Source organism: Camelus ferus, chromosome 35 (assembly GCF_009834535.1).
Source record: "Camelus ferus isolate YT-003-E chromosome 35, BCGSAC_Cfer_1.0, whole genome shotgun sequence".
NCBI lineage: Eukaryota > Metazoa > Chordata > Mammalia > Artiodactyla > Camelidae > Camelus > Camelus ferus.
The window spans coordinates 17774246-17836560 of record NC_045730.1 but is presented as its reverse complement, the minus strand read 5'-3'; the positions used below and the strand labels follow the sequence as shown (position 1 = coordinate 17836560).

Here is a 62315-nt window from a genome sequence, read left to right as displayed (position 1 = left end):
TCTAGGAAGACTCTGAATTTCATTTATCTTCACAGCGCCCCCAGCCCTTCTCCACAGTATCCACCGCTTAAGTCAAGAAACTGACACAACACTGTAAATCAACTATACTTCAGTGAAAAAAAGAGATGGTGTTTTACAGACCCAGGGGAGTAATACAGAGATCCGAGGTCGAGGTTTTTCATGTGGATGTCTCCAGTGGGAGATGCTTTGGCTTCTGGTTGGTCTAGTCAATGAGGGAAAACCAGGCATCTTTGGGGAGCTGTGTTGTTGGCTCTTGTAGCTGAAACTTTTGTCCCTTTCTTATTTTCTGTGTTATTAACACAAAGAAGAATGAATTTCACTCTGGATAAACACAGAACAAGAGAGCAGTTGTCTGTAGGCACCAGAGCTGCAGAAACTCCCCAGAGAAGGTCATGCTGTTCCCTACTAATTTGCCCTGGCCTGGGGCATATACCAACTATTTATAGACAGTTCTAAGGTCGTCTGATGTCTTTGCAGTGGAAATTTCCTACAGTTCACTGTGATTTCTTTAGTTCTCTAGACGCCACCTTCCATCCCTCATTATTAACAGGACAAGGGAGGGAAGCTAGCCTTCTAATTGCATTTCTAACCAGTCAAACTTGGCAGAATCCGTGGACCTCCTAATGGTCAACATGATCAACTATAAAATTGCTATTTTCTTGGTTCCCCAAGGTGTTGCCCGGGGAGGCAGGTCTAGTGTCCTGCTCAATGACTAGTTCTCCAGCATCTCAGTGGCCGTAGTTTCTCTATGGCCTGAAGATTCCATAGGAACTGGGTACAGCAACCCCTCCAGGGGTCCTCAGTATCAGCCACTCATTCACTTCACACGTGTTCCTTGAGCACCTGCTATGTACTACAGAAAACGAAACAAGATAGAGACTTTCCTCTTGAGATCATCTCACTTTAAGTATTTTCAGGGTTGAAGTTCACATCCAGTGGCACTCATTTGCTGAGCGCCAAGTCTGTGTGTGATGCATCATAAAGCATTCGATGTGCAAAAATGAATCATTCCATCTAGACCTTCCAGGAGCTTACAAAGAGCTTCCTAATTTCCCAGTGGTTTTTACATTTCAGTATCTCTTTAGAAGGAAAATGGTTCATAGTGGTCTACTGGTAGACCACTATGTAAAATGTAATTTTATCGTTTCATCTTCATACCTTCTAATAGGTCTCCATGAGAGTAGCGAGAGAGAGTCTGGGGATCTGATCATTTAATTTTTTATTTAGGCTAGTGAGAATACATATCTGATGATTCAAGTTTGGATTTGGGACTAAAATGTTCATTTTGAAGACAGCCCTAGCATGACTCATTATTAGATTAAACCGACTTTAATTAGATCAGGCATCTCTTGACATAAAGAAGGAAAATCCATTTTCTTTAAAAATGTGGCAATTTCTAGGAAACTGGCCCTATAATCCTAAATTAAAAGCAGGTTTCCACAAGTTGGATTCATGCCTCCTTTAGCCCCTGGTATTGTATTTGGTCTGTTTAGTTAGTTTAAGGAATGGTAACAAAAGAAGGCAGGATGGATGATGTTAAATGAGGGAAATTTAAGAAAGTCATTATGGCATTAGGCTGGGCCAGAAGGTGAGGGCTGTAAGTAATGAGATATCCACTTTTTAAACAAAGTGCTATGTCTCCATTTGGCGTGACCCTCCCTGGATAAACTGTATATTTTATCCTATTCCCATGGGCAAGAGAAAGTTAACTCAAAGGGGAGTGTTGGGCGAGACATTTATAGGTTCTAAAATGTCTTGTGTGAAGTTGCTTAACTTCTTGTTTTAAATGAAGGTGTTAAAATTCCAATGAAACCGAGGATTACAGTAAGTGACCCAGGTGTGGGGAGGTACGAAGAACACGGACGTTCTAAGAGCCCAGTGCGTGAACAGACCATCTGACTATTCACTGGGCACTTTGGATGAAAAATACCACAGGAAAAACCTTAAAGCAAATGAGCCCTGGGAACTTCTCATTTTATTTAAAAGCCATGAGTAATAGAACTCCGTTGGCGATGCTGGAAGGGCTCCTTCAACAATGAGTGACATGATTAGTCCCGGAGAGAGCCTGCCCCAAACTTCAGCCTAGGAAGGCATCGCTCCCCAGAATGTTGATGAAGAGAGAAAGAGAGGGACGGGTTCTACTTAGAATTTTCCAATTGAATGGTATTTTCCAGCTCCTCTCGAGAGGGCATTTATCCCGACTCTTCACTCAACAGGAAGACTCAGGCAAAGAGATCCGGCTCTATTTTATCTTGATTTAGTCCATGTTCTAAGTCATAGAGTGATGCCTTGATATCTTGGATCTCTTGAGTCCGTGATTGCCCCTCGTCACAAGGCTTTCGTCTGTAGCAATGCGTGACACAGCGTCAAGTCCCAGGTTAGGGACCACTATTTATTTATTCATAATAGAACCAAATTATTAGGTGCCAGAATTGGATCCAAGTCCTGAACAAATATTCTTATTTAACCTTTAAACATTAAGCCCACGAAGTATATGCTGTTATTATCCCTGTTTTCAGACCTGAGGAAATGGACTTACGAAGGTTAAATAATTTGTCCGAGTTTACAAAGTGAGTAGCAGGGTGAGTTACGAGCAAAACATGGACAAACTGGCTCTAAAAGCCTCTATGAATTTCTGCGTTTAAAGCCTCCAGGATGTTCCCAAAGCCAAAATTTAATTGATCTCATTCATAATTCTGGAGAAGCCAGTGAGGCAGCTGAGAAAAAGCCATCAAGAGACGAAGCGATAAAGTTGGCGGGAGCCCACACTTAATTTGAGGCAATTCTGAGACTGGAATGCAAGCCTCTTCAGGGTATTTACTGCTTTGTCTCCTCAAGCTGTGTGTTGCTGGACTGGACTCTTGGTGTGTATACTGCAAAGCTGGAGTCACTACTGATCAGGAGTGAAAGCAGTGTCCATGAGTCCTGAAGCTGCTTCTCTGCTCTTTTCAGAACAGATCAAGCCAGTTTTCTCCATGTTCCCTTCTGCCTTCTAAGAAAGGTGCTCCTCTGTTGACAGGTCTGTGGAGCCCTCCACCTGAGAGGAACTCCTCTGGCCTCATATCTCCCTGACCAAACTCCACCCATCTTATAAATTCCCTTGCAAATATCACCTCTTACAAAGAATTTTCCAACTTACTTCCTGTCCCCTTTTAGCCATTTCTTACCTCAACCAGGTAAAACAAGGTCTATCTTCCCCAGACTTTCCTAACATCTCACCTGTAACTTTCTTGTGGCTTTTCCACATGTGTTCCATGCACGTTCTTCTCTCCTGTGCTTAGTGAGTTTCTTGAAGACAGGAACTGTGTCTCCATCATCACAGAATTCCCCCTGGCATCTGGTCCAGTCCCCTTCACCCTCATTGGAGGTCCAGTCATTATCTGATGGGTGAATGAATTAATGCACAGCATCAAGGAGTAACTCACACGCTGATGTCAGTCTCCCTGCCTTGGTGACCCAGTTCCCCCCGACCCCAGTTCTCCAGATGACAGCGATGCCTGTTTAGATGAACTGGCTTCCTCTGACGTTTCAGTTTGCTCATGTGCTGGGACTCCCTGCGGACACAGACAGGTCTCCTCAATAAGATCTCCTGCACCCCAAGACCAATCCTGGTCTTTTCAGGGTGGTACAGAAATATCTCATGTGGAGGATCTTTTTTTTTCCTCAATTAGGAGCAGAAAACCTCATTTCACCTCTCTTCTTTGAAGAAAGCAAGCTTTAATTTTTTTATTGAAAAAAAAATCTCTTTTCCCTATGAAACATGAATTTGTTTTGCTTTGTGGTCCCAAATGCCAAATACCAACCCCCCTCCCCCATCCATCAATAGATCAGTACCTAAATTTCTTGCTGAAGCAGGAAATATTTAATCCAGTCGAGCTGGCTGATCCTACCGTCAAGATGTTAGCGCCAACTAGCATTTTGTACCTCAGCTGAACCTACAAACCTGAGTTGATTGGAGCCAGTCCTCCTCCGCACTGGCACGAAACTTGCCTGTCTTTGCCATGCGTTTCCGCTGGCATGTGGCTTAGGAGCTTACAAGTGGCTGATTACTATACATATAAAGAAATCAAATCTGGCAACAATGAGAGAGAGTGGGGAGAGAGATCTTTATTTTCCAGGCAGTTTTAGGTGAAAGCCAACATCCTGACCACGGTAACCATGCAAGGTTCAACGGCATTTTCCAATGTTGAGGTTTTGAACTCAGTATGTTGATGGATTTTTAAAATCATCAACAATATTCTGCCAGTCTGCGGACCCCTGTGTGCTGTAGCCATTCACACTTTTCTCCTGCATTTTCTGAGCAGTTGCAGAGTGTAGTAAGGGCAGCTATCTTGCTTATTCCATTTTGGGAGCTGTTTTTCAGCCACATGAATGTTCGTTTAGTCATTCATCCAATCGATAAATATTTACCGAGGTCATGACTGTGCCAAGTGCCCCAGGTGCTAGGGACAGAAGGAACTCGTGTTCATCAGGGTGATTTTATAGCCAGGGAGAAGACATAAACAAATAAACAGTAAATGGCTATAGGCCAACAAGATAAACGCTTTGAAATTCTTCAGAAGTGTATGAACAAAATAAAACAGGATGACTTGGTAGCTACTTGTTAGGGAGGGGTGGAGAGGGGTGAGAAAGGAGGCAATTAGATTGCCAGAGAAAGTCTCTCTGAAGAGATGTTTCCAGAGCTGAGACCATACATGAATCACAGGGGCCATGAGTTGCTGCTGGGAATGGATTTCAGAAGGATAAGAACGGAAAGAGAGGGAGGAGCTAAGAGGCTTGTTGGAGGTGGTGAGGTGAGAGGGGCTGGTGCTTTAGTTAAAGGTGGAAGAAATGGAGGTGCGGGAAAGAGACAAAGACCAAAAGATGGTTTTAATGTCCTGAGAATATTTCCATGAGGGTCCAGAGGTGCCAAATGATTAGACACATTTTCATGACAGATCTCCATCTCCGAGACAATATGGAAGCTATTACCTATTTTTCAAGGTTAGTAAACCAAGTCACTGACACATGAAAATATCCTTATTTTAGTTCTTTTGAGATATCATTTCCACCCACGAATACTAGTTGGTCATGCAGATCACTTTCTTGGAGAGCAGGATACTTGAAAGATGAGGTGGAAAGAGGCTCTGAGTAAAAAAAGCCAGTTTCAAAAGGTGTGACATAATTACAGAGATAGAAGACAGATGAGTGGTTGCCAGGGATTAAGCTCCCAGCTGGGAGGACATGACTATGCAAGGACAGCATGAAGGACTTTCTCTGTCACAACAGAACAGTTCTGCATCCTGATTATGGTGGTGGGTACATGCATCTATAAACATACATTTGACTAAATAAAGAAGTTGTGGTATATATACAATGGAATACTACTCAGCCATAAAAAGGATAAAATAATCCCATTTGCAGCAACATGGATGGACCTAGAGATTATCATACTAAGTGAAGCCAGAAAGAGAAAGATAAATACCATATGATATCACTCATACGTGGAATCTAAAAAAATGACAGCAATGAACTTATTTACAAAACAGAAACAGACTCATGTAGAAATCAAACTTATGGTTACCAGGGAGGAAAGTGGGTAGGAAGAGATAAATTAGGAGTTTGAGACTTGTGGGTACTACTATATATAAAGTAAATAAACAGCAAGTTTTTTCTGTAGAGCACAGGGAAGTATATTCAATATCTTGTGGTAACCTATAATGGAAAAGCTTATGAAAAGGAATACATTCTTGAAAAATGTTTTAGTCATACATATACATATACATATATATATATATGTATTTTCCTTTTCATAGCTTGAATATAGTTCCCTGTGCTATACAGAAGAAATTTGCTGTTTATATATTTTACACATAGCAGTTAGTAAAAGAGATTTGTTAACTGTCCTCTGAGCACAGAATCCCAACTGTCCAGAAATGAACTCTTGGGACATGGAAGGAAATTCCCTCCCATTCTAGAGCAAAGATGCTACAAACGGGATGGAAGAAGCACTCACCACTTTATTCTCTCCCATTAATTTTTAAATAACTAAATCTCATGCCACTTCTGTGTAGCTTCCTTGTTACTAACATTTTCCTATGTCACAAAATATCCACTAATGGCTGCATAGTATTTCAAGTTTTGGACATGCTATAATTTAGTTTACCAATAATATATTGTTGGATATTTAGTTTCAAATAAATTTAATCTGTTTGTGTATCTCTGACCATGACTTTAGGACAATTTCCTAGAAGCAGAATTTTGGGGTTAGAGGACAAGAACATTTTAAGTACTCACGAAAACATTGTCAAGAGAATATAAATTGTGTGATGGATAATTTATTTGGGTATTTCTGTTTTGTCCATCCTGCTATTAAAATGGTTTTGCCTTCTGTGGGTCCTCAGCCTGGCCTCTTTGATTAGGAAGAGGAAAATAGTCTTTGTAAAGTTAAAAGCCTGTGGCTTTCAGTCTCCAGCCAGCCTTGAACTTGGTTAAGACTGTGGCCATCCTGTCTCCCAATGGAAAGGAAAGAAAGATGATGACACTGCTTGGATAATACCAATGTTTCCTTCCGAAACAGTAGGATGAAGTAAGTGGACACGAAATAGAAACATATGGATAATATTTTCCTGGAAATACTCAAGGATTTATCAAATGAAAGGAAATATATTTGGACAGGGATCTTGAGTTTCTGTGGCAGTACACACTACTGAGGGTAGTCTTGGAGAGTTTCTAGAGATGTACAGCGCTCATTAACACATCAAGAATGACCAACAAAGACGCATCTTCAGGTCTAGCTTTGCAAGGGAGGGGATGATGACAGACTGTCGGCAAGTTTACAGAGTCTCCCCTGTGACTCATGCTGCGTCACGACAGGGCCGGTCTAACCAGCCAGCTGAGCAGAGACCCACAGTGGGGAGCTGGGGCAAATCCACCTTCCTTTAGAGGCCGAGTGCCTCTTCTCCAATCAATACCATCATGGTGACACTGGCGAGAACGGGGAGCTCCAGTAGAAGTCTTGGACCTTGCGAGCCAAGCGTCTTAAATTCTGTCTGTAAAAAAGGGAGGTTGAATTTATTCCTTTGTTCCACTTTCCCATTAGATCTTCTGCCTCTGCCCCACCCCAGGGAGCACCACTTACCTTGAAATGATGAGTGTGATCCATCAATTATTTCTGTTTCTATTGAATCTTCAGTTGCTGGCTCAACCAGAAAATGTTTTTGTCGTTAAACACTGTCACAGACTTGGAAAGCCAAAAACAAAATATAGCCAAACAAACTACCTCCCTCCCACATTTCCCAATGTTGACTCAATTATTTTTCAAAAGCCCCAGAAATTTCCACCAAGCTAGGCTACTTGGCAGAATGCTTGAGATCAGCTCAGAGAGGTTTTGAGAATGAAACGAGTTCATTCGTGTAAGTTTCTTCTCACCATCCTGACCTGTGGTGAGTGTGGGGTGCAGTGTCAGCTCTGTTAGGGAAAGGCTCTTTCACTGTTGTTCACTGAACAGTAACAGTGCCCGATCGTGTAGGTGCCCAATACATATTTGTTGTTTACTTTTATTATCGTAGTTTTCATCAGCAAGCTCGTAGCAGCATGCATACTAATGTTAATAATAACAAATATATATTGAGTTTTGCTATGGCCAAGGCATCGTGTTATATCTCCTTTATTCCTCAAAATGACCCTGTTAGATAGCTATTACTATTATGCCCCAGTTATTGGTGTGGATACTGAGATCAGGTGAGAGAGAGTAACTTGCCCAAAGCCACACAGCTAGTAAATTAACAGCCGGGATTAAAACCAGGGCAATCTGGCCTCCAGGGCTGCAGTATGAAATAGAGGAGTATGCACTCAGGAAAACCAGCATGTGAAAGATGAAGATGTCGTGGGAACCCCATTTTATGAGCAAAATGTAGAGTGTCTTAGAGAAACGGCATGTCAGTGAGGAAGATACTGGCTGGTGTGGACCTTCTGATCTCCTCTAGAAGCCAGGCTGTTGTCAAGCCTTGGGCATTCCTCCAGGGACCCTGTCAACTGAGCTGTCCCCCCTCACCTGTATTTTAAAAACCATTTTAGCACATTTGCAGTCTCCATCTGACTCTCTGAAGACACGCATGTATGTAAGATTTTGTGTGTATAAATACACACATATGTATATATATTTGCTTAACCATTTAAAAATAAGTTGCAGGCGTTATGACAATTCACCCCTAAATGCTTCAGCATGTGTCTCCTAAGAAAAAGGACATTTTCCTACACAGTCACATAGCGTTATCATCCCCAAAATTAAACACTGAGTCAATAACATCGTCGAATCTATAGTTAAGCTTCATAATTTTTTTTTTGGATCCAGGATCCAATCAAAGATACCACATACCACTTAGTTGCCACGTTTCTTTATTTTCCTTTAATCCAGGAAATCCCTTTGCATTTCTTTTTCTTTCATGATGTTGACAATTTTGAAGAATCCAGGCCAGTTGGTTTGTGGCATGTCATAGAATTTGGATACATGCAATGATGGAGAATTTGGTTACATCTGATTGTTTCCTCTTGACTGGATTCAATTTATGTATTTGGGAGGAAGAATACCACATGGGAGATGTCGAATCTTTCTCAGTGCATCACACCAGAAAGTACCCAAAGAGTGTTCCATGATAACTTGCTAAGTTGATTTCTTATCTAATGGATTTCTCCATTATGAAGGTAACTTTTCTTCTCTGTAAATAATCATCAGAGGGATAGTGTTTCAGACCCTGTGACTATTCCCTCCCGGACAACTTTCATCCAGTGACCTTACTATCCATCCTTTGGTGCTCCTTTTCTGAGTCAGTTATGGCACTTGTAACTGTAAAATCCCTCACCTGCATTTGACTTTTAAGGAGAAGGATTATTGGGGAATAAAGCTCCCATGTATCCCAGCCCTCTTCTAGCCTGGTCTGGACAGCCTTCTACTACCTTGTGCATCTTTAGGGAAATAGAGCTGGAACCTTAAAAAAAAAAATCCACTAAGATGTCAAACCACAGTCATATTCAGCCATTTTACAACCAAATGAACTCCGGAGTTCCATGCCTTGGAGAGCTACCACGAGATTTTCAATACAAAAACGCATTCTTATGTATCTACCAGTTTAAAAAAATTATCTGTGGGATATTTCAAACAAGAAGGTGCTAGTGACCGACCAAAGAAGGCAGCTGCTCTAACATAAATAGGCTGTTATCCCAACTCATCTGTACAGTCCATTTGGAGTTTAAGATTAATAACCACAGATAAGGTAAAAAGTAGTCACAGATTAATGTAAAATCATTTAGCAAAATACACTCTCTTCTCATTGCTCCAGTCCCATAAGAAGGCACGACTTCAGTCACAGAATGTTCCTTACTACTCGCAGCTGAGATAAAACACTGAGGGTGAGGATGGCAACCCGGTTCTCAGGTTATAAATGTAACGGTAGTGGAGTCTCAGCTTTTTCTTTTTGGTTGAAAGAGTATAGAAAATATAAATCTTCAAAGTAATTCAGAGTTATTTCCCCACACAATTAGATTGATCTCTGGGGAGCAATCTTCTGGTTGTAAGTCCTAAGAGTCCATCTTCAGTTGAATTCTTTTCAGAGTTCTTCTCTGGTCCAACTGACTTTTTTCTGCATCATTCTAAAAAAAAAAAAAAAAAAAAAAGTCCAGGTCTAGAAAGTTTTAAGAAGAGCATTTTCAGTTGGATGTCAGTTTCTTCTCCAGAGTTCTCAAATTAAACAATTCCATTCCTTTAATTTCATTCTGTGTTCGTAGTGTGCCAATCATGAGGCTTGGTGTTGTGTGTACAAGTAGAGTAAGAAGGGATCAAAAGAGGTTATTCAAGCAAAAACTGACAGAAGTGCCTTCTGGGGAAACTGCCTAATTCCAATCCAGAATCTAAGAGTCCTTAGATTTGGGAAAACACTTGATGAGACCTGACGGGCCCTGATGGGTAGGAAAGAGGGGTGCCCTCCTTTGGCCCAGCCCCCTCACGGGGAGTCTGAGCCCACAGCTGCCCCGAAAGCAGCTGCCACGGGGAAGTGTGGCTGGAACCTCAGGAGACGCAACTCTGTGAGCTGCTACCGCTCCGGGCCCCCCAGTTTTCTGTTTTCCTCATGCAAAGTGCCTTGAAGGTCTAGTGGAGAGGCAGAGCTCGTCTAGTTTTCTGTAAGTTCTGCAGGAAGACAGCAGTATCCTAGCAGGCCTCATGCTCAGATTGGAGCCTCTGAAGCTCCATGCCTTGACAGCTTAATCTCACAGCAGGGACCCTGGGCACTGGGAAGGAAACAGACATGTCAAGGTTGCTGTGGCTTCGAGCGACTCTGTCCCTGGAGCTACTGCAGGAAGACTCAGTAAGGCTAGAGACCAGAGGGACACAGGGACCTTCCCAAGCACCAAAAGCTTGAGCCATCAGGTTAAGAATACTGATGAGCAATTGTAAATATATACAGATACACATGCATATGTATATATCACGCAACGAGATATATGCTACACCCAAATATATATGTGCGTGTTTATTTTAACCATACGAATGAATGTGCATAAGGTTTATCACATTTTCAGTGTCTATTCTTTTGTTTACTTGTATGTATTTTTTTATTCCTTAGGGACAATATTCAAAACGTTGCCCATGGAGGCTACAAAAGTTTGCAACAAACATAAGCTAGCTACGAGCCAGGAATTACACTATACTCTTTGGAAAGAGAATAAAGAAATGGCTAGATAGTAATTAGTTCAAACATGCCACTCAGAAGGAACTGTCAGTAATGAATGCAGGCAAGGAAAGAGATGCCAATTAAGTGTATTCATTTAAAGATGTTTATTGGACACTTACTCTGTGCTAGACACTCTGCTGGTGGGAGGTTACAAAGGTGAATAGGTGCTTTACATAGATGATTTAATCTTCTCTAAGATTCCATGTGGTATATTACACTCTTCTGTATATAAAAAAATGAGGTTCAGAAAGTCTAAGTAACTCTTCCAACGTCACCTGGCTAATAAGTGGACAAGCCAGTATTCAAAATTAAATGTGCTGATTGTTCCCTGGCTACGTCTCTCATCATTTGGGGTCACCATGAAGAGTGAGATGAATTGCTGTCGAAAAAGCCCCCCACTTGGAATCAGAAAATCTGGCTTTGACACTAGTGATGCCACTTGCTAGGCGGTCGGCTTGAGTGTACCAACTCCGTCTGTCTGTTTTGTAAGAGATAATCACAGATGTCTGGTCTACCTCTTTAGATAGTTGGGGGATTAAAATGACAATGGCAAGTATTTTGAGGCAACAGTAAGGTCCTATTATTTATAGTTTGCTTTACTAACAGGTGATGATAGAGAAAAATGATAATGAAAGAACTGGCAAATGAGATGTATTCCAGCAGCCCTTGGCAATCTTACGTACTTTCTAAAGCCGAGAGGATGTCTCTGGTCTCTGGAGTTTATGAAAAAGCAATTCTCGAGGTGCCATTTCTGGGGCTGGTCTGCAATGCTCTAGATTGTCTGTTACACAGGTAACCACATAGAATCACTTCAAACAAGCTGTAGGAAAGTTATGCCCATAAAAACAGTAATTGTTATAATCTAACATTATGAATAATTATACTAAAGTATAAGTATGTATTGAGTGCTTGCTGCCACAGGAAAGAACAAGAACTCTTTTTCAATTCTGAAATTATATTTAACGTCACTCTAGATGACTCAGCTGATTTCCAGTGAAATGAGTAGATTTTCCTTATGACGTGTCTGGTCTCAACATACTACCCTTCTAACCACGGGGGTCTAAGCAAATCAAAATGCTGCTTGCTTTTAAAAAGTTAGAACAAGTATAATTTCCCTGGCAAAAGACTAAGTACTTGTGAGATTAAAGCCTTGTCATTCAGCAAAAATACTTGCTCATATGCCCAAAGATCCCAGTCATGCTGGGAGCCATTAGTATTGCAACAAAAATATTGGTCCAGATAAATCTACTAATTAATGATCATTGTTGGATGTGAGCTGAAACACAAGTCAAAATATCCTTCTAAGGAAGGAGGGTGTAGCTCAGTGGCAGAACGCATGCTTAGTATGCATGAGGTCCTGGGTTCAATCCCCAGTACCTCCTTTAAACAACAAACAAACAAACTAAACAAACAAACAAATAAATAAATAAATAAATAAATAAATAAAATATCCTTCTAAAGTCAGTATTTGAGGCTTTTGTTTTTGTTCTTTCCAAAGGGATCATGGAACTGAGAGGATTTCCTAAAACCTGAATAATGATAATGATTATGAAAATAAACACTTATTTAGAATATATACAGAACTAGGAACAGTTATAAACATCTTACAAATACTAATCTTTCAAACTTCTCAATAAGCTTATAGGATACTGTGTATCAATTAGCATTTATTGCATAACAAAATACCTCAAAATATAATGGTATAAAACAACACTCACGTTTTTAGCTCACAATTCTGCTGCTGAGTCATTTGGGCTGGACTCAGCTGGGTGGTTCTTCTAGTCTTGACTGGGCTCTTTCTTGTCTACGTGGTCAGAGGCATTTGACGAGGGGCTGACTGGTCTAGGACAGCCTCAAAGGGGATGCTTGTCTCTGCCCCGCCATCTCTCATTCCTCAGCAGACTTACTGGGGCTTGTTCCCATGGTGGCTGGACAGGGTTCTGAGTGACAGTGGAAGCAGCCAGGGCCTCTCAAGGCTTAGGCTTAGAGTCGGCATCCTCTCACTTCTGTCACACTTCATTGTCCAAAGCAAGTCACAAGTTCAGATCAGATTAACAGGGGTAGGAAATAAACTTCATTACTTGGTGCAAGGAGCTGCAAGGTCACACTGCAAAGGGTTTGGGTGAAAAGGAGTGAACGGTTGTGGACATTTCTGCAATCTTCCACCAGTAGGTACCCTTATTGTCCCCATATACCAATGAGGAAACTGAGGCTCAGAGAGGTTATAAAACCCACTAAAGGTCACACAGCACCCTGCTATCCATTTCTCTCTTCAGTCATAGTTATTTTGCTTCTTTGTATTTTTACAAAAAGATATATATTGAGTGATATTCAGCTCTGAGTTATTCACAACATGTACCTAAGAGATATTCAATTCTGAGTGAAAAAGAATTCAAACAAGATTGAAGCTAAACTCTAACAGAATTTTCAAGGCTAATTCCAAATTTGAGCCCCAGCCACAGAGAGCACATTAGCACACTAGTACATAGGAAAACGCTATTCCTCTTCGGAGAAGAAAGTTCATACAGCAATTTCTCATGCTTTCAAAGGAATGTGGTTGGTTTCTCTTTCAGTTTTGAGAAAGAAGACAGTTCTGCCTTCTGCTTTTCCTCATATATCACAAGAGAAATCTCATGACTCTTTCCTTTGAGATAGAAAGCAGGGTTCTTCCAGATACTCTGAAGAGTTGGTAACATTTAGCCTATCTAACCTGGGATGGGATGCCATGACCCTTCCATAATTCAAAGCCTGGCATCAGTAACTATGGAAGAGTGGTCACAAAGTCCTGCAGACAAAGCACAGACTGGATCCAAAGGGAATCAAGTTTGTAAACCAGGTCACCTTGCCCAAATGCTCTATTCCTTCTGGGGTTGGACTTGGCTAGTCAGTCGGCCATTACTCGGATGAAAGACTCATGATTTGTGTAGGGTAATTTTTGACCCTGAATTCTGAAAAGTACAGAATGAGGAGGTCCAGTCATTAGAAGAAAATCTTCTGTAGGTTATTTATCATGAGACTTAAAACATACAGACACTTCGCCACAACATTTGACTTAATCAGTGGTAATCAGGCAAATATCCAAAATGTTTACTTGGTCATCTAAGTAATGTTATGGGTGATTTTGATTTTTTTGCTTTACATTTTTATCCAATCAACTAAAATTTCTATGATCAAGATGTTATTTTTATCATCAGAAAAAAACTGAGAAAATCTGTTGGTAATTGAGGTGATGAATAAAGATGGAGTTTGAAGCCTGCACCGAATATCATCATCTCTAATTCACACAGGTGAGGATAAAATAATTTTTTCTTAAAATTGTCCTTGAAATGCACATGAAATACACCAGCATGTGAAATCCCGTGTCTTCTCAGCCCGCCAGCAGCCAGCCCACAGCAGTGTGAGGCCTGGGTGATAGAGTGGGTGCCCTGGCTCCACCCCCAGCCTGACCTGGAGCCCTGGGGCTGGCCTGCAGCTGCTGGAATGACTCTGAGGCTGAGGGTCAAAGCTTGTGTTTCTTAAAGAAAAGCATCCGATGGGCTATCACAGGATGGAGTTAGGATCCCAGAGTACCTCTTATTTAAAGCACTGGGTCAAGCCTTGACCACCGAGTGTTTCCACGTTCCTCCTTTTCTTGCCCACTTCCCTTCTTTATCTATGAAATATTGCAACTGGTTGGTGGGAAAGACACTAAATAAACAGCTGAAAATTTATACCTCATGTCTTTAGATGACATCATTGTTTCTGGAGTGCTGCAGAAGCCTTTGCTAACACATCCTCTCCATCCCAGGCTGGGGTGGGTGCCCCTCCTTAGCTCTGTAACACGCTGCCCTGTACTGTCTGTGATATCTGTCCTATCAGTGCTGTGCTTACTGCCCTTTCCGGAATGGTCTACGTATTGCCATGATCTTCTCTGCTAGGACGTGAGTCCTTCAAGGGCAGGAACTGAGCGTTGTTCACAGGTGGATGCCCAACAGGGGGACGATGCCCACTGTCACACAGCGATGCCCGCTGAACAGCTGGTCAATGAGGGAGTGACTGAATGGGACGATTTACTGAATTTCCAGTGGAGCTGGACCCTCCCTAGAGGCACAACACAGAGGGCCATATAAAGAAAACTGGCGTCCCTTCTTGCCACCTGGCGTAATCACACCAGCCTGCAGTGCTGGGCAGGGGACTGTTTGCAAGGCCGTTCTCACCACTCAAGGCACAGCCTCTAGCCTTTCTGGCTCCTGGTCCCATTAAGCACACAGTTTCATGGTACAAAGGGGGAGAAGGGCTTCAGAGACTCATCAGGCTTCTGAGACATCAAAAAGCTCTTGCACAATAATATTTTGATGGATGAAGGGTAAATTGGTAGGAAACATGTGGATTAGGAGTCCCCTGGAGCACAAATAGCTTGAGAAAACCAACGGGCCAAACATCTGCCTTTCTAGGGTCGGAGTTTCTCAAACAGGCTCGTTGGAGTCTCACTCCAGACACTCCAAGGGTTTCCTTCCACACCACCAGGCAGGCCAGGGGGGTTTTCGGTGATCACCACACCAGAGCATGGCACCCAGCGAGCCCAGGCCCAAATGACTGTGATAGGACCCAGTTCTCCAGGAAATTTCCTTAACTCATGGTCTCACCAGTGGCCCCTGCTGGGGTCTGCTCCTGGTGGGATCAGAGCACAGAGCATTCTCTGGGACCCAGGTGGAGAAAATGTTTCTGGTTCTGCCAGGCAAGAGATCTGAGAAGCTAAAGTGAATTCAAAGATGTGACCAGAAGGGTGTAGACATCAACCCGGTGGAGCTGAACTTGCAGGAGGAGAGCGCCGGGGCCAGGCCGTCTTGTCTGAGCTTCAGGCCTCCGTGTCTGGGCCGCCGAGCTCGTTACTGCCCTCTCCTGGCTTGTCTGCCCGTGTACTCCCTGGTGCTCTTGAAACCCTACTGGAGAAGGCCACAGCCTAGCACTGCAAGAGAAGTACTGCTTCCAACCTGTGACTGCAAGTTACCTAGTTTTTGCTTGAAATTTCTCATGGATGAGATCACTCCTTTACAAGGCAGATCATTCCTCTTTTGAACAATTCTAATGATTAGAAATCTGACTCCCTAGAACATTGACCTGTGGTCGTGCTCCCACACCCTGGAGAAAGTTGGGTTAGGTCTCAAGGATGTATCCACACGACAGACCTTTGACACCTCTGGGACCCGGCATCCTCACTGCCCTCCGAGTGATTTCCAGTCCCTTCACCCTTCTGGACTTTGATTTCACTTTAGTTTACCAAAAGCTCTCAAAATTAGAATACCCCAAGCCAACTCCTGCTCTCGTGCAACAGCTGTGTTCAAAAATTACATCACATGATTCTTTTTTACTCACGAGCTACATGGATCACATCCATGAGAAAAAGTTGGTAGTGGAGACATGAGAGTGGCTGGGAGCTCGAGTCTCAGGCTGCCAGCTCGAAGTTACTTGTCTTCAGCAGGAAGTTCATCCACAAAGACATCTTTGAAAGCTGATTTTGTTTTGACCACCTTAAAGTAATAAACAGCTTTATCAATAAGGGAGTGGCAAACAAGAAAACTCCACATGGAGCAGATCCTGAACGGCATGGAAGCTCCGATGAGAATCAGCAGGTTTCGAGGCCAGAGAAGTAAATCGCAGCAGCGTGGACAACCCCCAGCAGGAAAGGGAAGGAAAACAAAGGAAAACGATGCCTCTTGAGCATTGTGTAAACTTGCCCAGTAGAAGCAAAGTTTAGTCCTGACGCTGTGATTTGACCATCGAGAGACAAGGAACCCACCGTCTTTCCCATTTTCTATCAATGAAGCCTACTTTCTTTGACGTATGCCTGCTACCTCGCTGTGTGAAGGGCAGAGCTTCAGACGCACCGAGCAGTGCGTGCACCTCCCAGGCATTCATCACCCTGGTCCACCTGTAGGCACAGCCTGTCTCCCTGCGGGTAAGCCTTTCGGCACCGTGTGTTGATAACCAGGAAAATTATGGGCAAACTGCACTTTCGTGTAAGGTTAAGTAGTGCCCTAATTGGAAGTTATTTCTCTGAATACATAGGTTCTACATACAATTTACCAAGTTGAGTTTGGGGCTCTAACTGCAAACAGAAATAGGAAGAGCCACGCCTAGTACCCAGTTCGAGGTTTCCTCCCTAACTGCACATCGTCTCTCCACTGGCACTGAAAAACAGCTGAAGGTGGCCCTTTGCCGCCTATCCCCGTACTTGGAAAATTAATGTTGTAGTCTTCAAAACCGCCTAGATTGGCTACTTCAGAAATCAGGGATGTCGAAGGCAAGTTATAACTCGAAGGAGTAACACCAGGATGTGAACGGCAGCAAACAGCACCCCTCCCTTTGCTGGAGAGGCTCTGCCCACATCCTGACTCCTGCCTCGCTGGGATCACTTCGGAGGCTGCTGCTTTCCCTCTGGGATGGTCATTTCATGGCTAAAAGATGATGAAGATGAAAATGCTCTGAAATTAAGTGTGGTTGTAATCCTTCCAGACTGCCCAATTCACCCTCCCCCCAACAGAAAAAGCATTGCCACCTCTCAGTGTTTGGATGTGAACTGCATCCCACACCCCCCACCCACCACCATGCTGCTCTCATGGGACCAAAAGCAGAGATGGGAGGGAGGATTCATTTCAAAGAAGGAGTGAAAGACGGAGCTCTTAACCGGTGTCACTTAGTCTGTGACGGCATAAAGCAGGCTCTTGTCTGTTTACTGGACACTGATCAGAGATAGGATGACAGCCAGGCGCTAGGGAAGGGGAATCGTGAGAACCAAGCGCGGGGGCTTCTCTCCCAGGCCAAGATGATTATGCTTCCCTCCTATAAGTCATGGGAGTGATGAAAGCTGCCCTTCTCGCTTCAAAGCAAGTCCTGGCAACACTGCACAGATGACACAGGGGAGCCAGGTTCGAACCCAGGCAGGTCCTTCTTGGAGAGCTGACCTGCTGGAAGTGGGGGCCCTGCTCCAGAGGCCCCATGGAGACTCAGGCCTTCAGCTTTTCTTTGTGTGATTGCGCCTGGGTAGGCTGCGGTCTCTATGCCTGAGCTCCTTCATCTAGAAAAATCACGGCGTTGGTTGGAACCCTCCATGACCTCTAGTGACAGCTCCAGCCCTGTGGCTCAGTTCCCTCGTTCATTCACGAATTCACTGATCCATGCGTCGTTCACTGGGCTTGGGGGCCCATGAAACGGAGAGACGAACCAGATTTCCTCCCCATGGCATTCTGATTATTCCCTTTTTTTCATATTGTCCTGTGAGTCTCTTTTCCAGCTACAAATTCCAGGGCAGACAGCTCTGAACACTCAGTTTCAAAACTCACCACCTTTTGGGGTCAAACCATTTGTGAAAATGAAAATCACGCATGGGGAGAAGGGCACCCCACAAAGTAATGACCCTCTACCACGGTGGGAATTCTTTCCTAATTTTAATTTCAAAGACAATCACGTCAAACAATGGGGCAAAGCTAAGGAGGTGGAGTGGGTGGGGGAGCGGGGAGGGGTGGACCCAGGCAGCGCCCAGGCTGCATGGGGCTCCTGGCTTGGGTGCTGGGAGGTGCAGAGTCCGGAAGACAATTGCACTGGGGCCTCAGCCGGGCAAACCCAAGGCGGGGACTCCCTTCTACTCCAGGAGGATCTGTGTGCTGAGCTCGCCGTACTGACGAGGCGATGGGCCGAGGCTCTCCTGTGTTTACTTCTGAATATGAGAGAGCAGAATCATCGGCAAAGACCCATGGGCCTCGTTTCTAGACAGGAAAAATCCCCCTTATTATCTTCTTAAATGACTTCCTGTAGGTTCCCCTCAAGTAAAACCACTAAGCTCCGGCTGATCCTGTTCCCGCTGACTCATGGGAGGACCTGCCTCAGGAGAGGAAACTCAAGCCCCCAGAACTTGGCGCAAAGTGATCTGTGCTTCGGTTCAGGCTGATTGCATGGAAAATGGACTCACTTTCCCTCCAAATCCTACTGGAAGCGGGTGCGGCCAGTTTGCTAGGGGACCCACCTCTGACGCCTGGGGTTGGTGGTGGACCACTGGGTGAGCATCACTGACAGCAACAGCGATCCGAATGTCCCACGTTCTGAGGCTGTGTGCATCCGGGATCTCCTTGGGGACTTCTGAGTACATTCAGCCTTTTAGTGTTCTGTGACCAACAACAAGGAATCTTTCCATAACAGCTTGTAATTCCATGGTTTCACAGACATAGTCTCATACACATATGTAGACCAAGGGTCAGTGTGCCCATTTTACAGGGGAGGAAACTGAGGCTCAGAGAGGTGACGTGACTGGATCAGTTCAGTGGCTGCAGACAACAGGGGCAGCCAGGTGGAGGTCTAGGATTGCCCCTCTCTGCGGAGACTTCTGCACGGTGCCCCGGAACATGTTAAACTGGAAACTTTTCAAGGGTGACCCCTGAGCTTCACGCTTCTCCCAGGGCTCCTCCCAGCCAGGGCAGCCTCCTCTGTGCAGGTCATTTCACAGACGCCAGCTGGGAGCCTCCAGCCAGAAGCATCTTCTCCCTGGAGCTCCGGATGCCACTCTCCACTTGCCTTTCACACCCGCTGTTGTCTTGGAGATCTCCAGGGATTGGAGAAGCAGAAAGATGCTGTGAGGACAGGCAGGGAGTAGGTCAAAGCTCTGGCTTGTGAGGGCAGGCAGGGCATCTGGAAGGGCCTCCAAACAGCCTCAGCGAGACCTGGTCTTGCCACCTGCCCCCCGATTTGCTGGAACCCTTTCTCTTTTTCATATTGATTAGTGCAAGGCAGGCAGCATGGCGGGTCCGCAGCATGTGCACATTCACTGGGGAGGTCAGAGACCATGCAAAGGAAGACCCAGAAAACCGTCTACACCCACTGGTGCTGGAGAGCCGGCCCCCGAGGTGCCCCCAACACGAATGCTGCCCATCACACTTGCTGTGCCCTGGAGACGTTCTGGAAAGTTCGGAGGCTTTGCAGTGGTGGCTTCCCTACCACATCCCCTTTTCAGGCAGCACTGTATCTCTGTGACTCTTCCTCGAGGCTGCTTTTGCAGTCCCTTGTCCCTCGTCCAGTACGCAGGGTCGGGGAGTGTGGTTCGCCCTCGGCTCTGGGTCCAGCTGTGCGGGACCTACGCCTCACTGAACCAGAGGGAAGTGAGCCTTTGCCTCGGTCATTTCTGAGGCAGCTGGATCCAGCCTTTCCAGACCCTCTGGGAGCTGACTTGACTCTTCCCTCCACTCGGGTTGGTCCCGCAATCCACAATTCACCCTGGCTAGTGAGCCTTCTCTTTGTGGGACACAAAGAACAAAACCCAGAGAAAAAGACCAGTGGGGGAGTTTCTTCAGCTTGTCCAATGTTTTTATTTTCCTTTTCTTAGGCTTCAAGAAGTCCGAGAGTTTGTTTTTACAAGCTTCTCCACCGTCATCTGCGTGCTAGGGCTCTTTGAAATATGCTTCTGTGATAAAAATCTAAGAAGCTAAACTATAATCAAAGTTAGATATCTGCAAATCATCTGTAATGTAAAACCAGACACCACATTGTTTACTAGCTTCTTTTCCAAATCAGAGCAGAGGTGTGGCTTTTTGCCAGCCTTTGGGAGAAATTTCCATTTGTTGAGTTTTTCCCCCACAGGACACTGGTGCAACTTAGACACTGGAGTTGTAGTATGTACACGTGCTTATGTTTGCTCTGTGTTTTGTCTTTCAAAAATATCGTCTTAGACTTCAAAGTGGTAGAGATTCTTCTTAACTGAACGCCGGCTACTCTGTTGTAGTTTTAGCCATCATGTACTCTCCGGGTAATTTTTCTATGTTTGTTTATTCTGCTTTCTTTCCAGGCAAGGAGGACAGAATCTCAACACTGGTGCATTTGGAACAGTGAAAAAAGAGGTCACACTTTAGCAGTTCCTTATCTGTGCTAATTAGAGGCCAACAGAGTCCTTAGGAGGATTCCAGGCAGCCAGTAGGTGGGAAAATAGACTGAGGCTCTGGAATGTGTTTCTGGTTCGAGGTTCTCCTTGGCATGAAATAAGGCAGTCTCTGCAGCAGAACTGATGGGCGCCCCGCTTCTCCCCTCCCTGCTGCTCCGGGCCTGCTGGTCAGAGGGAGCTCGTTCAGCCACTGCTCAGCCCCAGCCTAAGCAGGGCTTCAACTCTTCCAGGCTTCCTGGAATCAGGACTTGGTAAAGGTTCCGGGTTACTTTACTTCCCAGTAGAATAAATGGAGACTGTCATGTTGGCCAAACTCATGATGAGTTCGGGTAGAGAGAGTCGGCAGGGCGAGTACTAAACAGACCACCAGTTGTACTCCCTCAGGACTTTGGTTCTCCCAGCGCTCAGGGAAGTCAGACACGTGGCGGAGAAGCTTCCCTAAGGAGGGTCCGCACAAGGATAATCAGCAGGGGCTGCCAAGTCTCCGGGCCGGTGGCCGCTGAAGCAGAGGTGCTCCCGTCACTTTTGCAGGCTGACCTCCAAGCCAAGAAGTCTTGACCCACCTCTTCTCATTCCCCAAACCAGCTGTGGTACCAGCTGTGGTACCCAGCCTGCCCTTCCCGCATTTCAGGCATTTTTGTATCACATTCATGATCTATCTTATCTGCGTACATCTCTGTCATTATTTATGAAAAGGTCACATTCCTTTTTAAAAATCACGAAACGAGTCTAGAAACAATTATGCCAAAATGGAGGTGGTTGACTCTAGGCAACCAGGAATTTGGGGCATTACTTTCTTTCCTATTTCACACTTTTGTTTCCTTTTATAAACGAATTGCTTTTGCTGTTGTTATAAGTTAGCTTCCTCATAAGTGAACTTTGAAAAATATTTCTTTTATGCCAGACACACCAAGTGCTAGTTAGTCCTTACTCATGATGGTTTCATGAACTGAAATTCACATTTGGGTTAGGAAGTTTGTTTGGGATGGAGGCACCTCCTAAATTCAGGCACTCATGGCTGTCACCACGACTCCCTCATATGCACGGAAGTCACGTGCTCAGCTGGGCTTTGGGCAACCTCGTCAGCTGCAGAGGGAGCCCACGTTCCTTAACTTAGATGGTATTGCTCAGCAATCCTCATTAACAGCCACCACCGCTGGGCACGCCCTCTGCGGTCTGCAGGCTGCTCTCCACATTATCCTACTTGGTTTTGTCCTCATGACTTTGGGATGTGAATACTGACTTGACTATACCCACTTTACTCTCCTTGGGTTACACAGGGAGGGAGGCAGCCCTGGTCAAATGCTCCTCCTTGTCTCTCAGGATCACTGAGAAACTTCATATAACAAACACCCTCTGCGGTGTGTGAGGTCTGAAGCCCCAGCCCGTTCATCAGCCTGGGACGTGCCCGATGCTTCAAGACCGCCGCCTCCCTGGGCGCTGGGAGGGCCAACAGAGAGAAGGAAAAACCCCTCGCTGTTTTGGAAAGACCCAACCCTCGCTGTCAATTTGTCGTTTGAAAACTTAGTGTCTTCATTTTTACATCACTATTCCAGTCTTTTAACTAACAAGTGTCAATGGAATGTCAGGCCAATCTCAACATCCATAAATAGGGGGAAATATGGTAAATTATTGGAATATTTCCAAGTATTTGTATAACACATTCAGGTACTTTTCATGGCTCTATTCTCTACCAGGAACATAAAGACTGGGTTACCTACAGTTTGTGATTTCTCACTCAAGGGTCAGCCTCTCTCAGTGGCCAGGATCTGATCGTCTCGGGTGGGAGCCAGGGCCCATCAGCCCTGGTGGAGGAGGAGGGAGGGGGCAGGAGGGGTGCACACAGGCACTCACCAAACCGCCCCTTCCTTCTGGGGCTGCACGTCCTGGGGCTGTCAGCCTTGGCTACAGCTCTTGCAAAGAGTAGCTGGAAAGGGTGTGAGGGACACAGAAGAAGCCTTTCTGCCTGAGAATTCCCAGTCCTGAGCATTTCTATGAACTGGCTGTGGATTACGGACTTGATTTTCTGCCTAAAATCTCTGGGTCTTAATTTCACTAGTGAAAAGAAAAGATTGGGTAAAATGGTCTTGGTGTTTCCTTAGAGCTCTGATGCCCCATTAGTCTAAATAATCAGCTAGCCAAGAAGTCAGCCAATCAGCTCACAGGGTCTGCAGAGGGTCTGTACACCCATGACCTTAGCTTCCAACAGCTCCATATGAGAGGTCCCGGACCAACATGTACACATATGTACACACATGTGCACACTGACACACACAAATCCCAAGCATGCACACACAAGCCCACGAGCACAAAAATTATTTCCTTACCTGCTCCTATTCTGCCCTCTCCGGTGATGGCACTCTCTCTTACCCCTGGCCCTCACGAGTCCCAGAAATCTCAAGTGTGGGGAGGGTGGTGAAGGTTCCTGCCCGATGTTTCGAGAATGAGTTGGCTGTGAGGTGGTGAGGAGACTCCTTCTGCTGTCCCCCGAAGGCCCAGGGTGGCCACTCTGATGATGAGCTCAGGAGAGATGCTCGCAGGCAGGTGCTGCTCAGCGGGACAGCGCAGGGCAGGGCGGTGTGCTCCCCAGTGCCTGCCCCGAGCAGTCCACGTGCAGGCTGGGGCGCAGCTGGTTGGAAGTGACTTTCATTCCTGCCCTCCCAGACCTGGCAGGAACATCAGGGGTGTTTACTGGTCACAGGCTCAAGGGCCACGTGCAGGTCAGCCAGAAGTCAAAAGCCAGGGGAGGCGACGCAGGTAGGGTTCACATGGAGCAGGGACTGGAGCGTTAATTAGGAACACCGGTGCCCTTGACGAAGCCAGCTTGTATAAGCTGTTGGGGCTGGTGTTCACTTCATAAAGATGTTTTATATGGTATTCCTGGCAACAGCTGGGCACTTTAAAAGAAAAATAAAAGGACCATTATTGGTAGCTTGGGGTGGGGGGAGGTTCCCTCCTCTGCCAGTCAGCTCTCCCCTTTTCCCCTCTAAAGATGCGAGGATGAAGCCTGTCAGGGTGGTGTCATGGCTGCCTTGATAGGGTTTCCTACTTGAGGGCGGGGTGTTCGGAGACAGTTCACGTGCCCGTGAATTGGAGAGCACAGTATCCGTCCCTCCTTGCCTCCTGAGGTTGTTGGAATGGGTTCATATAGAGCAGAGAAGGGGCTTGGAGGACTGTAAATAGATGTGAACGCATGGGCATCCTTACCGTCCCAGTTCTCGGGCCAGAAAGTGCAGGCTAACAATGTTGAGAGAGGTTAGAGCAGTGATTCCCAACTGGTGGAGATTTTGCTCCCCAGGGTACACTGGTGACATCCAGTGAGTTTTTGGTTCTCATTTTGGACTGACTGGGGGCCAGGATGGAGGCGGGGGGGTGGCTGGTGCTGTAAGCGGCTAACGGGATGCTGCTCGACATCTTACAGTGCGCAGGACAGCTCCCCCAACCCCCACAGCAAAGGGCCATCCAGTCCAGGATGTCAGTAGTGCCACGGATGAGAAATCCTGGCTTAGAGGCATGCTGGAAACCTACACAAAAGCTCTCCCAAATCCACCTTCTGCCTCAGCTTAGCCATTTTAGGGAAACAAAAGAGTCCTGTTCCACAGCCCGCAATGACGGAGCAGGGAAATCAGGAAGTAGTCACCAGTGACACAGCCATGGAGGCCCAGCCGAGGGTTCTTCTTATTAAACCATTGTCCCTTGACCTCAGTTCTCTGCTTCTGATGCTGGGCTAGGGGGCTGGGAGCCACACATCTTTTTTTTTTTTTTTTTTTTTTTTTTGCCAGTTGCAGCCTCACAGGCGCTGCCAACAGAGGGCGCTGGAGAGAGATTCGAGGAAGAAGAAGGAACCTTCATGCCTGTGCTTCCTCTTCTGTCGCCTTCAAGTAGCAGTGGCGGGGTCCAGTTTGCAGCTTTCCCAATACCAGCAGCCTCTCTGCGCCCCCTGAGAAACAGCTTCGGCACGGGATGGTCAGAGTTCCAGCACCACAGAGTCCTCCTCAGAGCTCTGAATCTTAGTCACTCCAACCTCTTCCTTTGTGCCCTCAACCCTAGGGTTGCTTCCTCCAGTTTCTGTCACCTTCATATCCAACTGTTCTATTTGCCTTTTTAGTTCTCCAAAATGGAAAGTTCGTAACTCTTCATAGTAAATCCTCTCTTCGACAGACCAGTGGGTTCTGGCTCCTGGCGGGCCCTGGGCTGCATGGTAATGAAACCCTGTCTCTCTGACACAGGGAGGTCTGTGCCCCGGGTCACTCCAGCAGGAGTGATGTAGAGTCACCCTGCGTGGCAGTTTCCTTGACGATGGAGAGTGGGGGAGCTTCGTTCCATTTCTTCCTGGGTTTGTAAAGAACCCTGTGGCCAGGTGTCACCATCAATGGTGACAATGTATTTCACCCATTTAAAACAGAGTTGTGGGGTTGAGTGCTGCACGCAAGAGTGCTTGTGAGTTCCCGGGTCTCAAAGTGGTTCTTCTGGGTCTCTCCTGGCCAACACTCCCCTCTGAACTTTGCCAAATCAGCAAGACAGGGAATCTCAAAGCTACCTTCCAATGATAACATCCATATGCTATTATGGCCATTAACAGTTGTCTGCAAAAAAAAAAAAAAAAAAAAAAAGAAGGCAGAAAGCAAACAAACAAACAAAACCAGTTGTTTGCACCTTCAATTCAAATATACTGGAAAGTAATTCTGTGCAGAACATGAAGGCTTCTCTCAAAAAAAAAAAAAAAAAAGGTTAAAAAACGTCTGCGGTAGAAAAGCATTTTTGTCAGACCTACAAAGACAGTAAGAAATGCCCCAGTTTGGAAACACAAATCCCTTGTTTTATGGGAAGGAACAACGAGATACCTATCTTTATTTTCAATGAAGTAAATATTTGAAAAGATACATGGCTTGTGTATATTCCTCTGCCCCAGCTGGAAACAGTAGTTGCAAAACAGTCCACAAGCAGGAAAAGGGGAATTGTGAGAAAAAGTTTTTAAAAGCCACATCTGTCTGCTGGTGCACAGTGCAGTGCCCAGGTTAGTCCTTTCCAGTGGGACAAACAAGAGGAGACAATGCACTTGCGGGAAGGAAGGTGCAGGTGTGTCATTCCTCGAAGTCCAAGGATGAGAAGTTATAGCTCCAAAGGCTTTGCCCTCCTCACGCTCCCTCCAGCCCCCAAGAAGCACCATCCTCAGGCCTGAGGACCTCCAGATAGCCTCCGCATTCGCAGACACATCACCACTTCTGGGGAGAGGCTTCTTCTCTCGTTTCTTCAGTATCATTCAAGAGGAAACCCTCTCCTGGGGACCAGGGGCTTCTCTCCCATCTCTAAGTGACCATTCGGAGCAGAAGCTCAGTGACCCAGGCAGGAACAGCTACCTTTCTCTTCTCACCCATCCCTTTTTCCATAAGGATGGTCTAGAAGTCAAAGAAGGCAGAAGAATGGGCAATGGAGAGGTCAGCCAGGAACACATCTGCTCTCCTGCGAGGCCAGGCTCTACCCAAGGCTAACGGGAGAACCATGCTGTGTCTCCTGGGCAGGCAGCAAATCTGGGGCCCCCGGAGCCATCAGACCCACCCTCCTGGCAGGGCCTGATGGGCACGCTTCTCAAGTTAGCACTCTAACAGCCTGAGTGCCCTGAGAGGCTGGGAACAGAGCTGCCCCATGCCCACAGGCCAAGCAGGACTCCCGCTCTCTCCAAACCACTTGGCACTCACCAGTTGGGTAGTTTCTGCCAAGCCCGTGGCCAATTTGGCAGTTACTGTGGAGTCTGGGAGATTGCTTCTCAGACAGCTGGTTCCAGTTCCAGCCTTCCTCCAGCAAGGACTGTGGCTGGTGCGTGGTGGGTTCATGGGCTCTCTCCACTTGCCCCTCCCAAGGTCAGCATCCAAGGTATACTCCAAACAGGCCGACATCGCATGCAATCCCTTCGCCTAGTCCCTTCCAGGCTCCAGGGCCCTGACACACCATTATCCTTACAGCCTCCTGGACCACACAGGCACTTGGAACGAGTTAACAGATACACAAACACACCTTGGTGCTATGGTCCTACAGACAGCTTTGGACAGAGCGAGGAATGTGCCAATTCTTCCCGAGAGTGGAAGGTAAGGCAGAGACATGGCAGAGTCAGTATTAGGGTTCTTCATTGGACACGTGAGTAAATTGAGTGATAAAGTGACTCGGTGAGCCCTAAGTGTCAGTTGGCTAGAAGTGGAACCAAGATTAGAACTCAGGACTCTTGACTCTCAGTCCTGCCTCTTCCCGCCACGTGGCAATTTCTGCCTTCCTGGGTTATGGACATTTTTTACTTCTATCTTACTGTGAAATGGGACAGAATTTTCTTGGCATCAGGGGTTCTGGAGCCCATGCAGGTTGTATGCTGAGTTTGATGTGCACATGTGAAAGTGAATTTCCCCTGTGAGAAGCTCCAGAGTTTTCATGAAGTTCTCAAAGGGGTCGATATGACTAAAACAGTTAAGAACCCTGACGTGTACTGTGGTGATGGACTGAGGTCCAGTCCGGGGTGACCTTCCTCTAGGTGTTCTTCCTGATTGTCAAGAGCCGAGACCCAGAGAAGACAGATGTGGGAGGGGAAAGAATCGCCTCGTTCCTTAGTCAGACAGAGCGGCTTAAGTTGGCAGCCAGTGGAAGCAGGTAGAGCAGCTCGTTTCCTGACAAGGTGGTACAAATGCTTACAGCCCCACAAGTGCAGACTCACTCTTAGAACCTCAGATCAGGAGCATCCTTGAATGTCATCTAACCCATGAACACATTACAATCATCTGGGGAACTGTGACCACACGCCATGTCTGTGACCAACCACAGAGATTTCTTATTGTAATTGTTCTAGGGCGGGACTTTGGCCTCTGTATTTTTTTAAGCCTCTTAGGTGATTCTCATATACAGCCAGAGTGGAGAAACACTGATCTTCTAAACTACTAGTTCTCCAGCCTCGGTGAACACTGAAATCACTTGAAGAGCTTCAAAAACTCCCCTTGCACGAGTCCCACCCTCAAATCTTCTGATTTAATTGGTCAGAGAAGGGCCAGGCATCAGGAAATGTTTTTTGTAGTTGATTTACAATGCTGCGTTAATTTCTGGTGTACAGCATAGTCAGTTATGTATACACATATATTCATTTTCATCTTTTTTTCATTATAGGTTATTAGAAGGTGTTGAAGGTAGTTCCTGTGCTCTATAGTAGGACCTTGTTGTTTATGTACTTTATATACAGTAGTTTGTATCTGCTAATCCCAAACTCCTAAGTGATCCCTCTCCCCTCCTTTCCCCTTTGGTAACCAGAAGTTTGTTTTCTACGTCTGTGAGCCTCTTTCTGCTTTGTAAGTATGTCCATTTGCGTATTTTTTTTCCAGATTTCACATGTAAGTGATATCATATGATATCTGTCTCTGTCTGACTGACATCACTTAGTATGAGCATCTCTAGGTCCATCCCTGTTGCTGCACAGACTTTTCAAAAGTGATTCTCATGGATGATCAAGTTTGAGAACCAGTGTTGGAACCAGCGTTGAAACCACTGTTGGAACCAGTGTTGGAATCTAACCCAACACTTTCCATGGCAAAGAAAACCAAGCCCTGGAGAAGTAGCCATGGTCTTGGAACTACAGCAAAGCCAGGATTAGAACCCGGGACTCGACCTCTAGACTGCACTCTCTCTACGGTGCACCCAGTCACAGTGAGTGAAGTTTTCTCAGATAGTGCTGGGCACCCCTGGAGGAAGGGGGCTCACAGGAACAGGCCTTCTATATATATATAGAAATATATTTTTCTAGCTCTGATACCTCTGAGGATGCTCAGGAAGCCTGAAAATGAGTGGTGGAGAACTAATAATAATAGTCTTTGCATTTAAGCCATTCTGGGAAGAGAAGTTTGTGAGCGGCCAATTTTTATGAATGTGAAATGACAGAAGTTAAGAAGTACAGATATTTCAATGTGAGGCTTCTCACCCTTGGTTCTGGATCAGAGATGAAAACTTGCCTTCCCTGCTTCCTGGAATCCCATCACGCCCACGGAATAATGGGAGCCCATCTCCACCTCAAAGCTTTAAGGATCCAGATTACAGTGTGGATTTTGTCTCTGGGTCTTCCTGTTCTCTTTCTCTGTGTCTGTGTGCCCTCTCCCACCTGCCTGTTCTAACAGGGAGGGGGACAAAGCCAGAAGTTAAAGGCACTTCCCAGAGAAGCTGGAAGGATGATCTCTAGGGACAATTGCAACTAGTCTGAGTGTTGAAGCACCAGCCCCAGGCTCAACCACTGAATTGCTCTGCATTATTATGGCTACAAGTGCAGGGTCAGGGAGGAGATACAGCGTCACTGGGCTTATCCTGAGGGGCTAAAAGAAGCTTTTTACCTCTTCACTCCTCCACATGATTTTATTCAATCTCCACCGTGACTCATTCAGCGCACATCCCTGGAAATGAAGATGAAGACGTGTAATGACACCTAACACGTTTGCACTGAGCTCTGCAGTCTACAAAGCCTTTTCCAAGTTTCCGTGTTTGTTTCAGCCCTACATGTACCCCGCGGCCCACATTGGCATCCCTTCCACTGGGCAGGCACGGGACACCCGGGGACTCCAGAGGATACCGGGGAGCACGAGAAGAGGTGGAACCCAGAGCCAGGGCTCTGACTCCAGACCCAGGACAACTTTTCCTGGAATATGACCTTGCTTTTGAAATTCAGTCTGCATCTTAGTCTTAGTTCCAGTCCAGTTGGATGGTCCTTCTCAGTCCAGGGACAAGAGTGGGATGATGTCCAGGAGGGAGAATTTTAGGAGACCTGGCATCCAAACAGAGGGGCTGAGAGTCAGGCCATGGCATTCTTCTCTTGTCTCTAAGAAAGTCTGGCAAAGACAAGTCTCATTTCAAGCGTCTGCAGTTTGATCTTTGGTCCCTCAGTAAAACACTTGTTTTTTCTTACAAGAGTGCTTGTCATTATGGAATCAATTTGAAACTCTAAAGCTGTATTCATTAGTTTGCAGCTTTTAGGCCAAAGTACACATTTTCAGGACACGAAATAGAATTCTGTTATCAGGACGCGATTGGAGAGTCTTCCCAGGGCTTGTATCAGCTGAATCAGAGTTATAATTGTTTCTAATACAGAGTCCCGCTTTTCTTTTTCCTTCCTCTTTTGGAGCAGAAGCATGTGAATATTACAGAATAGGTGAGTGGCAGACCCACAAAGGAACAGCCTCATGTGGAGTCATTTTCTAAAGGATGCTGTTTCCCTGGTCTTCCCACTGGGACACCAGAAGAGTGACAACAAATGTGTGGCAAATTACCTGCTCCTTAGTACCCCACTGCCCCGAAATGTTCTTTTGACTTGGGACTTTAGGAAAAATATGAAAAGAACATTGAACAGAATGGATGTAAGTGAAATAAATTGTACAGTCTACTAAATAGATAAGATAAAAATGGCAGTAGCTAAATAGTTTTGGTAGAAACCGCCAAGTCTGACTTTCCACGTGTTGGTGAGTTCCTCCCCAGGGATCACCTCTTGGGTGCCTGTCTTGCCTGGGTGCAGACACCCTGACCCCCTCTTCCTTGACCCGCGCCCTCATCAGTTCCTGCTCCTTCCCCTCCAGGTCTTGCGCCTGATTTCCTAATCTCAGAGTTCTAATTCTGCCCTCAGTCGCCGCAATCCTTCCTCCAGAACTGAGGTAAACGTTCCCTGAGCTGCTGCCATCGGCCCAGACCAAGGTCCTCCCAGAGAATCACCCTCAGCAGTAAAGGAGCCGTGTGGCCCACACTGTCTCCCCTTCCCCGGCATTAGAGCAGCCCAGTGGCCAAGGAGGGGATCATAGAACCTGACCTTAATGCCCGTTTGCGACAACTCTGAAGGCCACCCCAGCCCTGGTGCTGCCTGTGGGGTGGGCCGAGCCATCTGTTCTGCTGCCTCAGAGCCCAACCTCTCCCTCTGCCGAGCTCTGCACCCCCTCCCTGTACTCGCCAGACACCCTGTTCGCACACACGCCTCCATCTCAGAGCCTGTTTCCAGGAAACCCCCCCTGTGGCACAGTGGAGGTTCAGCTCTCATTTGTGTGCTGTATTTACATATTTCTATTTCAACCCATTTCTGCGTCTGCTTTGATTTCACTTTTAGTACACCCATCCACTGAAGATATTTGGTTGTGTTCCAATCTGAGGTAAATGCTCTCAATTTAAAACTGGAGGCCTTTGGATTCCAAGTCAGAAACTCTTCCTTTGACTTCACAATTTGACATCCCAGAAATAGAATGAGATGTGGGGAAAGAAACGCTCTTGGCATTGCGTTCATGTACAACTGCACGATGAGTAACTGTCCCAGGACGTTACCTGTCCTCTCGGCCACTGCTTAGAAGTTCAGGACCCCAATCACCGAGTGGTCTGAGGGATTCCGGGTGAAATGCTTGTGCCTTTTTAGCCCTGGACCTAGAAGGTGTTCCTACTAAAGGGACTTTCTGTCTCTTCGACAAGATTCTGAGTAGCTTTCTGTCTGGGTGACGAGAGCTAAGGTTTGGACCCCTACTACCTTTGCGTAGAGAGCAGCTCCTGTTACAGACTTAGTCGCTATAGAAAAGAGCAGAGATGCATTTTTACGACGTCGGGGGAGAGGATGCCCCGATTGCGTGCGTTCTCCGAGTCTGCCCACATTCCACAGTTTATGTGCTGAGACCAGGACATGTTTTGTGAAGAAAGTTATACTTGACTAAATTATCCTCCTGACGTAAACCTATAATTTAAAAATTATATATATTTAGAGAACAAGTCAAAACAGGAAACACATTCCCAAAGAGGATAAAGATATTTATGTGTTAAAATACCTACTACTATCCTAGTAGAACTGGGTCCCTGAATTTAAACAGGAAAACTCTGAAAAGTACAGAAAGAAAGAGCAAAGAAGTCAGCCTCGTCTTGTGCTGCTGAGTGGGGCTGCGGGCACTCTCCGGCTGGCAGAAACTTCTTCCCTGCTGTCCTTCTTGGGAGAGACCCTGGTGCCCAGTGGCCCACATGTGGGGCTCCTGCAAGAACAGAGGTTGAACTGAGGCAAAGCATGACAGAAAGGAAAATAGGTTTTCATGGGGAAAAAAAGGTTAAGGAGACAGAAAAAAATGAACCCAAAACTCAAAGAAAGCCAGAGCAGAAGGAAGGAATCCAAAGTTAGACACATGTAAATAAGATTGTCCCCTTAGAAGCCCTTCAACTAATAAGCCTCAGTTGGTTCTTCCTACATTGGTTCTAGGTGTAAGCCAGGCCCCTCTGAAAGAAGCATCTGTGTGTACATCATCCGTTGCACACACGCTGTGTTAGTCAATGGTTCTTCAGATGCAAGGAAGGATGAGAGGTAACCTCTGCTCTTGGAGAACATTTTAATCTCATTGGGGAGACCAGAAGGACACATATAAAAGTCAAGTATGAAGTCTAGACTTAAATAACAATGAAATAATACATGAAGCATTACTGCCTGGTGGCAGGTTGAGCCAGGAGACATCTTTGTCTCCATTTTCACATGGCACAGGAACCAGAGCCCAAGGTTTGGGCCCTGAGGAAAGAGCCTGAAGAAAGATTGGGACCTGGCATTTATCCAGAAAGAGTGTTGAGAACTTTATCTAAGCCTTCCCTAAAAGTGGATAAAGGCAGGCAGACCATCTCTTGAATCATGCCCACAACCTCAGGATGAGCTTAGAAGTAGATTCTCTCTCAGTTGAACCTTCAGATAAAATGGTGGCCCCAGCCGGCAACCTCACTGTAGTCTTTTAGGAGATTTTGAGGCAGAGTTACCCAAACAGGTCATGTCTGGATTTCATAGACATGTAGCCACAAAAACTGTGAGGTGATAAATGCTTGTTGTTTAAAGCCTCTAAGTTTGGGGGCAATTTGTTATGCAGCAATAGGTAACTATTAAAAGTCCATTATAAAAGTAAAAGTTATTAAGTCACTTTATAGTTGTTAAAATCAAGGTATCAAAAGACTAAACATATGGCCACCCAAGGAAACAGTAACAAAATAAGAAATGGAGTTTAGAGACCAGTTAATTCCAAGACTTATTTTCTTCTAGACAAAAGACAATGACATTTTATGAGAAACAATACCAGTGGAATCCATGAGATTCATGGTCACGTGTCTCCTTCCTTACCTTACTTGACTTCTATTTTTAACCTGTTTACAGGGATCGAAACCATTCAACTACTCAGTGCTGGGCCTTATCCCAGGGAATATCATTCCTTTAACAGGATAATTTTGTCTTTTCCAAAAGAAAGAGGTTCTAGGCATTCAGTGTGCATTCTAACAAAATGAGATGTTGATGCACTAGAGAAAAGTAACTTTCAAATAAACACATAATTATCAAGTAATCTTCCCTTTACCTGTCGTGCTGAGAACTGTCATAAATTTATCCTTCTTGAGGGTTTGTTCACAAATTGACAATGCTTCCAGAAGCACTTCTTGATTATACCTCCTTCTCATTTAATCAAGTGGAAAGAGAAACTACTGTAAATGCAAGAGAAGTGTTTCCCCTTCTAGGGAACTGTTTCGCCAGGATCCCCAGCCTTTTTCCCACAGGGAAATAATACAGTTTTGAGTTTTCACTCCTGTGACTGAATGCAACACTTGGATATAAGAATGCTTCACATCAATCAGGTCAATTTTTAAAATATACTGAAGAAACCTAATATGCCCTTAAAAAAAAAAAAAGAGGCATCTCACGTTGTAAAATTCTGAACTTCTAGTCTACAGGGAGGAAGTGTTCCTTGATGAAAATTCCTTAAGTATGCCAAAAAGAGAGCCACTAGAATCTCAGAGTAGTGGGGTACCTGTATTTGGTGACCGTCATTGGCAAGTTAACCCTGGACCAGCTCCAAAACATGGTGGTTCTACAGCAAAAACACAAGGTGTCATGTCTTAACTGGTCAGTAAGAAAGGAACCAGTAAGTCTGGCACTGGCAGAAAAGGAACTTCATCTTTGGGGAGAAGATGCCATCTCTAGGACAACACTGTCACTAATCTGTTGCTCAAGGCCAAGGTGTTTGCAGCACCTCAATGTTCTGTCCTGGAACAATGACAACCACCAAATCAACAATGACACAGATACCACAGGCAAGGTTCTTTAGGTTAATAATCTCATTTATTCATCACAATACCCCTGCTGTCTAACTGTTCCTTTCCCCTCCATGTAGGTGGGGAACCAGAGATGAGAAGCTGAGTTACTTGACTAAGACCATTTCCCTAATGAAAGGATGAGGCAAGATTCAAACCCGGATCACTGTGATTCCAAAGTCTGGCTGCTCCTGACTATGCTATCTTGAGTCTAAACCCCTGATTTCAGAGAAGGTGAGCTTCCAGCCTTCCAGGCCAGAGCTTTGACCCACGCTGGTGAAACACAGCTGCCTACAATAAAGAGCAAACACACAGCCTCAGTGCTGTCCCGTGTGTGGAGAGGACTGGCTTTCGGGGGGGGGGGGGATCACTACAAAAGTAAGAGGCACAGGGGAGGCCTCTAAACAATGAAGATGCCCAAGAAGATCAAAGAGTCATTCTTGGGGATGTTGTCCCATGAGTATTTTTAAGGGAGAAGCCCAGCTCAGGAACTCACAAGGTTTAGAATAGCATCAAGGCCTTAGATTCACCCACTGTCTGTTCATTATTATTAAGAATGCTGAACACTTTAATACTTTCTATCCTAACTGAAGAATAATGTGGCTTCCTCCACCCCATTCAGGGCACTCAGCATGATGTATCATAGTGTCATAAAATCTGATATTTTATGTGTCATTTTCCCAGTAAATAAAACAATCTGACTTGCAACCTCAGTAAATTATTAAGATATTCTTTTAGGGCAAATACTAATGCTCATTTGATATTTAGAGTCAAATAAGAAAGAAAAGTAATGTGTTTGAGCTAGTTTCCATTTCTGCAGTGACTCTATAGCTCACACTGTCATGCCTCCCCAAGTATTGTATTCCCACTGGACAGAAAGTCAATCTACCTACAGGTATTTACTTAATGTCTATTAAAAATCACATTATGGACATTATACCCTGTTAGCTTGTCCCATTTATAGTGAATTTCTCATATTTCCTGTCATTCTTCTGGTGATTTTCTCTTTATAGCTTCTATTTTGTCCCCATTAATCCTTCAAAACCCCTGGGAGGTAAGATTGTGCATATAATTTCCCCTGTATTCTAAAATACTGTTTAGAGTTTTGCTTTGAAATTGCTTTTAGGGCTGAATGTTTGGCTTTCTTAAGTGAACCTGTAATAAACACTGTTGAATTCTCTCCAAATTACCTCGAAGAATTACCTGCTTATCTGGAAGAACCATCAGTGTAATTTTAAGGGATTTTGTTTTTATGCAGTGGCTCTGGGTCTTTGAACTTCTCTGCCTCAATTTTTCAGTCTTTCCACAGGAAGAGCTCTGCTGGGAATGAGCTCTTTGACTCATAAGTGCAGAAGAGCCTGTTTTTGTTTCTACTTTGGTACTTGTGATTCTAGCTCCAAAGGAAGCGAGATTTCCAAGATTAGGACAGTTTAGTCTGGATAGGAGACTAGTTAAAGGGGGTGTGATTAAAACATACTTAGGGTTTTGAGAATGCTTGTGAAAACTAAATGATCCATTTTTTTTTTAAGCTTTCCACAAAACTCAACAAGGAACTACTCCGTGAACTGGAAGAATGGTAGACTTGAGTCCTATTATAAATCCCTTGTACAACTTTTAGATATAGGTACCACTGTTAACCCAACTTTGCCGAGAAGGAAACTGAGATGCAGAAAAGCTACATGACCTGCTCACCTGCTTAGTTAGAGTCACAGAGTAAGCAGGGCACTAGGGATGTGCATATGGTTGGATTCCAGTGCCAACCTTTGAATTATTGTCTTATATTTCCATGATGTGATTATTACTGCTAAGAACTAGCTTGTAGCTCTCATGATGGAATAATGGTACCAGAAAAACTAGTAACCCTCCCTGCTGATCTCCAGTACACGTGGGGAAGCAGCATCCAGGCGCAACCCTGGCCAGAGCTTGGCAGTGCCCTCGGTGGGTCAACACCATTTTTCTGGAGGTAGATTAGTGCAGGGAAGTAGAAGCAGCAGCAAACGGGGTTCAAATCCTGCCTCCTCTAGCTGCAGGACCCTGAGGATGTTACATAGTCTCTCTAAACCTCCGTTCATTATGTGCTAAATAAAGATAATAACAGTAACTATCTCAGAGGATTCATTGGGGGATTAACCAAAAGATGACCACCGTATTTCCTTGGAGAGGGTGACGCTGGCAGAAGGTAGTAGAGACATTGTACTCACCCTTATGAAGAAGGAATTGATGGGGAGAGAGCAACAATTTTCACAAGTTCTTCCATATGATGGATTTTCAAACAGTAGTAACAAAAGTCCTCATGCCACCTTTATCAGTTTTGCCTTAGACTGCTGGACATAAAGAAAGATACATCAAATCTTCAAGTAATGAATCCAAAACTAAAGTCAGGTGGTCAGACTGGGCTCTCCAGCATAGGGATCAGGTTTCCAGGGAGGCAGATGTATCAAAGAGGACAAGGTCAAGAACACACATGAGAACAATATCTCACCAGATCTGCACATGGAAAGCTCATTTAGATTTCCTAAGTCAAGGTTCAGAGCACCAGTGGCCAGAACCAGAGGAAACAGAGGTGTCACAGTATGGATCAGACACACAGTTCCCTAGGCATCCTTTGTGTTCCCAGACCTATGTTTCTTCATCTGTATGTGAGGATCAGGTAGCATTGACTTCATGAGGGTCGGTGAGTGTTACGCATAGTGTCTTGCTCATAGAAGGCACTCAAAACTATAATTATATATCATGTAAATTCATATTAGCTATGAATCATGCTTTTAGTAAAGGGTAGTTAGGAAAGGAGGGAGGTTGGGAGGGAGGACTGAAAGAAAGAAGATAAGGGAGGAATAAAAGAAAAGAAAGAAAGAAAAAAGGAGAGAAACAAGGAGAGGGGAAGGCTGGGAGGGATAGAGAGAGAAGATGGAAGGAAGGAAGGAGAAAAGAAATGAAGAAAGGAAGGAAGAAAGGAAACCGCAGTTAACTACTGATACTGTTGGGGTTAGACCTACCATCTTGATGTTTGTTTTCTGTTTCCCCATGTGTTTTTGTTCCTCCAGTCCTGCTTTTCTGTTTTCCTTGGGTGAGTAGTTTTCTGTATTCTATTTTAGTTCCTCTGTTGACTTTTAAACCGTATCTCTTTGTGGTTGCCCTAGAAATTACAATATGCATATTGAAGTTCACTATTTTTACATAATATTGTAGTGCTTCATAGACAACATAGGAACCTTACAAAAATATAGTTCAGTTTAACCTCTTCACACCCTAAGCTCTTGTTGTCTTACAGGCAGACCTCGGAGATACTGTGGGTTGAGTTTCAGACCACTGCAGTAAAGTAGCGCAATAGAGCAGGTCACACCAACTTTTTGGTTTCCCAGTGCACATAAAAGCTATGCTTACACTATAAGGTAGCCTATTAAGTATGCAATAGCCTTATGTCTAAAAAAATGGACACACCTTAATTAAAAAACATTTTATTGCTGAAAAATACTAATCACCATCTGCGCCTTTAGCATACTGTCATCTTTTACAATTGCTAAACATCAAAGTAACATCTTCAAAGATCACTGATTGCAGATCACTGTAACAACATAATAATGATAATAAAAAGGCTGAAGTATTACCAAAATGAGACACAGAGACACAAAGTGAGTCAGTGCTGTTAGAGAAATGGTGCTGACAGACTTGCTCAGTGCAGAGTTGCCCCAAACCTCCACTCTGTGACCATACCTACAAAGTGCAATAAAACAAAGTGTGCCGGTGTTACGCTTTTATATACAGTATGAACAGAAAGTCAGTCACACACACAGCTGTGCATGCACACACACAGAGGGTCTGCCACATTTTACCCGGGTATCTGCCCTTCTGGTGGTCTCAGTTCTTTCCAGGAGATCCAGGGTTTCATCTGGTATCATTTCCCTTCAGCCTGAAATACTTTGTTAGCATTTCTTGTCCTGTGGGTCTGTTAAAGATGAATTTTCTCAGCTTTTCTGGTGTGGAATTGTCTTTATTTGACCTTCCTTTCTTTGAATGAAAGATACCTTCTCTGGATATCGAGTTCCAGGTCAATGTTTTCGTTTCCTCTTTTGACATTTTAAAGAAGTAATTCTATTTGTTCATGCTTCCATAGTTTCTGGTAAGAAGTCACTTGTTTGTCTCGGTGTCCCATTCTCCGTATTCTGTCCTTTTCCCCCTCTCTGGCTACTTTTAAGATTTCCCCTTATCTCTGGTTTTTAGCAGTTTGACTACTATATGCCTATAGTCTGTTTTTGTTTTTGTTTTTGGGTTTTTTTTGAAAATTTATCCTGCATTGAACTCACCGAGCTTTTTGAATCTGTAAGTTATGTCTTTCATCAATCTCTCAAACTTTTCTGCTCTATTGCTTCAAATATTTCTGCTGTTGCATTCTCTCCTTTCCTTATGGACTCCAATTAGATGTATGCATATGGCTGTTTGATATTGTCCCACAGATCTCAGAGACATTATTCTCTTTTTGTCTGTCTCTTTCTCATTCTGATACCCTCTCTTTAGCCTATGAGGAAATCATTGTCTTTCCTCCATTAAGGCTATGTTTGCTGGGGGCTTTTTTGTAGCTGCCCTTTATCAGATTGAGAAAGTTCATTTCTGCTCCCGGATTGCTAAGAATTTTTAATAGAAATGGATTTCAGGTTTTGCAGAATATTTTTTTCCATATTTATGGAGATGATTCCATGTTTTTTTTTCTTTTACAGTTTGCTAATGTAGGGAATCACATTGATGAATTGCTGATTATCAAACCAACTTTGAATTCTTGGAATAAAGCCTAGTTGGTCACTGTGGCAGACAGATCTTAGGGGGCTCCAGAATTCTTGCCTCCTGGTATTCATGCTCTTATATCATCTCCTCCCCTTGACTGTGGGCATGAACTGAGATTTGCTTCTAGGGCAGCAAAGGTGATGGAGAGTATGTGGTTCTTTGTACATGATTATATGGTCACACTCCATAAAGCTGGAGTGCTCATCTTACCCCTAAGTGTAGTCTCTCACCCCCTTGCTGGCTTTGAGGAAGCAAATGGCCATGTTGCTTCCCCATCCTAGCAGGATCTGCAGCTTGCTTCTAGGAGCTGAGGACAACTTCTGGTCAACAGCCCCCGAGAAACAGGATTCTTCAGTCTTACAGCCACAAAGAATTGAATTCTGCCAACAGATGCATGCACTTGAAAGCATCTCTCTCCCTACATGAGAAACGAGCACTCGCCGACACCTTGACTGCAGAGAGGCCGGCTAAATCAGACCCAAGCTGCTGACCCACAGGAACTGAAAGATAACAGATGTGTTGTGTTGAAAGCTGCTAAATGTGTGGTGATGTTGTTCTGTTGCATAAGGTAACATACAGATTTTGGTAATGAAAGTGAAGTACTGATAGAACAAATACTTAAAAATGCAAGAGTGGCTTTGGAACTGGGCAGTGGGCAGAGGTCAGACAATTTTTGACAAGCATCATAGGGACAGCCAAAATTGACTCAGACAGACTGTTAATAGAAATTTGGATGTGTTGCCAGTGAGGACTCAAAAGGAAGTGAAGAACGTGTTATTGGAAACTGGAGGGAGAAGGATCCTTGTCACATAGTGCCAGAAAGCTTAGCACAATTGTCTTCTGCAATTATGTGAGAAGTAGAACTTGTAAGTGAGGAGCTGAGTTATCTAGGGATATTTGCGAGCCAAGTGTTGAAGGCGCCACTTGGTTTCTTCTTGCAACTTAGAATAAAATATGTGAAGGGAGAGACAAATTGAGGAAAAAACTGTTGAACTAAAAGGAACAAACGCTTAATGATCTTGAAATTTCTCAGCTCTCTAAATGGCAAAGCATGCTAATATTGAGAGACAGCTTCCAAGCACTCTCACAAAAAGTACACTCTAGAGAAAAAGATGAGGGTGGGGCTATACAATATTTTGCTAAAATCTCAGAAAGATCAAAAGGTCAGTGTATTCAGTCACACAAAGAGCCTCTTCAAGAGATGAACAGTGTGCCTCCCAGACCTCAGTCAAAGCACAAATCCTCCAGGAAACTCACAGTCATTGCCCCTCAGCCATCTCAACAGAAGCCCAGGGTAGAAAAGGGCTTTTTCAAAAAGATTTATGGGTGCAGCTTTTGTCTAATGGAGTGAAACCTAGGAAAATCAATGGAACCCCACGAAGTTCTTGAGAAAATTCTCTCAGAAGGAACACTGTCAGCTTGGACTGAAAATACAGATAGAAGTGGAGAGAGTTGTAACCCCAGATTCTACTGGTAAGAAGCAGGTCCAGAAAACTAGTCAGCTGCAAACACGTGTAAAATAATTCTGTACCTAATTCCAGGGTTGGGCTGGGGGAGCAAGTTTCCCTCACACTCACAATCAATTCTCTGACACCAGCTGGGTGTCCCGCAATCCAACTTGATTCCAATACTATCCACCCGGAGACAGCATCAGATCCCACAGATTAAGGGCCTGCACCCTCACGCCCCAATCCCACTTCAGATGCCGGTCACAAGTCTGAGTTATCACCTGTGCTTCTGACCGAATGGCCAGAGCCTGAAGGTCCCAACAAACCCCGCCATGGGTTTGATTAATTTGCCAGAACAGCTCACAGAATCCAGAGAAACATTCTACTTGCTAGACTCCTAGTTTATGGTAAAAGGATGTAACTCGGGAGCAGCCAGATGGAAGAGAGTCAGAGGGCAAGCCGTGGCGAAAGGGCGCAGAGCTTCCCCGGGGCCTTCCCCTAGGGCGCCGCTCTGCCCAGATCTCCATGTGCTCACAAACCCAGGAGCTCCCCTCTCGTTCTGGGTTTTTATGGAAGCTTCATTGCATAGGCACGATTGGTTAGATCACTGACAAGTGGGCTTTGAGCTTTATCTCCAGCCCCTTTCCTCTTCCAGGCAGGGTGCCGGGGGTTGGGTGGCACTGGAAGCTCCACCCTCTAATCACACAGTTGGCTCCTTCGGCTTCCAGCTTCCATCCTTTGGTCCCCTAGAGACGTTCCAAAAGTCACCTCGTTAACATAACAAAAGGCATCCTATCGCTCTCATCATTTTGGAAATTCCAAGGGTTTTAAGGGCTTTAAAATTAGGACAAAGAAATGGGATAAAAGGACACATATCTGTATTTCTTACTCTAAATCACAATATCATAATGTGCTACCTTCCATTAAAAAAAGGAAGGGTAACTCAGGAGGTAGAAGAACCAAGACCCCAGAAAGCAGATCTTAGAGCCATGAGGATTAGTCCAAGCCTGGAAATCTCAGCGTTTTCCCAAATTTCAGAATTACTGTGGACCAACAACTCCTTTCCACCTTTCATTTCGCCCTTTGTGGACCAGACCGTCTGTTGATACTGTCCTTGCCTCGGCCCTGTCAGGTGTGTTGGGGGACGATAACTTGCATTTTTAGTGTTACAGGCTGAGAGAGGAGCGATGACCAAGGGGCCTCAGCCACACCTGGCTTGACTTAGATAATGCGATTTTGGGTTTGGAGCAGTTGCCATAATGCGATTAGGTTCTTGGGGACGTGGGAGAGGGATGAATGTGTTTTCTACAGGGAAGGGTCACGAATCCTCAAGGGCCACGGGGCAGATTGTGGCAGACAGACTCTCATGATTCGCACCACCAGTATTCATCCTCCTGCATAATTCCCGCCCCGTGGATGTGGGTGGGACCTGCGACTTGCTCCCAACCAACAGAACAGGGCACAGGTGATGGGATGCATGTGACCCCATGTGTATGATTGCCTTACATAAGCTTGCAGCACTTGTCTTGGTCACTTTGAGGAGGGAAATGGCCATCTGGGGGAACCCGGATGACTAGGAGCTGTGAGCTGGTTCTGGCTTGGGGTGTTGTGTACACAGGCACATCCACTGGTTTTATTTTTGACTTGGTCTGTTGTGGGAATAAAAGTTTAGAGGAAGCCCAGCTCACAGTAACAGCCATTCTTTAATAATAATGACTTTTTATATGGATTTTAAAACAGGACCTGTAAATCCTACATAACTTGTCTTTTTTTGGCCAAGTGGAAATGTACTGTGGTTAGCACAGTTAGGCAAAATTATCCTAGCGCCCTCCTCCCAGCAGCAGTAAGTACTAATAGGAAACATGTGATATCACCCACTTTTAAAGCACAGATTAGCACATTCTGTGACTGCCGTGTGACTTGGTCCACAATAAGAGAGTGCTGGCATCGCTGATGTTTCACTGCAAGGCACCAGCCTCTCCTCTGATCTCAGCAGCTCTGTAGCCTGTCGCCCACTCTGAGCTCCTTCTCAAAACAATTGAAAAGGAAACAACGTACTGAAAGTCGGGATTTCCTGGCAGCAGTAACAAAGCTATGACCGTCTGTTAAGCGCCGATTAGGTCTCAGGCTCTGCACTGGGCCTTTCACATACAAATCCTCTTTTAAACCTCATTACATCCTTGGTCATGAGCTTCCAAATTATTAGCCCAATTTAAGTGACAAGGAAGCCGGGAGCATCTTAAGGTCCCAGAGCTAGTGAGTGAGGGTCCAGCGCCAGGTCAGCCAACCCAGAGCCCGTGGTCTTCCTCTGGGACCACGCTGCCTCCCACCCGGGACAGGCCTTTCCCATCCGTCCCCCCTTCTCCTCTGCACACTTCCCTCTCCATCAAGTGAGGGCTCTCTTCCATGTGGGTCAGTGAGAATCCAGCTCAGCGCCTGCCCAGGGCTGACTCTATCATCGTCTTCTCCTCCTGCCTCGGCCATCACTGTCCTACAGCCCGGAACCACTCGGGTGCAATGCAGGCCTGGCAGAGAAGGGGGGGCGTGGAGGTGCAGGCCTGCGATGGGTAGGGGAGCTCTGCCAGCACAGTCACTGCCGAGCAGACAAGGATGTCGGGAACAGAAGTCAGAAGAGAGACCACCTCTGAGATGAAGGCGGAGCTGGGAGGGGGAGAGGGGCTTCTGTGCTGAACCTTGTTTGGGGTGTTATGTACATCCATTTGTGAAAACTGTGTAACTCTATGCTTAAGATGTATCGATTGTACATATCAAATTACACCCCAATAAAAAAATTTAAAACAGCATTCTTCTTTTAAAGAACGCAGGTGCTCTGGGGCGCAGATGCTGACTTTTGAATGGTGTGGCTTTTGCTTTGGCGGGTCGGGTCTGCTCTGCTCCTCGCCCACGTGCCCACACGCTCCAGGTATGCTCTTGAATTAGGCGGTTGAGTCTTGGTCCTCGTTAGAGGGCTTGACGAGCCTTGAGTAGTGGAGGGAATCGGCTCTGCCAGCTCAACGTTTGCACAACGGGGTAAAGATTATTCCGAGCTGAAGGCAACTGAGACAAAGCAGGCCCAGGAAAAGCCCTCTGCGCGTCCACTGTCTGCCTAAAACCAGGCGAAAATGCCCCCTGTGAAAGCGTCCCTCACTTCTGTACCAGGGTGATGGAGGTGGCACTGAGGGGGGTCTTTATAGATAAAACCCCTATCTTCCATGAGTTCCCGCCATATATTTTCCACCCCACAATTCACCCTGGAAGGCCAACTGCCCCTTTCCTTAGTCTTGTCACGTCTCCACAATTTATTGTCTTTGTTAAAATGGTATATAAGCTCTTCAAATTTAACCACTTCCTTTCTTTCCTGTGAAGTTCTCTGTGCATGGAAACATTAAAATATTAACATCAAATGAAATCTGTATGCCTCTTCTCTTATTAATCTGTCTTTTGCCAGTTTATTTCACAGAGCCCAGGTGAGGCGCCTAAGGGAGTAGTCTTTCCTCCCCTATGGAAGCTGAGGTTCAAAGGCACAGGCAAAGCAGGATCCGTGTACCACGGCACTGAGGTCCTGAAGGAGAAGGAGGCACAGTGCAGAGTCAGGATTGTGGCAACAGAGCAGGCCACCCTGTCACTGAACCAAACCTGGGTCCACTCGCCCACGTGCAGTGAAGCCAGTCTGCTGACACGGGGCTGCGGTGAAGGAAAGTGCAGCGTTTACTGCAGGGCACCAAGCAAGGAGCGCAGGACAGTTCGTGCTCAAAACCCTCGAATTCCCCGATGGGTTTGAGGAAGGCATTTTTAAAGGCCAGGCGAGGAAGGGGTGTCCCAGGGTACACAACCAGCTCATGCACAATTCTCTGATTGGCTGACAGTGAGATAACAGGGCGGGGTCACGGGGGTTAACATTATCAGTCCTTAGGCGCCAGAAGGTCTGGGGAATATGTGCTCATCAAGTAGCTAATTTCTTCCATTTGGTGGTGGTTTTTAGCGTCAGAAAAACTCAGGAAATCTCTATGAGATACTGTTATCTGGGTCCTTCAGAGAGGAGCTGCAGCAGACGACCTGGAGTCCAGGTCTGTCCCAGGAAGGCGCGACAGGGTCCTGCCCCATGACAACCTTCTGTCAGAGGGGCTCTGTTCCCGCCCAATCAGAATTCAAGAGCCAGCAGACCAGCCCTGCTCATGGTCTTTCAGAAACTGCGTCACAGCTGGGACAAGGGCTGTGAACGGGCAGACGTCCCCAGATCTGGCCACTAGACTCTGCCACGAGCAGGTTAACCCCCCACTGCTCCCGCCTCCTTCCTTCCTTCCCTGTGGAATGCTGCTTCTCAGACCGCAAAGGCCCCTGGGCCCTGGAAGGAGCAGGTCAGCAGCATCCTGTCTCTGGACAAAGCCAAGCCCTGAATCCTCCAAGGGGGACCCGGCCAGCCAGGGCCGTGGCTTCCGAAGAACCGATGGGCGTCCTGACGCAACAGCAAGGCCCACCCACCCGCGGGGCGGCGCAAGCCCGGAACCAGCCCGCCCTCCGCCCTGCTCCGCACCCACTCCCTCTCTTCCCCTTCTCCCAGCTGGCTCGCCTTTGATCTCAGCACAAAAGGCTCAGGCCCATTATAAACCTGTTTACACTCTAAAGATGAGAATACAGACAGAAGTAATTAGAGATGAACATTAAATGGCCTAGCCCAGCTCCCTGGCAGAACCGGGCAGGGCGGTGGGGGTGAGTCAATCACTCGAGCAACAGAGGTTCGCGCCAGGCGGGCTGGGACACGGCATTGTTGTTCCCAAGGTCCTTTCTTTGTAGAGAATACCTCAGTCACGGTCACTTCAACAGTTGTTTTTTTTTTTTTTAATTTTTTAAAAACTGAAATACAGTTGATTTATAACATTGTGTTCGTTTCGGGTGTACAGCAAAGTGGTTCAGTTACATATATATTTTTTCAGAGTATTTTCCATTGTGGGTTACTACAAGATATTGAATATAATTCCCTGTGCTCCACAGTAAATCATTGTTTTTATCTATTTTATGTATAATAGTTTGTGTGTGTTAATCCCGTACTCCTAATTTATCCCTCCCCCTTCCCCAAACCTCCCCTTTAAACAATTTCCAAGGACTCCACAAAGCTCCCACCCCTGTTTCAGGTGCTCAGTGAGCCCCAGTCTCCTTCACCCTCCCTCTCTATTTCAGTAATGAGCTCCCGTATCAGTCACGTCTACGTTAGTGAGAATTTTTCCTGACAATTCACTTAGAGTCTCATGTGTGACCACCACTCTAGACAATCACCCCCAATGTCAGCACGGTGGAGAAAGGCAGCACACGCCAAGGCTGCTGCAAACTGTCTCACTGGGAAGCAGCTACAGAATTTATGTTCTGGAAAATGCAAAGCACTAATTTCACTTACACAGTATGCTGGGTGTAATTCTGCAGGCATGCTATGGAAATAATGTGTTCTAACAGGAAGGCTGCAGCCATGTTTGAGTCCTTTTTGCACAATAACTTGTTATTTTGCGATTGGAGTAATAGTCTCCTAGGGCTCTGTGAGATTCCTCTGTTTAAACTGGAGAGAAGTGTTGAAAGCAATGGCTTTTTCCTTCCTTCCCTCCTTTCTTCTTCCCTTCCTCTCTCCCTTTCTTTCCTTCTTTCTTTCTTTTTTTTCAGCGACCAAGTGCAACACGATTACCAGTGATCCCAAGTCGAGGCCCTTTCAGCGACTGGGGAAGAGGTGAAGCCGTCCGAACCGACATCGCAGCTCTTCACTCTGCAGCGTGAACCTCGACCACGGCCAGCACACGGGCGGCATCTTTAATTACTGAGGGACGAGCCTCCAGTCTGACCATCAGAGCAGAGCCTTTCGGTCTCCAGCAAGGCATTATGTACTTAGGATTATCATTAATTTTCTCCCCCCGAAGTGCTTCTGATGACTGTGAGGCCTGTGGGCTAAAGCCAGCTATGCAGTCACTGATAAAAGGCTCTATGTTCAATTTCTAAAAGTGCCCTCGGAGACTCCCCAATTTCCTGCCTCCTCCTAAGAAGAAACTGAATTTGCATTGCCTTCAAAAGGGGAGAACTGAGCCCTTTTAGTGTAAAAGCTTCCTGAAGTTTGGGAGGAGAGGCCACTGGGACATTTTGGAGACTGGGAGCCTCTGCTGGCCCATCCCTTGGGGGGCTGGCTGAGAAGAGAGAACCCTTATTGTCTACTGCAGACTTCAGAACCATACAAGCCAATGTCTGTGTGGCTTCTGTTTCTCCATCCCATTTTCTATGAGCACAGCCTCAGCCTGTCTCCTGGGCACCTTGCACAAGCTCCTATGAGTCCTGCTGAGCCTGATGCGTTCAGCCCACCCTTAGCTTTCTGTGATGAGTCCACAGCACCCAGGGCTCACCCAGCTCAGCCCATTCTCTCAGTCACATCCCCAGGTGTCATATTTGATGGAGACCATCTGCTCCCTCAGACATGTTGGGGATAAAATTGGTGCATTAAAGCAGGAATACACCCAACTGGCTGGGCTACCTTGTGTCAGGTAAGGGAGGGAAGGACACAGAAGCGCCAAGTAGAAGTGGTTTTGGAGGGGGAAGGTACAGCTCGGCGGCAGAGCGTATACCTAACACGCATCAGGTCCTGGGTTCAGTCCCTAGTACCTCCATTAAAAAAAAAAAAGTGGCTTTGAGTAGACAAAGTGTTCACAAGTAGATTTCTGTAGCCTCATCTCTTATTAAGCCATAGGGATTTGGGAGCATTTGTTCCTAAGCTTCAAAGTGTTAAGTTATTGTCATGAACTAGAAGTGGCTGGAGATGTGTCCAGGTGTTAAAGCTATGCCTTCTGGGTGGGGTCCTCCCTGGTGAAGGAACTCTCTGGGGCTCCAGGCAGGGCCCTGGCGTGTCGTGTTCCTCCACTGCAGTCTGAACCACCCCTGCCAGCATCCAGAGTTGGTTGTGATGTTTCAGCCACTGCTATTAACGTTCACCATCACACATTTCCTCCCTGTAGTGCTAACAAAGGCCAACCCGTGTAGACCAGGACCGTCCAACATCTACTAACTCCACCCTTGCTACTGCAGATAACATTGTGGGTAACTCACGTGTTCCTGCAGAGGAGCTCTGTCCACAGTGAAGTTCCTGAACTTTCCTATCCTCTGCTCTAGTTCAAATGCACCCATCCTATAACAAACCTAGTGAAGTCCTGGCTTTGCTTTGGTCTTACCATCCAAACGGATAATGACATCTTAGGCACCAGAGTGTAACAGCTAGATCTCAGCCCCACAGCTAGGAAGGGACGACAGCTCTGTGGGTACACTCTGTCTTCAGGCCCCTGGGTACTTCAGTAGCATTGTTGGCCTCAGCACTGAGTAAGGAGTTGCTAAGTAGCTAAAATGAGCTGTCCTGGTCTTGGGCACAAATGAAGCGAGTCTTTAAGAGAGCTAGGAGTCCTAGAGTTATCAATCCTGTACTAGCTGACAGGAGATGAAGGTGCGATTCACATTCTGACACTACCAAGCTCCCAGATCTCGGTGAGACATTCTCTGAATCTGAAGCTTGCATTATTATTAATAGTCTTCTGGAGAGTTGTTGAGTTCTTTTCGAAGAACGTCAGGGATGCAAGAATCAAGACAGAGGCCAGGTAAGCCTGTCTCCTCCCTGTTCCCCCAAAGCATCTCTTGCCTGGTTTCTCTTGTAGATTGTGGCTCAGCAGGGTTTGTTTTGAATACATATTTTTAGTGCTTATAAAGCACCACCTTAGAACAACTTGAAAACTTCTGGGTGAGACAGTCTCAAAGGCCTGACCCCATTCTTTCATTCTAAGATTTGGGGGCCCTAGAGCTGTACTGGAGTATAAACCCCATGGCTGACTTCTCACTGAGGGACAGGTGAACCATCCCGTGGCCATGGCCGTGGCCGTGGCCAGGTGCCGGCAGAGGTGGCAGGGATGCACGGGCCAGGCTTGGGCCCCCTGAAGTGAAACATGAAGCCAGACGTGTTTGGGGCGAAGAATAGTCAAGTTAAAAGAAGGGTATTGTCAAGGGAGTGGGAAATTTAACTAGACCCCTGTGCCCTGGAGAAACACCAATTCAGAGAAGCAAAAAGATGGAAGGCTTTTGGAAGCACAGATGAGTCTATTCAGCTCCCTGTTCCCCACGCCTGCAGCCCCTTGGCTCTGCTAAAGGAATTATCAGGATGTTCCAGGAGGTTTGGGACACTCAGCAGGAAACTTATTATAGCATGTTGGACAACAGTTTTTTTTCTGGATTCTCTGAAAAGTTCGCATAATCTCTTCCTAACTCTTTTTAAACACACTCGCCCATTAACTCCTGTGCCCTTACTAACATGAACAACCCTAGAATGTTGGTTCCTAAGGACACATTTGGTGGTGCAGTAGTCTTTACAATAGAGGAAGCCAATCCATTTTATTTAGAAGATTAGTCAGAAGGTCTTCGTCATGTACAACTTCAAACAACTGACTCATTGGCTTGAAAAAAGTTTTTAATCAATTCCTTTGAAGTTAGGTAGACTCAACCTATGTGTGGAATAGCTATCAACAATGGTGTGTCATTGAGGCATTGTGTTTTCACTACAGGGTGCCTAACACAAAAATTTCAGACACAATAGGAAATCTGACGTGTCCTTTCAAAAAGGGACGGGTGGAATCAAGCCTTTTATCTGCCTTGTGATGTGATTTAGATATTATTTCTGTACTACTGTATATCCATGTCTAAATGCTTCATGAAATAAATCTTTTTCTTTATTGTCATTGTTCTCAAGTTCAAGACTCAGGGCCAGAAACATGTGACATTTAGCTTATTTAAGATAAAGCCATCTTATTGCTGTAGGGGGAGACCTGCAGGTCAGGTGAGATGGGTTCTGGTTCCGGATATTGTTGCGTCTCTGCAGAGAAAACTGCTCACCTCCTCTTGATTGAAAGCCTTGCTCAAGTGTAGTTAGGAGCAGAAGCGTGGAATCGAACAAAGCTGGGTTTGCATCACTTAAAAGCTGAGTGACCCCGAGTCTCGGGTTCCCCCCTGAACAAGGGGCACAGTAATCAGGCCTCTCTCAGGAGGGTGCTGTGAAGATGGACGAGCACACGGTGAGTGTCAGTCAGTGTTCGTGATTCTTATTATCGACCTTGATTTTCTACATAGTGGTGATTTTGTATAAGACTACTTCGATGATTCCTTCCATCTTAAAATTCAGGACGGGTGAGTATAGCTCAGTGGTAGAGTGCGTGCTTAGCGTGCACGAGGTCCTATGTTCAATCCCCATTCCCTCCATTAAAAAAACAAAATTCTGTGACCTTCAGGCTTGTGCAATCCAGGCTGCTTCCAGCAGAGTTCAACACACACAGCTGGCCCCAGGACCCCTGCTGAGGATGCTCACGTCTGTTCCCTCTTGCTGGGGTGACCATGTGGAGGTCCTCATGAACCTGCCTTCGGGCACTCAGAATAGGCTGGCCCAAGGGACTGGCGGGGAGGCTGATGATGGGATTGGAGAGTCTTCAGGAAGACCCTGAAGGTGCCAGGTTGTAGGAGTCAGATAAAGACCATAAATCAGTCAGGAGAGACTCAGCCCGAAATGCTGAGTAGACAGGCAAGGAGGACATGGGGTTGGAGAACAAGAAGTGGGGATTGCTGTCAGGTTCTCAGTCAAGAGTCCCCAGCTAGGGAGAAGCACAGGTAGATGCCAGTCACACATGGAGGGGTCTCAAGTGATGGCGTGAAATGTCTGCAGTTCAGTCTGGTGGGGGTGATAGCTGGTGTCCTGTCACTCAAAGTGTTGGGCCCATATCATTAAAAAGTCCACAAACAATAAATGCTGGAGAGGGTGTGGAGAAAACGGACCCTCCTACACTGGCGGTGAGAATGTAATTTGGTGCAACCACTATGGAAAACAGTATGGAGATTCCTTAAAGAACTAAAACTAGAACTGCCATATGATGCAGCAGTCCCACTCCCAGGCTTATATCCAGAAGGAACCATAATTCGAAAAAGACACATGCACCCCAATGTTCACAGAAGCATTATTCACAATGAGCAAGACATGGAAACAACCTAAATGTCCACTGACAGATGCCTGGATAAAGAAGTGTGGTGTATTTATACAATGGAACACAACTCAGACTTAAAAAGAATAAAATAATGCCATTTGCAGCAACATGGATGGACCTAGAGGTTATCATACTAAGTGAAGTAAGTCAGCCAGAGAAAGACAAATATCATATGATATCACTTATATGTGGAATCTAAAAAAAGGATACAAATGAACTTGCTTACAAAACAGAAAGAGACTCACAGATATAGAAAACAAACTTATGGTTACCAAAGGGGAAAGAAGGGTGATAAATTAGGGGTTTGGGATTAGCAGATACAAACTGCTATATATAAAATAAACAACAAGGTCCTTCTGTAGAGCACAGCGAACTATATACCCAATATCTTGTAATAACCTATAATGAAAAAAAATGAAAAAGAATATATATATATATATATGCATAACTGAATCCTACGCTGTACACCAGAAACTAACACAATATTGTAAATCAACTATACTTCAATTAAAAGAAAGGAAAAAACCAAAGTATGTGGCCTGTGGACCAGTAGCACCAGCATTACCCAGGATGTGGTTGGAAACTGAGAACCTCAGGCCCCTCCCAGATATACGGAACCAGAATGTGCATTTTAACAGGACCCCAAGCTGGAGGCGGGGCTGAAGGAAGCCCAGCCTATCACTTTAAATCAATTCCTTTGCGGTGGAGACACTTATATTGAGACTTTTTTTTTTAATTAGGTAAGTGGGAAACATTTTCTAAAGAATAGGGAAGCACTCAGCTGGGAAACACATGGGAAAACCTGGCTTTAGTTTTCTTTTCCCAAAAGACAAAATTTAAACATGTTTTCCCTGTGCAGGGCCATCAGCTACCAACGATTGGTGGTACTGCAGAAAACAGCCAATACCAAGTCGTCTGAGATCTTGGGTACCGCTGTCACCGGCCAAAGGGGTGGGGGTGCCCTGCGGAGAAAACCCAGAGCAATTCTGCCCCACGATCCCATGACCATCTCTGCTTCCTCACTACGAAGAGCTGGCTACTGGGCACCAGAAGTCAGATTCTCCTCCTGGGAGAATCATGGGAGGGTGACAGCCTTTGGCACCAGGACACCTGGATGGGGCATCAAGGGCTTCTCCTGGGTGCCTCTGTGGGCTGGGCAGGGTTACCGTCTCATCTTGCCATCTCTCTCACCTCTGGCTCACGGTACTCTCACTTGTTTTATGGCTAAGGAAGCTCAGGTTAGGAAATTTGCCCACCATGATGACTATTGTGGTTTCCAGACCCAGAATATGAATGGGGACCTCGTGTCCGAGAGGCCCTGGGTCTCGCCTCCCCGCCATACTGCGTCTTTCACTGCGGGCTGCGGGCCCATGGTGGGTCAGACGAGGCGGCTGTGCTCAAAACACAACATTCTTGTTCCAATCGTGTGCCACTTTTCACAGCATGGACATTTGTCTCAGCCCCATTCAGTGCAATCCTGTAACCCACAGGCAGAGACATGAAATAACCACCACAAAGCCCCAGAAAAGTCTTATTCAGCATCAACTCAGAGCCAGGGTGTTCCTTTGAGGTAGCAACGCTTCTATTAGAACAGAACACCAGTCAAATCAGTCGAATAGGAAATATTTTCTGGGTATTGTGAAAGCATTCAGACAAAACAATTAAAACTAGCAAGATTTAAGAAGATGCTCCCGTCCAAAGAGCCCAGGGTGAGTTCATTTTCTTTCTGGGGGCATCAGGAACAAGAAGCATGTCCTTCAGCAGGGTCTGTGCTGTATGAGTTGGTCCAACCTCAGTCTGCGGTAGAGTCTCAAGACAATGGAAGTTTTTAAGGTCTTGCTCCCCAAGGTGTCAGCCCTGATCAGTAGCATCACCCAGGAGCCTGTTACAAACACAGCATCTCAGACCCCAGGCCTCCTGAATCCGAATCTGCATTTTTAACAAGACACACAGGTCACTTGTATACACCCTCAAGCTTGAGAAAACCTGTTTGCACGTACTATTCACTGGGAGCCCCTACAGCTCTCTGACCCCGGTGATACTCGGAATCATTCTCCTGGCCTCTGAGAAGCAGCATCCTTCCTGCTCTGTTCCCTGAATGGGGGCTCTTTCTACTAACAGGATGTAAGGAGTAAAGAAAATAATCTGGCAACTGTATTCACTGTATCATATCTGATGCCAATTTTCGAAGACCCAAAATATAATAAAATGCCATTGCAAAGAAAAATTACACTGAAAACTGAATCTCTGATGGGCATGGGGAGTGACAGGACCTTAGAGAAGTTCAAAGCCATTGTAGGAACATGAGTTTTCTTCATGGAGAAGATATCAGAAGTGCCAATGAATGGAACATCCCTGCTCCTCGCGCTGCCAGGCTGGGGCAGCTTAGCACAGGGCTACAAGGAAGCAGGGTGGGTGGGGGCAGAGCGAAGGGTGGGGGACATACCTGGACAGGTAAGTTACAGCAAAGAATGAGTGCCTTCTTTACACTCAAAGGGCTGGTTTCTCTGGTTAGAAGAGTCTGGATTGATGGTCACTAGGAATTTAACATAATTAGGGCCAAGCCTCTGAATGGAACATCTTTACAATTTAATTCTGCCTACAGGATGGGGTTGGGGATGGGCTGGCCAAGGAGGGGGAGTTTCCATCTTCCAAACCCTCTCAGTCTGGTCTGAATTCTGCTAGGAGCCCTTGCCGTGGTCCTTTTCGTTCTTCTCCTCCATTCCTGTGGGCTGGAAAGATTCAGAAACACCAAGACCTTCCCGGCCCATCCTGGTCCGGGGTCCGGAGGTCGGCTCCCTTCTGCTGTGTGACCTGTGTTTGTACAGAACGAATGGAAAACTGTAGGCCCTGAGTTCAAGCTACTCAGGATCAGCCCCTGGCTCCCCCGTCAGCTGGGAAAGTGATCCACCCTCTCTGTGCCTGGATTTTCCCAACTGTGAGCAGAGCTGATCAGCGTGTGACCTTGAGAGGTAGCCCTAGAGAACAGTTCTGAGGATTCACAAGTTAATATGTGTTAACATGTTGTCAGATGCCAGGTACTTAGGACACATAGTAGGTACCGCTTTAGGACATCAGATTTGGAACCTACACCCAGTTACTGTACCCCCATAAAGGAGAAGGAAGAATTACACTAGCCACTAGGAAATTGGGTCACACCAGCTACTAGCTCCCCCCAGCTACTAGGAAATTGGGGTCACTGCCCTCTCTACCTAGGTCTCAGGGCTCTAAGTGGCCCAAGAGGAGACTGAGGCACTCTGAGTGAGGATGGCCTGGAGTCTGGAGCTACCTGGATGCTCTGAGTGTGTACCAATACAACCCGACCCCGCCACATGGGAAATCTGGGGACAGCATCACTGCCTATTCATAAACAATCAGAACGTTCTCTTGGGAACAGGCCATAGGTTTGTTTAGGCGGCTCCTGCTTGGCTGGGAGGCCTCTGCTTGTTGTAGCTGCTAGGCTTAGCTCTCTGCAGTCTGGCGAAGTGGAGTTCAGCCTGAGGTCAAGCTATGTTGAAGTTGGCAACGTGACACGATGTGAGATAACCCCAGGGCTTCCCTTGGAATTCGCTGCTGTCCTGCCCCCCGAACTGGCATTGCAGCCCCAGAAGTTTATCCCTGGGGCTGGGCTGGACCATCAGTTTCACAAAGATAAAACAAGCCCAGTGCTTTAGGACGAGAGAGCTACTTTAGCGGACGGATAAACTAGCTACCTTAACGGCGGGAGGTTGGGGATATGTGATTACACGTTCCCAGTCTACACAGATGGGGCTGTCTGGTATTTTCTGCTTCTTGCTCACAGTAAGCTGCTTCTTTTGGCACTGTCCACAGCCAGGAGACACATTAACCCTTGGCAGATGGTTTTTGTCTGTGTTGGGTTTGGGTTTTTTTGTTTTGTTTTTTTTTTAGTGAAACTACCATTAGTATTTATACTGCAAGCCCAGAAACACAAAGAAACCCAGAACTGTCCATCTCAGCCAGCCTATGGAATTTTGCATGCTAATAGATATTAGTTACAAGAATCAGGCAAAAATGCCATCACTCAGAACCCAAACCCAAACCCAAACCAAATCCCACACTGATTTTCAGAAAGGACTCTGACAAGGTAACAGTCAAATCCTTTTACAACAGGAACAAAGATCAGCAGACACTCTTCTGATGTTTAGAAAAGAAAATTAAGGAAGCTGTAGCTTACACTCGTGGCCCATACAAAAGTAGGAGATGAGAAAGTGAAGTCTTGACTGAGACATCCAGGCTGAAGAACTACTCCTCCGTCAGCTCATATAGTGATTTCAGTGCAGGTTTGAAACAGGCTGGGACACTTGAGATGAAAGTTCCAGGAGGGACAGAGGTAAGGAAAGCAAGGGGGAAAAGTCTTGCAGAAGAATGAGGGAGGAGACACAATATAAAAATACGTAGAAAAAAATGCATTGTCCTATCTCACCGTACCCAAGTGTGTGTGTGTAGTTTATGCCTTTGTCCAAAACCATAAGTATCTTTGAATGATAAGCTCTTATTAATTCCACATCAGATATGTAAATGTGGCGTGATGATATTTTGGGGGGGAGGTCAATTCACAGGGAGTCTGAAATGACCCTGGCTAGGGTCGCCAAAGGTCACCTAGAAAGTCCCTGATGTCCAGTGTGTTGGCAAACTATACTTTCTCATCCCACAAAAAAAATTAGAACCCAGATTTGAGATTGTCTTTAACCTAGACAGTCAGGGCAGGATTCTAGGTGGTCTTAAAGGAGATGGTGAATCTTGGAAAACAAAGAGGAAAGAGTTACAGTTCACTAAGGATGGCTCAAGTCCAAGCACTGTAACTTCCACTTTGGTCAAGCTTATTAGACAGTCAGGGAATGGGTGAAGGGGCGAGCACAGTGAACCTGACCTTCCCCAGTGCATACGATGATACACATGTTTCCTGTTGTTCTCTGGACAAGGTACAGACGTATGGACTGGAAGCTACAATAATTTGGTGCATTAGTAGCTGGTGAGGAACAAAGGATTCGAAGAATGCTCATTGATGACCCCTTGCAGAATTCTTTCTTTAGAGGAATAGCCTTAGTTCTCAGTCTGATCCTACTCAGTTCTGTTAAAACTGGGGAGAAGGTGACAGGGGTGAGTTAGACTAGAAAGCAAGAAGACTGCAATGGGAGACAGAGAGGGAAATCTGGAAAGGGAGAGATAGAGTAGAAGCAAGGAAGGCAAGCAGATTTAAGAACAACTGCTCTGAGCCCAGGAATTCACTGAGTGATTCTGTACATAGGGGGGGGGGGGCCTGGCAGACGACCGGCTGGGGAATCTCCTGCAAGTCTCTTAACACTCCCATGACCCAGGGTCCTGATGTGGAAAATGGGCATGATACACTCACTTTCTAGAGTGGTCATAAGGATCAGATGAGAAAATACATGTAAAACATTCAGCACTTAAGTTCTCAATACAAGATATTATTAGTCTTTATTAATTACCTTCATATTTCTATATTGCATAATACATTGCACCAAGGGGTGGGGGAGAGAAGAATGACCAATTAAAATTTTTCTATTCTTATTAGATTTTATATATATATACATATATATACATATATATGTATATATATATATATATATATATATATATATCAGATAAATGAATGAAAAGTCTGATTTATTGATTTTTTTTAAAGTACAGTTATCCCCCCTAACCTACACAGCTACATGTGTCAGAAAAAGATGACATTGGAAAGTGGTAACTACAAAGAGTTTAATGAAAGGACTTTCTCCAAAGATGTGGGCAGAGAAACCGACAAGGGGCAGTGACGTGTCTCTGGGGCAAGCACCCATGGGAGCTCACAGCCACCTCTGAGGCCAAACAGCAGGGAGAGAGGTGGTCACAGGACCCAGCAGGAGTGGGAGGGCATCGGGATGGGAGCTGCGGGGGAAAGCAGCCAGCCTGTGAGCTGCTGCCAGGAGCGGCCACTGGCTGAAACTCCAAAAAGTCAAAGAGCAGCAGATGCCCCAATGATGCCATCTGCAGAGATCAGCTTCGAGGGCACAGAGGAGAGTACAGAAAGGCAGAGGGAGGGTCTGGAAGGGCATCAGAGAAAGCGCAGCACACCGGAGGCTTCTAGCACATCAGATTCTGGTCATCCCCGGGGATCTGTGAATTTACACATCAAATACGACAGTGCTTATGGATGCCACATGCCCACAGGTCCTGCTGCCTGAGCATCAGCACGTGCCCCACGTCCCTTATCCCTGTGCACATCCACACAGATACAAGCCCCAGCGGCCCTGGACCACAGCGTCAAGAGCTGTCAGCTCCCAGTAAAACCACACCCCCCTCCAAATCAGTGGAGCGTAAAGCTCAACTCATCATAAATCTTGTGATTATTAGCACTGGGTGTCCTCTGTTCTGTGTGAAAGGAACTGTACTTTGTCAGGCATTTCTCTTAGGTCTACAGTGCGAAGGATGTGTTTTGTGATGACTAAAGAAGGGGAAAGCAGGAGAGACTAATACAGAAAGAAGTGGCAGATTTGGCAATTATTAATACTTAATAAATGACCACAAGCTAGTACCTGGTAATCGACTGTTCTTCCCAGCTCCTCTCTGTCTGAGGAGGCAGCGGTGGTCTGGTTCGAGAGGACATGGACAGACAGAGGGACAGGCAAATGAAGTCCATCTGGGGCACATGAGTCAGGTGACAAGCTTTCCACCATTTTCCTAACAACAGAGAGAAGTCATGGCTGTAGGTCACAGTAACAGCACGGTCAGGCCGTGGGGTTCCTGTCACAACGCTGGTTCACTATGATAAGAACACGCTGTGTTTGAAAGTTACTTTGTTTGAGGATACAGTATGGGGACTAAAGCCAATATTCTGTAACTGTAAATGAAGTATAACCTTTAAAAAAAGAAAGTATCAGAAACATTAGTTTTTCACAGATGAATTCCATTCATATAATAATAGGTCTGATTTTTTCAGTAAATAAAAATCAGTTATATTATAACATAAAAGGAGAACAAACTAGTGGTTACCACCGGGGGGCGGGCAGTAACGGATCAGGGAGTGGGAGGCACAAACTACTGGGTGTAAGACAGACTCAAGGATGTATTGTACATCTGGAATAGAGCCAACATTTTATAATAACTGTAAATGGAAAGTAACCTTTAAAAATCATATAACATTTTTAAACAAGCAGTTATAATATGGGCTTGCTTTTTAGGATTTTAAGATATTAGTTTTGTCTAAAGCCACTGCTGAATGTATTTAAAAATACAGGATGTTTTGAGTTTTTCTTTTAACTCTTTTTCTTTATTCAGTTTGGGATAAAGGGATATGTGTAGGTTGAAAAATAAAAAGAAAATTACTTTGTTGACATATTTAAATATTCTTTGCTGTAGACCAAACGTTCTTATTTTTAAAATCTATATTTAAATCTATATTCTAAATCTATATTCTAGTATATATCTAGGCTTTTTAAAGGAAATTCAAACCTTGAGCAAGTTACCCTTGAATTAATAAGCCTGTTATCAGTTTACAGGGGACTGAGGGGAGCTGTGCCCTCCAGAAGCTTGTTTACTTTGGAATTTTGTTTCTGTTTTTATTTCACTTATACATTTATTGCCAACATCAGTAGCCCCTGCCATCTGAGAGGCTCTACTTCTTAATTTCCAGTTTGGATAGAAGTAAAAGATGACAGCTCTGGGGGGAAGCACACGTCGTAAAACATAAGGCAGTTGGGAGATTTCTCCCTTCCCGCCCGCCGGCTGCCTTCCAGGGGCGGCAGATACGTATCAGGGATTTCGAGTGTTTGGCTGTTGTGTTCCCAGATAAGACCCCGCCATCAGCTCTGCGCTGACGCAGGAATGAGTGGAATTTAACCATTTTCTTTACTACTGGGGTTTTCACATAACTTTGCTCCAGGTTTATTAAATTTCTAAAATGTTCTCTAGGTCACACTGAATGGGAACGTTTTATCTCAGGCTTTCTGATTGGTTTCCAATTCCACAAATTCCTGTGTGACCCTTCTTAATTTTTTCCCAAGCTCTTTGTTATAAAGAATGATTCACTGACTATATATATACTTTTTAAAGGAAGTGTTGGGTTACAGCATCAAATTCGAATCACAATTCATAAAATCTTTTAAAAAGTTACTGTTTGCTGCAAAATGACCAGGGGTTGAAGAAGCCCAGCAGGTCGAGCCACTGGTCTAAGAATGTGATCCGAGGCGGGCAAACTGGCTTAATTTAAGTGCTTCTGCGGATTCTTCTTCTCTTTCCCAGGCCTCCTACCCATAATTGAAGCAGAAATGTTTATTTTTTTGAAAGCTTTAGAGCATTTTGGTTGGCTTTTTTGGACTGTATTTTTGCAGCCCTTTGGAATTTGCCGTATCTGATATTAGAGTACTGATACCATCGCGGGAGAGTCGGGCTTGATGCCACCTTGCCAGGAGCCAGCGAGAACAAGCGTCTCTTGATAAAGATGCTTCAATAAGCCCTTATGCTCAGTTTTTCAGACCCAGAACCATGAGTATCTACAGAAGGATCCACACCGGGTACTAGCTCTCTGGGGCAGAGAGAGCTCTCCTCTGCTGTCACTTGGGAATCACTTAGAAAACCAAAAAGTGAGACTTAGAATTTTTCCTGTTCTACATACCCAGTGAACAAGCTCAGCAGAGAATCAAACCAGAGGGTAGATTTTCATTAAGAAGTCAAATTCCAGACGGCCTTTCCACTTCTCTCCATTTGGTGTTTTTATGCACCAGGACATAGGGAACGTGTGGAAATCATTCTCATAAGTGACTAAGTATTTGGGTTTGACCTGTGGATTTTCATCTAAAAGAACTCATACATTCCAAAGGAATTAGAATTTTGTTTTGTTTTTAAAGAGTAACTTAGATTCTTCCTTCTCCCAGAAAATATTTCAGGCAAGTTTCAATAAAATGTGAGTTCACAATAAGGTGGTTAAAATAGAAAAACGGAGCATATAAATGGGGGATTTAAAATAGTTACTGTAACTTAACATTAAGTTTAATTCTGAGCTTCCTGGCAGTTTAGGGAAAGAGGAAACACAGTGGATTACATTGTTTTCAGCATCTGATGAAAGGGAACGTTTCACTGTTTCAGAAGATACTTGTTTTTCCTGTAACTAAATTTTAAGAGGGCTGTATCCAAAGGACCCTTACATGTTTTATAGAAATCACCAAAAAAAAATTTCTTTTTTCAACCCCAAACAAAATTTGAGAGCACAATATTGAAAATGCACCCAAAAAAAGTCAAGCACTGCCAGTTGCCACTGTACCCTCAAAACCATCCCCAGGCACCAGGCAGCATATCTTCCAGATTTAGATTTCCTACAAGATGAAATTTCCCTGACATCACTTTTCATTTTATTTAAAAAATTTTTTAACGTATATGTGTTGATTTTCATTTGCTTTGAATACAAAATAATGGCAAAAATAATGGCATTCTCCTTATATGTGTATTTATATATACCTATGTTTTTAAAAAATATGCACTTCAGTACATTTTAGAAATTCAGAGCAGATGAAGAATTCTACAATAATGGTACACAAATGTAATTAGGACAGCACATTCTAAAGCATAAGCCCCCACAAATGTGCTTGATTTAATATGGAAATTAGTCTTCTCTTGTGTGCTTACAGCTTGTCACTGGGACTATTTGCGTGGACTCCTTTGCTCTTAAGAATGTAATGAAATAGTGAAAATTATCTGGGATTTGTTGACATAGAAAAGGGAAGTGCTAAATTTGTGAGTGAACAGAGGAGTGCGGCGATCCCAGCAGGACTCCACGTCAGAGGAGAACCAACATTTCCATTCAGCAGAGATGTGTGCTACCTAGGGATCAAGAGAGCTTCCAGTGGGGCTCCAGCTAAGTCCTGGGGGGGAAAGTAATTGGGTCCTCCAAATCTAGCTAAATTGGCACTGTGGGAAAGCTTCTTTTCCACGTGTCAGCCCACACTGTGTACTTTATGTAAACCAAGGTCTGTTATTAAGAGAGCTGAAGACGGGGCGTGGCTTCGCCCCACAGTTTCCAGGATCCACCATGTATGCGGCAAAGTCACTCAACAAAAGTTAACAGAGCAATGGTACAGCAGGACTGGCCTCTGCAATACACAGATTCGGAGTCTTAAAAAGAGGGCCGTGCTGGCTTTTAATTGCATATATTTTTAAGTGATCCCATTGTTCTCTTCCTGGGGCAGTTCTGTATTCATTCGGAGAGCTGCCTTGGTAAAATATTTTTGTCTAATATTTCTTGGTCTGTTCCAGGAACAACCGCCCTTCTGGTTCTTTAGGTCATCTCCTGCTGCACTGTGGCTCCCTGGCATTCACGGCGCTTTGCAAATGATCAGAAGCTTTGTTAAAACATTTTTTCTTCCTAGTATCTATTAAATAAACTTTAAAAAAATATCCAACCAATACTAATTTCCTAGACTTTGCTATGTTTCCTTCCACCTCCTTCTGTGGCCATTTGATTCTCCTTCCTTGGTCTCCTTTGGCTGTGCTTGGTCCGTTCTGATGCCAGCTCATGTTGTCCTTCATTGATTTCACTCATTATTTTGCTAGTTCCGTAATCAAGCTGTGAAACTAAGGTGTGAGGCTTATTTGTTAGTGTTCATTTGGTCACTCTTCATCTAGTTATTGCATATCTATTATGTGCAGAGCATGTTTATTTGCTAAACGAATTTTAGATTTTAAAAATATTCATTTGAATTGAAACTAGACCCAAAGGCACATTCATCACATGAGCATCCTTGCTCTGATGCCTTCACTGTGGCATCCGCACCTCTGTTCTGATTTTCAAGGCAGCAGGAGAGAAAGAAAGGCTCACAGGCTAGAGACACTCAGATTGGCTTGTGTTCAGTTAAAGAGCAGTCAGGAGAGGGGGAAACCCTCATTTTTATAAATGGTGAGAGGAGAATTATTAGGAAGAGAAGCGTCATTGTGCCTGAAGGTATTTTGATGACCTTTCTGGGTGTGAATGGAGGCACCACCAGGCCAGGACATGGCTGCAGCGGCCCAGGGCAAAACAGAAGGGACCTAATTGCTGTGCAGAAAACCAGTTGGTGGGATATTAGTTTCAAGCAGCAGCCAGCAGGGGAGTGAGGTGAACGCTCTAAGGAGTTGGAGACGGAGAGGGTGGAGGACAATGGCAGGCGCCTACGGTTCATGGTGACAGCAAACGGCCAGTGAGAAATTCCCAGGGACAGAAATGGCCTGGGAACTTTTAAAAACAGCAGTGTCTGGTATCCATTTAAAATTCCTCTGCCAAGTGGGATGTGAGCTCCTCGTTACCCTCAAACCTTCAGGACAACTCGGATACAGTCAAGACAGCCTGGTATTAACAGGAGCTGTATGGATCAGTGGAAAGGGGGCTGGGAGTCACCATTAGAGTGGGGTGGGGTGAAGAGATGTGACGAGAACCTGCTCGAGAACTTGGTAGAAACGGGAAATCAGAAGAATGGAGAGATGGAAGTCTCAGAGTCTGAAATGTTGGATTTCTCTTACACATGGAGTGCGAAGTAGGCTGGAGTAATCTGCATTTAAATTTTAAAAGAAGAATGATCCTGAAGGCTTGAAGAATTTGGAGGCACCAAGGATGTAGATATTTAGAAACCACTTTGGGCCCTTTGAGACTTGGCTTCCTCATCTGTAAAATGAACATAATGCATTAAGGTAATTGAGAGGATGAAATGAACCATTATAAGCATACATGGTTGCTTTAGGGGCGTGGGATAACAAAAATTATTCCTCTACTCCTTCCTGAAGATATAGTCTAAGATCGTCACATGCATGCACCAGAAAGCCCAAATGATGATTTATACCCATAGTAATTGGCTAATATTCATATTTATTAACAAGTTTGGATAAAGTCTGGGGGAAAAACCCTTCAATGTGTAGCCTGACATGTTGATATCAGTGATTCAGCCAATGTGAATGTATTTAGGCAATTTTGAAATTAACTGTGATGGATTAAAAATAGCCCCAAATTCTTTGGTCTTCCTCCCATCAAGAGATGTAGGGGTCACTGTTCCGTCCTTTTGAACCAAGGTCGGCTCTGTGGATGCTTTGACCAACAAAATATGGTAGAGTCTGGTGGAAATAGGACATGTACCCACTCTGAGTCTGGGTCTTAAGAGACAGGCAGCTCTCACTTCCTACCTCTTGGAACACGCGGTCTTGAAGCTTTGAGCTGCCATTTAAGAAGCTTAAATAGCCTGAGGCTGCCATATGGTGAGGAAGCCCAAGCTTGCCGTTTAGAGAGAGAGAGAGAGAGAGAGAGAGAGAGAGTGTGTGTGTGTGTGTGTGTGTGTGTTAGAGAGAGATGCCTGTTCAGCCTTTGGCTGTT

General features: G+C 45.3%; 2 long non-coding RNA genes across 10 annotated transcripts in view; both read right to left on the bottom strand.

The window, feature by feature from the left end:
• Nucleotides 1-8383: 8383 nt before the first annotated feature.
• Nucleotides 8384-36322, bottom strand: LOC106728815. Of its 7 annotated transcripts, none has more exons than XR_004317350.1 (8): nucleotides 36191-36322; nucleotides 35910-36032; nucleotides 28986-29045; nucleotides 22962-23531; nucleotides 16086-16240; nucleotides 12449-12837; nucleotides 11414-11550; nucleotides 8384-9651 (listed from the first exon to the last, which is right to left on the bottom strand). It is a non-coding gene; the product is annotated as an uncharacterized LOC106728815 (long non-coding RNA). The 7 variants fall into 7 exon arrangements; XR_004317351.1 differs by having other exon boundaries at nucleotides 35910-36029; XR_004317352.1 differs by having other exon boundaries at nucleotides 12449-13678; nucleotides 35910-36316.
• A 19291-nt stretch (nucleotides 36323-55613) lies between these two features.
• Nucleotides 55614-62315, bottom strand: part of LOC116661622 — a 15205-nt gene continuing 8503 nt past the window's right edge. For 2 of the 3 annotated variants that reach the window (XR_004317576.1, XR_004317574.1), the window contains exon 4: nucleotides 59406-61616. This is a non-coding gene — a long non-coding RNA (uncharacterized LOC116661622). Of the gene's footprint in view, nucleotides 56105-56523; nucleotides 56669-59405; nucleotides 61617-62315 lie in introns of those variants that run through there. The other variant, XR_004317575.1, reaches the window with a different exon arrangement.